Consider the following 72,089-nt stretch of genomic DNA (forward strand, 5'->3'; position numbering starts at 1 on the left):
TTTCCAGGTTTGGGCAATAATTTGATGTTCGTGACATTCTCCTTATCTGGGGATGTGGTACCTTTTAGCACTTTGTTAAACAGTTTTAGCAACACTGGGGAGACTTGACATATCAGGGCCTTGTAATATTCCACGGTAAAGCCATCTGGACCAGGTGCTTTAGAATTACCAAGCTTTTTAATGACTGATTGAAGCTCTTCTAAACTGACCTCATCATTGAGACTTTGTATTTGTTCTGAGTTAAGACGCGGTAATTTGACCATGTCTAAGAGAGTAGCCGCTAGATCTGGTTTCGTATCATCTCGATATAGCTGCTCGTAATAGTTTCCTACTATTGAGTTTATGGTCTGGGGAGTGATCCGATATCACCATGTCGCCAATAGATGCCATTTCCACCTTTCCCATCAAGTGGGAGCTAACCAGGATATAATCGAGTCTCGACAATGAGTTTTTTGAATGTGAATAAAAGGTGTAACTTCTTTCGTCAGGATGCATTTGGCGCCATGGATCCACCAGGACCACTCCCTCCATCAACCTACCCATGACTCTGTCCTGTGGGTTAGAACTCGTCTGCAAGGGTTTACCTTGCTTTCTATCTTCCGCTGCCATCACTACAGAATTGAAATCTCCCCCTATAATTTTGCTTGGGCAGGGGTCAGTCAGTAATTGTACTTCTAGGTCATTAAAGAAACCAGCCTTATTAGTATTAGGGCCATAAATGCTGTAAACACTATATTGAGTGTCCTGAACTGATAGCAGGATCTGGACCCAACAGCCTCTAGTATCAGATGACGACCCCAGGACCTGGCAGCTCAGGTTCTTGTTCAATAAGATTAGGACTCCCGCTTTTCTGTCACTCGAAGCCGACCTATGAACCTCTCTAACCCACAATTTGTTCATTCTTACGAAATCCTCCATCGCTAGATGTGTCTCCTGAAGAAGCGCAATGTCAGGATTAGCTCTCTTTAGGTGACGTAACACCATCCATCTTTTGTGGGGAGACCTCAAACCCTTTACATTCCATGAAATCACCTTCATGTTTCAGTACCTATTAATCGCCCAGAAATAGATTCAGCAAGATCCACACCAACTTTGTGATTCTGGGAGGACAGTAAAGAGAGAAGAAAAAAATATATATATATAAAAGAAAACAGTCCCCGACACAACAATGTAACCTACCCCTTCCTTCCCCTCGGTAATTAGAACAGTAACCCTTCAAAGGTAAGCGTCAACCGTGATGAATACCAGCTCCCTTACCCCAAATTCTACCTTATTTTAGGCTTATTGCTTCCCTTTTTCTGAGTTGCAAAGACCCCTCCGCCCCCCACCTTCTACATTCTACTCATCTACTAGTTTAATTTACTTTTGCTGCCGCTGATATCATTATGTCAGCGGCAGGTGTAATGCAGGTAACTACATGCTAACTTTTATATTAACACCAACCGTAAGATATTCCCATAAAAAAGAGAAGGACAATGAGTAGCATTAAACATGAAAAAGCTAGCGTCCTTAGCTGACGTGAGGCATACGGAACCTACCGGGCGGTTTCTCCCAGCCCCTGCGACCTCGTTCCCTCTGAGGTAGGTGCTTCCATTTCGGGCTTCTGGTTCTCTCCCTCAACAGGGATTTGGCAGATCTATGGTCTCCCGCGTCCCGAGGACTTTCCGATTCTAGTAGTGAATGCAACAATTCTGCAGCTGCTGATAGATCTCGGAATGAGGTAATTGTTCCATCCGGAAGAGTCACTTTCAATGTGGCTGGATACTGCAGTTGAAACCTGATTTGCTGTCGGAATAGAGTCGAGCATATGACGCTAAACTCCCTTCTTTGGCCTCATGCACACGACCGTTGTTGTGTTCCGTTCCGCAAAATGGGGTTCCGTTGTTCCGTGATCCGTTTTTGTCTCTGTAACGGGGTTCCGAAGGTGCACTCGGTCTCCCATTAGCCGCAGACCTGCTGCTTAGCTTCTGAAGCGTGGATCTGTGTTTGACCTCGTTCCCAGGGCGGCTTTGCTAGCTGGGAGGCCCCCTGCTCCTAAGTCTGCCTTGAGCGCCGAGCTGATCACTCAGTGCTCGACTGGTTGGTCTGTCGGTCATGTGACGCTGGCCACGTCACATGACCCTCACTCCCCAATATAAATACAGGCAGCCTGCTGGCCACAGGTTGCCTGTTAATTTAGGTTCCACCTGTGACTTTGTCTTTCCTGGCGTACTTACCTCCTGCTGAATTCCTGACGATCCTCTGCCTGCTCCTTGTGTACTTCACGACTCTCCTGGTATTTATGACCCCGGCTTCTCCTGACAATTCTCTGCTTGCTCCATTTGTACTTTGTAGCTTTCCTGGTATTGACTCGGTCCGTTTACGTTCTGTTGTTTTTCTGTCTGTCATCCCTGCACTTATTCCAAGCTAGGGATTGCCGTCCAGTTGTCCCCTGTCATTAGGACTTGCGAGGCAAGTAGGCAGGGCCAGGGGTAAGGGTGGAGCGCAGTGGTCACTTCCCTCCCCCCTGTGTGTGTGTGTGTGTGTACGCGACCGTTACAGTTTCCGTGTGTCTTCCTTTATTTTTGGAGGATCACCAGACATAAAGGAAAGTTAAAAAAAATCTAAGACAGGTTTGCCATGCAAATGATAGGAAAAAAACGGACGCGGATGACAATCTTGTGTGCCTCCGTGTTTTTTAGCGGTCCCATTGACTTGAATGGGTCCGCGAACTGTTTTCCACGAAAATAATAGGACAGGTTATATTTTTTTGACGGACTGGAACCACGGATGCGGATGACAAACGGTGCATTAGCCGAGTTTTCAACGGACCCATTGAAAGTCAATGGGTCCGCAGAAAATCACGAAAAACGGAACGGACACGGAATAAAACAACGGTCGTGTGCATGAGGCCTTTGTTTTGCGACTTGAGCTGAATAGTCTGCAAAGAGTAGGATGACATGCCCTCTAATCTTCAAGGGCTTTTTCCGGGCTCTGAAGGCCCTTAGTATGGACTCCTTATCATTAAAGTCCAAGTAGTGCATGATGACTTGACGGGGTCTCGGTATCAGGTCATTATCACCCCTAGCAGGTGAACGTTGTAAATCTGGCGCCGATCCAACACGGTGAGCCCTTTCTACTTTGTGCCTGCCATCTAGCCCCAGGGCCATCGGTAGTTCTCTCTACCGTTCTTAGAATTCTCCTCCTCCATCAAGGCGAGCCACTGCCCAAGATCTTCTAGACACGTGTCAGCTGCGCTACCGCTTCGTGCAGTTGTTGTAGAGACTGCGTCAGCGTTTTAGAGAGTGTCTCTTTAATATCAGGTGCCAAGTGCCTGGCTACTTCTATGGCTAGAGTTTTGTAATTTATTTTAGCCATCTCAGGTTGGCTTTCCGTCTGGGTAACGGGCAAGGCATCGTGGCATTATCTATGGCACTGTTCGGGGATGCCGGGCGCGAATCCGCCATCTTGCTCAGCATGGTGTTGTCGGCCTGTGAAGCGCCGCTCCGTACCTGCTTGTTGCCGCTCCGGAGTAAGTATCTGTCCATGGACCACAGGACAGAATGCTCTGAGGAGTTTAGGGTTACCAAAACTACCCCTTCTGTGCTGGTTTATTGAATCCGGAGCGCGATCTCAGTGCCGGATCCGGAAGTCTCTCTGCAGTTTGTTTTAACTGATGATCTATCCTCTGGATAGATCATCAGCATCTGATCAGCAGGGGTCCGACACCCGGGACCCCTGCCGATCAGCTGTTTAAGAAGACAGTGGCACTCCAGCCGCGCCACGGCCTTCTCACTGTTTACTGCTGGCCCAGTGACGTCATGACTAGTATCATCAACTGGCCTGGGCGGGGCTAAGCTCCATTCAAGTAAACAGAGCTTAGCTGCGCCCAGGCCAGTTGATACTAGTCGTGACGTCACTGGGCCAGCGGTAAACAGTGAGAAGGCCACAGCGCTGCTGGAGCGCCGCTGCCTTCTCAAACAGCTGATCGGCGGGGTACCCGAGTGTCGGACCCCCGCCGGTCAGATGCTGATGATCTATCCAGAGGATAGATCATCAGTTAAAACAAACTATAGAACCCCTTTAAGTGCCTTGTATTAACTTTCTCTACATGATAAATGCCACTTACCAAATTGATACAACCCCTTTAATTACTATTGTATTTCTATGTTCTGTATATACTATGATGTAATGACATCACAGTGGCAGTGGGCATAGCTGATACGAGAACATTGGCATTTAAGAGGACCTGTCCCCTCTCCTGACATGTTTGTTTTAGTAACTATTTGAATTCCCCATAATAACAATTCAGGAGCATCTATACTATGATGTGTCATACCTTTATTATTTATTCCTGCTAGAAGTTATGAATGAATTGTTAGCAGTTTACTATGAAGGTCCACATGGGTGTTACTAGTTGGGGGTGTGTCCCTGCACATTATAACACTGGCAACACTAATTGGATAGTGTAAGACTGTGCAAGAACACACCTCAAACTGGTAACACCCATGGGGACCTTCAAGGCAAACTGCTACTAATTCATTTATAAGTTCTAGCAGGAATAATAAAAGAACGGCACAACACAGAGTCATGAGAATAGATGCTGCAGAATTGTTATTACATGGGGAATGCAAGAAGTTACCAAAACAGACAGGAAAGGTGACAGGTCCTTTTTAAAGGAAGTGATGGTGTGGTGTGTCATGTACAGTCTGAGGAAGACCTGTGTGCTAATGTGTTTATGTGCTCCATAGTAAAGCAGCCATTCATACTCACTATGACTTGGACTGTTCTTGCATTCTGGATTCTTTGGGTGCATCAAGGTGGAACCCAGCCCCTGAGGTAGCATGCCATCCTCTGACCTGGTGCACACAACACCCGCTTGGAGAGACTGAGGTGGTCATTATTGAGGCACTGTGGCTGAGGCTACTTTCACACTTGCCTTTGATGATTCCGGTATTGAGATCTGGCAGAGGATCTCAATACTGGAATTAAACGGATCCGTTTTGATTTTGGACATCGGGATGCATCCGTTCCGTTGTGTGAAATCAAAACGGAAAAAACAGATCCGCCACTAAATACATTGAAAGTCAATAGGTGAGGGATCAGTTTTTTTTTTAGATCGGATCCGTAACCGCTGACTTACATTGTGTTAAGTGTCAGATCCATTTTTATGACCGGACACAAAACCACAGCTTGCAGAGGTTTTGTGTCCGGTCACAAAACGTAATGCTGCAGGAACGGAAGACATCCTGATGCACCCTCTTTCCATTCAGAATGCATACGGACTAAACGGAAACATTTTTTCCGGTATTGAGCTTCTCTGCTGGATTTCAATACCGGAAAACAACAACGCAAGTGTGAAAGCAACCTAACACAGTTATCAGGCTAATTTTGAGGGCAAAACCCCTTTTTTTGGGTATAGACTAAGGATGCCTTTGTCATGGAGGTACTAGGGATACCACTTTTTGGGTCGACGGCGTCATTAATGGTGCACAGAGACGGGGGCTCTTATGGATGACTATGGCGCACACTTACAGGGGACTGGTACTGTTGTGGGGGAGAGATGCTGAGGCGGTCTGTCATAGGAACTCCCTAGCTATACAGCTGAGGGGGAAGGGGGGGTATTTTGCAGATGGCACATGCAGAACAGTGTACTTGTGATAAAACGGATCATGCAGATATGTAAGCCATGATCCAGATGTGAACACTTTTACGGGGACACAGCGCATAACAGCAAAGTCTGCACAGTACCATGTCCTGAAATCTGCCTATAAGAGTAATAAGCTCCTCAATAATACATTAGATAACAATGACACTGGTGCTCAGTCCTTGTAGTGCTAGTACTACAACGCCCAGCATGTCTTCTCAGCCAGCCCAAGAGAGGGAGAGATACACACAAGTCAGCTGAGAAGGTGACTTCCTCATACCGAATACAGTCTTAAAACAACAAAGGGTTCTTTCATGGCCACACGTCACGTGACTTTTCCTAAAGCCACCTCCCTTCTCAGGCGGACATTTTTAAACCTGCAACCCCACCCTCTGGCTCTGGGCTCTAGAACCATTCTGCCAGTGTTGAAAATGGCCGCCACGAGCGTCACTGCCGCTACCTGACAAACAAAGCGTCTCCGAAGGAGCCAGCGTCGTGACGTCATTAGAGCGTTGAGTGGGAGAGGACCAATGAGAGACCCTCATCAGAACGACGGTCCCTCCTGTTGGTGACGTCACTCCGTTTTCAGGGTATCCCAGCGCGGCGGCGGCGGCGGCTTGTCTTTTAGTGTGAGCGGTGTGAAACGGTGACCAGTATGGGAGTGACTGTGGAGTCCATCTGCCCCGGGGACGGTAATGTCTGCTGCACCTAGAACGCTGGGAGATGTCATGTGATGGCCATTTAACATAGCCGTGGTCTGATTGATGGGGGAGGGGTGCAGTTATTTTATTATTTTCCTTATGTCTGCTGTGTTATACAATATGGTGGGGGAGGGGTAGCACATTATTATCAAACCGTGGGGGAGGGGAGGGGTACATTTATTATATACCTCTAGTTTGTGTATCTGTATGGGGCTGGGGATAGTGTACACATAGATATCATTATAATACTGTACATATAGTCCTTGTACTATTAATATACCCCCCCCCCCCAACAGTTATAATATATATATATATATATATAGAGAGCCCTGGGGGGACCTCGCCTTCTGAACGGCTCCCACTTGGCAGCACTCCCACTTATTATTACACAGTTCGATCTCCACCCTGATATAGTCATTTCCACTGATACATTGTAACGATAGGCAGCGATCTGTGCTGCTGATGGATGGGTGCCATTTTAACTCGGCTGTGAAGGAGTATTCGGTCAGGAGGCATTTTCTGCCTTAGGCTACTTTCACACTGGCGTTTACATTTTCCGGTATTGAGAGCCGACATAGGGTCTCAATACTGGAGAAAACCGCTTCCTTGTTGTCCCCGTTCATTGTCAATGGGGACAAAGTGTAACTGAACGGAATGCTCCAAAATGCATTCCGTTCCGTTTGGTTGCGTTTCCATACCGGAGAGCGAACCGCAGCAAAGTCCCCATTGACTTGCATTGTAGGTCATGACAGATCTGTTTTCTCTGACACAATAGAAAACGGATCCGTCCCCCATTGACTTTCAGTGGAGTTCATGACGGATCCGTCTTGGCTATGTTAAAGATGATACAACAGGATCCATTCATAACAAACGCAGATGGTTGTATTATCAGTAACGGAAGCGTTTTTGCTGAACCCTGCCGGATCAGGCAAAAATGCAAGTGTGAAAGAAGCCGATTCCCGTTCACTGACAGCAAGCAAAAATCTAGGCACCGGCAAAGAAACTAAGCACAAAGCTTGTACAGAGATGGGGTTCACAATTACCCGATGAACAAGCACTTTGCTCGTTCATTGGGTAATCGGCAGTGCATTTACACCGCCAGATCATCGCCAATGAGCATTACTAGTAACGCAGGTTAGCGATGATCTGTTCAAATGTCGGCCCGTCTAAAGGGCCAATTAGAATTGGTACATAAGTAATGTATGTACTCAGTGACTCCACTAGCAGAATTGTGAGTGCAGCTCCGGAGTATAATACAGGATGTCACTCAGGATGAGTACAGGATGTCACTCAGGATGAGTACAGGATAAGTAATGTAACGTGTATGTGCACAGTGACTTAAAGGGGTTATCTGGGAAATCCTCAGGATAGGTCATCAATATCAGACTGGTGGCGGTTCGACTCCTGGGACCCCAACCGTGTGCTGCTGCCACTTCCTAGGCCATGTGATGTCACTGTACATCCGCCATTGAAGTTAATGGGGCTGAGTTGCAATACCAAGCACAGACTATGCTATGTACGGCACTGTGCGTGGAAAGCATCCTGGAACCCGCCTCGCTCATCAGAGCTCCGGGGAGCGTGGTGACTCCCTGGAACAGTTGATTGGCAGAAGTGGCAGGATTCAGCCTCCCACTGATGTGATAATTATCATTTCCTGGAAAAGAGTCTATTTTAAAGGGGTTGTCCGCGTTCAGAGCTGAACCCGGACCTACCTCTATTTTCACCCAGGCAGCCCCCCTGACTTGAGCATCGGAGAAGTTCATGCTAAATCGCGCAGGGTAAAGGCATTTTCAGGAGTTCCGGTGATGAACCGGGCTCTCCATGGGGCTGCCAGTAAGCCCGGCACTGATGGGCGGGCTTTAGCGCTGCCCTAGCCAGTAAAACATCAGAGCCGGTGATGTCACCGAACACACTTCCGGGTGGAAGCCTCTGCCCGGCAGTGTGTTGTTGTAAAGAGCCCTTGCCTTGCGCGATCCAGCGCAGGGCAAGGGAGGGCATCAGAGCATGAGATGCCTGGGTGAAAATATGACTGTCTGGGTTCAGCTCTGAACCAGGACAATGGCTTTAAGAATAAATATAATGGGTCAGAAATTGTTAAAAATAGCAAAGTATTCACCCTCATCAATCCTCCGCCAGCACCTTTCAAAAGATGCTCCTGTCCCCTCTGCTCTTCCTGTCAGGCAGGTCACTTACTGGCGTTTCCGGTGTATCGGATAGGGACCGGAGTCGTTTCTAAAAGGCAGCTTTGGGGGGAATGAAATAAATAAATATATATATATATATATATATATATATATATATATATATATATATATATATTATACACTATACACACACACACGTACTTCCCCATTTTCCTAATGCCCCGATAACGACCATGTCCTATTTCCTCCACAGGACAGACATACCCTAAGAAGGGCCAGAAAGCTGTGGTGCACTACGATGGTGAGACTGGGGCTAATTGGTATTATTGGATGGGAGGGTTGACCTAGGTCTATAAAGGAGCAATTGAATGACTTAAAGGCTTTGGACACCTTCGGGGCAATTTTTTTTTATGATTGCATCTTACTCATTTTGGGTTAAAAATTATAATTTTTTCTTCATTAAAAATATTCAGCCATTTCTCAGGTACAAGAGTCAAAAAACAGTCTGTTTGCAAGCTGTCAAAGTCTCTTTTCTTTGAATCCCATCATCTAATGGTTGATGTGTAGTTATTATCTCTGTTCTCCTGACCTCATAAACGTTCATTATAGCTCTATTTTTATCAAACCAATAAGAATATGATTTAAAGGGGTTCTTCAGTTTTGTTTTTTTTTTTAACTGATGATCTATCCTCCTGGATAGATCATCAGCATCTGATCGGCGGGAGTCCGACACCCGGGACCCCTGCTGATCAGCTGTTTGAGCAGGCAGTAGCGCCACTGCCTTCTCGCTGTTTACCGCAGGCCCAGTGACGTCATGACTAGTATCACTGGCCTGGGCAGGGCTATGCTCTGTTCACTTGAATGGAGCTTAGCCCCGCCCAGGCCATTGATACTAGTCGTGACGTCACTGGGCCTGCGGTAAACAGCGAGAAGGCAGTGGCGCTACTGCCAGCAAGAGTTTGAGGACCGGAGATAAGAGCTACACATGAACCATTAGAGGACGGGATTCAAAAGAAACAGACTGTTATTTAACTTTTGTATGCCAGAAATGGCTGAAAGTTTTTAATAAAGACCGATTGAAAATGTTTTTTTAACCCAAAATAACTAGAATGCAATCATAAAAAATTGCCCCTAAAGATGTTGATAAACTCTAAGTTACCACCTATTAGACCCGTTTCACACTGGTGTTACTCCTTCCAGCAGGGGAACAGGCTGCAGGATCCGTAACTACTGTGTACAGCCGTGCGCTGCCCAAAGTCCGCCTGGCCTTATTCACTATAATGAGGCAGCTGGACTTTTTTGTCGCTGCATGGGGTCAGACAGACTTCAGGCAGCGGACAGCTGAACACGGTAGTTACAGATCCGGCAGGCTGTTTCCCTGCCAGAACAGCCTGCCGGAACGAATAATGGCAGTGTGAAACAGGCCTTAGGCCTCATGCACACAACGGTTGTTTTGGTCCGCTAAAGCTCGGATGTGGACCCATTCGACTTCAATGGGGCCGCAAAAGATGCGGACAGCACTCAATTTTTAGGCATTTCTATTATGGGTGGTCTGTTCCATTCCACAAATTGCGGTATGCATACAGACGGCATCCATGTTGTGCGGATCCTCAATTTGTGGACCGTAAAACACGGCGCTGTCGTGTGCATGTAGTCTGTATTTTTAATGGTCTTCCCAATCACTGCAGGTAAGTAACCATGAAGCCTTCATTGTAATTTGCTGAAAGTGAATGTCCACCATGGCCGGCATTCTGTGCTCAACATCTTCTTTGTGCTTTCTGCTTATGGTGCTAATATTCAGTTCAATGTATAAATGATATGCAATAAGCTCCCTCTAGTGGTTGCTTTCGGCAGACAGAATGGGGCCAAGATGCAGTACCAGATACCATCACTGGACCAGCGTTGGGTTGTTTAAAGAAATATCAAACCAGATCCTTTTATTTTTTCGAAACCCTATAGTCTGGTAATAATGACACCGGTGCCAGATTATCAGATGCACAATGCCGTTTTGGGTCCAGCAGTGATCTCAGGTTGGATCTAGTAGTAATGGATTCTTCACTGAGACCTTGTTACTTATGATCAAGTAGAAGCAATCTTGGGTTTCTACAGAATCGCTTGCTCTGTGGTGTCTTTTCCAGCACAGGATATTGGGCCGCCTGGTGTTTCCTACCGTCTCCCACACTTCCTGCCTCACTTCCTGGCATTAGAGATTTGTCCTTGTAGCTTTCTTTTTTTTCTTTTTTCCTCCCCACTTCTGGACCATGTACTCACATTTTCAGCGGCATTATGCCATGTTCTTGGTTAGGTGCTAGGTGCTGAGGCTCAAAACCTGTAGGAACTTAAGTCTACTCACAGCTGAGGGTGTGTTACACTTGTATCCATTTTAGACAGTCTTCTGTGAGTTCAACTGGCTGATTTCAGGTTGATACATTGTTACAAACTATCAGGACAGGCAAGAGTTTTGTGCTGGGCTCACAGAGGATTGTTTGGATACACTGTCACAAGCCCTCAGCTGTGAGAAGTATTAGTCCTGTACTGTGTTTTTGGCCTCTGGATGTAAACAGGAATGTTTCCATTCGCTGATGGGCTTGAATTTAGGCATGTCCTCGGAGGCCCATTAGTCCCTTGGAGCATTAAATTGGTTGCATGATCAGTCATCCCCCTTTAGGGTACGGGTGGCATAAAAGCTGCAGGATTGCATGTGGAAAATCTGCAGCAATGTGGGCGAGAGTTTAAAGGGGTCGCCCTGGCCCAAATATTGATGACCTATCATCAGTATCTGCTGTTGAAATGTGCGGTGGTGCCACGCAGAGGGTGAAATCTGTGGCGACAAGTAAGCGAAAAAGAAATCGGTCCAGCTCACCACTTCTGGAATTCCAATATATCTGACTCCACATCTGAGATGGCGTCCAGGAAGCCGCTTTGGCTACGGATGCAGCATGCCAAACGGGAAATTCAGCAGCACATCCGTGAAATCTTCATATTAAAAGTATAGCATCCAGCGTGGTACATCACGGATAGACGCGTGCTATCTGTAGTCATGACATCACTAAGAATAACGTGTCCGAAACACGTAGGCAACGATGTACCGTGCTGGATGTTATGCTTATTATGTGATCCAACAGAGGTGAAGGTTTTATGGACGTGCTGCTGGATTGCTTGTTTGGCATGAAATCTGTGGCGAATCCGCAGCTTTTCTGCAAAATAATTCCATAACAAAATCTGCACCACTAGGGGTCATTCACGCGCCCATATCTGTTTTTCAGATCAGCACGTCACGTCCCTAGAAATGCCTATTGTCTGCAAAACATGTTCTATAATTTTTTTTTATTTCTTTGTGGGGTCACGGAATGGGCATATGGATGAAGACCGCACACGGTGTGCTGTCGTCCGCATCTTTAGCGGCCCCCTTGGAATGAATAGCCCCACATCTGATGCGCATTGACAATACCATCGCGTGACTGGACCCTTAATGTACTCCTAATGTGAGAGCCGGAGCAACTAGCTGGCTCCTAGATCACGTGAAAGGGGCTGCACCATGGCCGTGTGCTGTGCAAAAGCTAGAGTGATCTGTCAAGCACTGCAGCCCCGTCATTCAGGCCATTCACACGGCTGCCTTTGGATGGACTGCCCATGGGTCAAGCTCTTTCATAAAGTCTCTTCTTTTCAGGGTATCTGCTAGATGGAAGGAAGTTTGACTCTTCTCGTGACAGGAATAAGCCCTTCTGCTTCTGTCTTGGAAGGAATGAGGTGATCCGTGGCTGGGAAGAAGGTGTAGCACAGGTAAGGTGGGCACAACCCCCCCTTCCCCCCTTCCTCCTACTCCTTTAACTGGTATGGGACTATTGGATACTATACTGATGTGGTGTCAATAAGTTGCAGACTTATTGTTTTGCTTTCCATGTTATAGATGAGTGTGGGTGAAAGAGCACGTTTGACTTGCACCCCAGATTATGCATACGGCAGCAAAGGTCACCCTGGCATCATCCCACCAAATGCCGTCCTTGTCTTTGATGTGGAGTTGCTGCGATTGGAGGGAGGGTCGCACTGACCCTAGAGTGTGGGTAAGTATGGTGCCGCAGTCTCCCTCCCTGCTTCACCACGTTTGGTAAAGATCAATGAAAAGATAAATAAAATAACCATCTGCATAGTAATAAGCTGCAGTATTATATTGCAGAGCTGCACTCACTATTCAGGTCCCCCCAATCAGCTTAGTTGAATTCCTATATTGCATGGGCCATATCAAAGGTTTTTAACGGTGGGGGTCTTAGTGTTGAGACCCCCATGGATCGCCAGAATGAGAAGAGAGGAGCGCTGACATATCACGCTTTTTCTCCTCGCCTCTGGGGATGGAATTGAGACTGGCTTGTAGACTTTCTTCAGTAAGGATATGCAAGCCCTTCCCTCGTTTTGCTCTTTGAATTTGTGGAGGTCTCAGCACTCAGACCCCCACCGAGCAAGCCTTTGATATGTCTCTGACATATATAAAATGTTTTAGCAAAATTCAGTGACCCTTTAAGTTATTTTGGAAAAGGCACTTACATGAAAAAGTATGTCTGTAGTCAAACAGAGCATTCTTCTTATTTGACATTAATCAACCACAGTTGACCCTAGGCTAAATGTGTGGTGTTTGCATAGTAATGTATGTACAATTAGTCTTGCGACTATTGTTTACCACATCTTACCTTTTGCCTATTTGTGCAATTTGCTAAAACATCACATTTATTCCTCCATTTTATAGATGCAAAAGAAGGCGATTTAAAACAAAGTAGCCAGAGTCGCACTGCTATTATACAATGTTGCAATTTCTCTCCTACTCTGTTTGCTTATCCAAGGTACAGCAGTGTGCACTACCGCTGTATCCTCATTTATCTAAGCGTTGTATTCACTATATCATTGTATCTCTACAGTGCGACCTGCTATTTAAAAAAAATCTGACTCTTCACCTGATATGTTTCGCCAGCAAGCTGGCGTCTTCAGAGGTATGGGCTGCCCATATGTCCAGAACATGACCCACAAAGTGAAGGAGAGTGCACTGCTTTTGGAAGTTCCAAAAATAGCAGTAAATGGCAATAAATGGGGGGAGCTCACTGCGCCTCGGCTATTTTCAGATTTCCCATAGCAGTAAACGGAGGGCAGTTGCACATGCCTGCATGCTCTCTGTTTCCTGGGGCCCACTTCTGGGCTGACATTGATGGGCCAACTCCATTAATGTTTTTTTGCTGCAACTAATTTTAAGTACTTTATCTGGATAATCAATCTCTTAGGGCTCATGCACACGACCGCGCCGTGTTTTGCAGTCCGCAAAACACTGATGCCGCCAGTGTGCCTCCCATAATAGAAATGCATATTCTTGTCCGCAAAACGGACAAGAATAGGACATGTTCTTTTTTTCTGCGGCCCCACCGAAGGGAGCAACAGATGCGGACAGCAAACGGAGTGCGGTCCGCATCTTTTGCAGCCCCATTGAAGTGAATGTGTCCACATCCGAGCCGCAAAAAATGCAGCTCAGATGCGGAACCAAACCACGTTCATGTGCATGAGCCCTTATACAGACCATTATCAATCTGAATTGAAGACTAAATTGAATAGGTTTATTTTCTGTTGAAACATTATAAATGTTTTGTGTTAATTCATTAATTTCCCTCCAGAATTTCCTGACGAATGGACATTACCGTAAACTGTGTCAAAGGTTTGCTCAACAAGCCACATTTTGGACACTTATTTATGCGCTTGGTTCTTGAGTGGTTTAGTGTCAGAATTATTACAGATATTAAAGACTCTGTATGCCTGAAAGAAAATCCCAAAGTCCTGGAACTCTGTTTTGCAACTTTTTAAACGCAGGCGTTTTTACGCTGCTCATTTTACACCAAGAACTGGTGTAAATGATGACTGAAATCTGTGCCTGCTACGAGCTAGAGTAGATTTCAGTCTGGTGCACAGACTGCCGGAGGAGGCATTTAATTTATGAGGAGGCCTTCACCTTGTCATAAATTAAATGGCTCCTCCTGCAGAGAAGGTCCATTCATAACCAGCGTAGCACACACCGGTCTTGGTAATTCAGGGCCTTAGTTCTTCAGATATCTGCTCAGTTCTTGGTGTAAAGATGACACTTTCCAAAATGAAAATCACCAGCGCAAGCTTTGTGCAGAAGCAGGACGGGGTTGTTGGGAGATTTCAGCTTTTATGTGAGTGTAGCTCTGAAATATAATAACTCATTATCAGTATAGTAATGTGACTTCACCAGCAGAATAGTGTCTGCAGCCCTCGAGTATAATACAGGATGTAACTCAGGATCAGTACAGAATAAGGAATGTATGTACACAGTGACTCCACCAGCAGAATAGTGAGTGCAGCTCTGGAGTATAATACAGGATGTAACTCAGGATCAGTACAGAATAAGGAATGTATGTACACAGTGACTCCACCAGCAGAATAGTGAGTGCAGCTCTGGAGTATAATACAGGATGTAACTCAGGATCATTACAAGATAAGTAATGTATGTACACAGTGACTCCACCAGCAGAATAGTGAGTGCAGCTCTGAATAATAATACATGATGTAACTGAAGAACAGTACAGGATATGTACTATCTTGTACCTATAGAATGTGTCCAATTCTTGTCCGCATTAGGGACAAGGATAGGACTGTTCTGTTATGGGCATTTTGCAGAACACAAAAGGCCGATATCCGTGTTTTGCGGATTGGCAATTTGCTTTCCATCACAATTATTGTCCTCTATGTACCCCCTCCTCCGATGTGCTGAGGCATAATTCCCCCATACTCTGTCTGACTTGCTCCTCTTATTCCTTGTCAAGGTTTGTCCGACCACGTGAACAGAGTGCAGAACACAGTGGACACAAAGCCTGAACCTTCTACCCTCCACACTTCCACCTGCTGCCTTCTTGCCTTCCTACTCTGGGGCATATTTGAGCAACCCCTTTTGGATACAGTTATGAAAGGGTTAAGGTGGCAGCACCAGTTACTCCCCTTCTGAGGCGGTAACATTCGTTACTTTGGTCACCTGCTGAAGATGCCCCCTGATTCCAGCCTGACGAATGCACTTGAGGGATGAGGACAGCTCTTGTAATGCACCTGCTAACCATTCTGGAGCTGTCTGCCCATGCCCGGCAGAGCCTGCCAATTGTCATTCCAGCTCTGCAGTGCCACGTCTGCTTTCTTCCCTTATGTGGCAGGGTTCTGTCCCCCGCCTCACACAATCACATTAAATTGCTTTTCTCTATCCTTGGAGGTCTCTGCTCTGACGTCACAATAAAGAATCTGTTTCCTGACAACCCTTGTGTAAGATATATAAGGCTGCGTCTCTAATTCCTAGCGTGTGAAGTAATGGAAGTTACCGGTACCCAGTCATGGAGGGACTGTTTCCCTAACCACGTATATGGCAGATCCAGCTACAAGCTATTCGCAGGGCTGGCCAACCTGCGGCTCTCCAGCTGTTGTAAAACTACAATTCCCACCATGCCCTTCTGTAGGCTGTCTGGGCATGCTGGGAGTTGTAGTTTTGCAACAGCTGGAGGGCCACAGGTTGGCCATCACTGAGCTATTTCACTGTCTCCTTTTCAGATAATTAGTGGTGTCTCCTCTGCAGGATCGGGGGAGGGCCACTAAACTTTGCTCGTGTAGCTAGTCCACCCACCGGTTCTAGGCCTATCTGTGCAGTTATATATATTTTTTTAATACCACTTTAGTCTCATATAAAGGAAGTCACCACAGGGTGCACATAGGAAGAGGAACTAAAAGTGTTATGTGGGGACATGAAAATAACTGTGATCAGTCATTGGCTTCATGAACTTATATACTGATGGGATCAGCTCCCCCTGCTGGATGAAGACCAGATGTTCACCTTCAGACACCATATCCTAATGCTCCCGAGTTAGAGCCTGTAACGATGTGCTTCATCTGTATATGCCGAGAAACTGGCAATTCACAGTAAGGACCCATTCACATGACCGTATTTTTGGTCCGCAAAAAAAAAGAAGAGCACACCGTATGGACGTTCCCCAGCCCCACAAAAAGGATAGAACATGTCCTATTCTTGTCCGTTTTGCAGACAAGAATAGGCATTGTTACAATGGATCCACACACAAAAAAAACGGATGCGATACGAATGTCATATTTTTATGGATTTGCTTTTTGCCGACCGCAAAATACATAAACGGACGTGCGAATGCCCCCTAAAACACAGGAATTTTGCTGAAGCTGCCACCATCCAGGCAGGATTGTTCTCCTTTCTAATATCCTCAGAACACTGTGGGGGAGATTTATCAACACTAATGTAAAGGAAAACTTCCTTAGTTGCCCCTAGCAACCAGACTCCAACTTTAATTTTTCAGAACTTCTGAAAATGAAAGGTGAAATCTAATTCACTGCTATGGGCAACTAAGCCATTTTTTTTCCTTTACGCCCATTATGATAAATCTCCCTTTTTTATTTCTAGTCAGACATCAATCAGAATTGCTGGAAGATGACTGAGGAACTTCTCTCCCATCTAATATATTGTATATCAGTATTCAGTTTTACTGTATAGCTGTGGGAATCCTGCAGCTGTTACTGGTGCAGATATTCACACGGACCAGTGCGGCAGACGTGTAGTAAGTAATGAGCTGCGTGGTCGTGTCCATCGCTCAGGATACATGCTGACTTGTAAAAACTAGGGATCGACCGATATAGATTTTTTTTTTAGAGCGGATACCGATAATCTGTGAACTTTCAGTCCGATAGGCGATAATTTATACCGATATTTAGGGGTGCACCGAAATGAAAATTCTGGTCCGAAACCGAAAATTCAGGATGCCCTTGACCGAAAACCGAAACAGAAACTGCCTTTTTGCCCAAATACTTTTAAAATACTTTTTTTTTTAATGATTTTATTAATAATTCTTTTTCATGAATGAAATTCATCTGTGGGTGGCGCTGTTATGGAGAGGGGGATCTGTGGGTGGCGCTGTTATGGAGAGGGGGATCTGTGGGTGGCGCTGTTATGGAGAGGGGGATCTGTGGGTGGCGCTGTTATGGAGAGGGGGATCTGTGGGTGGCGCTGTTATGGAGAGGGGGATCTGTGGGTGGCGCTGTTATGGAGAGGGGGATCTGTGGGTGGCGCTGTTATGGAAAGGGGATATGTGCACTGTTATGGGCATAACAGTGCACAGATCCCTTTCCCCATAACAGTGCACAGATCCCCCCTCACCATAGCAGTGCACAGATCCCCCCTCCCCATAGCAGTGCCATAGACCGATCCCCCTACCCATAACAGCCCCGGCCCTGCTGCTCACAGCATCACTCACTGCATCTTTATTTTACCTTACAATCGTGACGCTCCGGTAACAACTCATTTATGAATGAAGGAGGCGGAGCAGGCGCGTCACGTGAGTAAGTGACGTTACGCCGGCCTCCGCTCTGCCTGCAGAGTTGTTAGTTACTGGAGCCTCACGATTGTAAGGTAAAATAAAGATGCAGTGACAAAGTAAACCGCCCGGCGCCCGCCCGCAGATGGTGGGTGACAAATCCCACACCCCATATTTTCGGCCGATATGTAACAATATCGGCCGAAGTGGATTAGGTGCATTTTCGGCCGATATTTTCGGCTGCCGAAATTTCGGTGCACCCCTACCGATATTCAGTGAATTTTCATTTTTGTAGAAAAAAAAAAATTTCCTACACAAATTTGCTGAAAATGTATGTTTATTGTTAACGTACGTGTAGGGTTTTTTTTTTTATATTTATTTTTCATTTATACTTAATATTTTCTTAATTTTTTTTTTTAGTAACTTTTAGCCCCCTCTTAGGAGATGCCGGGCCACGATCAAGTGGACTTTTTAGCCCCTCCAGCGCTATTTTACTATGCATTCTGTATTCAGAATGCTATTATTTTCCCTTATAACCATGTTATAAGGGAAAAAAATAATGATCTGGTCTCCATCCCGATCGTCTCCTAGCAACCGTGCGTGAAAATCGCACCGCATCCGCACTTGCTTGCGGATGCTTGCGATTTTCACACAACCCCATTCACTTCTATGGGGCCTGCGTTGTGTGAATATAGAGCATGCTGCGATTTTCACGCAACGCACAAGTGATGCGTGAAAATCACCGCTCATCTGAACAGCCCCGTTGAAATGAATGGGTCGGTATTCAGTGAGGGTGCAATGCGTTCACCTCACGCATCGCATCCGCGCGGAATACTTGCCCGTGTGAAAGGGGCCTTACTGTATTTGCAGCTACCACTTCTGCAGGAAGGCTATTCCATGCATCCACTACTCTCTCAGTAAAGTAATACTTTTCTTCTTTTAAATATTCTCTCCTCTTATACCGCGTTGATTCTCTTTATGTGTTTAAAGAGAGTCTTTCACATAAACTGACCATTATAGAACACTAACACCACGATCTGCATTATAGTCCCCATATTGGAATGCAACCTACCGTATAGCAGTCCGTCGATTATTTTCGCAGAAAAACACTTTTATTCAATATTTTAATTAGCTCTGAAGGTGCCCAGGGGCAGCGTTTAAGCGGCCGGTGCCCAGGCCCATCGTCGCTTTTCATATGAAACCCCTCTGGCCCGCCCTAGAAATCCAGTGCCAGCGCCGTTCACAAGATTTACCGCACCTGCGCACTTCATTTCCCATTATGGGCAGAGGCACAAGAGCGTTTAATGCACATGTGCCAGAATGGGGAATGAACTGCGCAGGCACGGCGAATCTTGTGAACGGCGCTGGATTTCTGAAGAACCGCAATACGGCAACGGCCGTGTGCATGAGCCCTAAAAGGTGATGGACTGGCCAAGCATGTCTCTTTCGGCCCACCAGAGGAAATTATTTTTAAGGCCCAACCCATATATATGGTAATCAATAAAGTTTAATAGGTTTTTAATCACAGAAATAGACCCTAGTGGCATGTGATTGGCTGGCAACCAAAGGGTATGTTCACGTGGCTAAAATCTACCACTGATTCAGAAGCGGAAAACAGGCGTTTTCAGCAGCTAAATCCATGCTAAAATGTTAAAAACTCCACCTTGTGCACACAGTGTAAAATGGTAGAGGTTGTTTCAGAAGCTGATTTGAAAAACACTTAAAAAGTGACTTTAATTCCTGGAAGCAGGAATTGTGGATTTCATAGAAGTCAATGGGGACGCAGAGAAACCTCAACCAAATACTCTTCTAATACTTTGGTAAGAACTCCTCTAAATCGTCCAGTAAATTAGAAATCTGCCACAACAAATGACCTGCTTTCAGCTAGTAATGTGCTACTGTTTTTTCTGCTGCCGATTTTGTGAAATTAGCCAAATGTTTGTTTTTTTCCTGGATCTTTGGGGCCATTATTGTATATAACTAGAGCCTAGTTATATATACACTCACCTAAAGAATTATTAGGAACACTATACTAATACGGTGTTGGACCCCCTTTTGCCTTCAGAACTGCCTTAATTCTACGTGGCATTGATTCAACAAGGTGCTGATAGCATTCTTTAGAAATGTTGGCCCATATTGATAGGATAGCATCTTGCAGTTGATGGAGATTTGAGGGATGCACATCCAGGGCACGAAGCTCCCGTTCCACCACATCCCAAAGATGCTCTATTGGGTTGAGATCTGGTGACTGTGGGGCCATTTTAGTACAGTGAACTCATTGTCATGTTCAAGAAACCAATTTGAAATGATTTGAGCTTTGTGACATGGTGCATTATCCTGCTGGAAGTAGCCATCAGAGGATGGATACATGTTCTCATTCTGTTTACACCAAATTCGGACTCTACCATTTGAATGTCTCAACAGAAATCGAGACTCATCAGACCAGGCAACATTTTTCCAGTCTTCAACAGTCCAGTTTTGGTGAGCCGAAAACGTTCTTTTGACTGGAACCGCACAAAATAAAAGCTTTATACTGAAACTCAAGTGGAGTACAGGAGTCTTTCTATATTGCATGTATCTGGTTTGGGAACCATCTCTTAACACCCACGCCATCCAATTGGAGAACCATCCAACCTTTTATCATCAGACCAGGCAACATTTTTCCAGTCTTCAACAGTCCAATTTTGGTGAGCTTGTGCAAATTGTAGCCTCTTTTTCCTATTTGTAGTGGAGATGAGTGGTACCCGGTGGGGTCTTCTGCTGTTGTAGCCCATCCGCCTCAAGGTTGTGCGTGTTGTGGCTTCACAAATGCTTTGCTGCATACCTCGGTTGTAACGTTATTTCAGTCAACGTTGCTCTTCTATCAGCTTGAATCAGTCGGCCCATTCTCCTCTGACCTCTAGCATCCACAAGACCGTCCCGTCTGGCACCAACAACCATGCCACGCTCAAAATTGCTTAAATCACCTTTCTTTCCCATTCTGACATTCAGTTTGGAGTTCAGGAGATTGTCTTGACCAGGACCACACCCCTAAATGCATTGAAGCAACTGCCATGTGATTGGTTGACTAGATAATTGCATTAATGAGAAATAGAACAGGTGTTCCTAATAATTCTTTAGGTGAGTGTATATCTCCCTCTCTCACTTTAAATGTGACTAAGGAAAGTGTAACACAATGGGTAGTGTGTTTAGTCAGTGATTCATAGGCCCCTTTCACACGGGCGAGTATTCCGCACGGATGCGATGCGTGAGTTGAATGCATTGCACCCGCACTGAATACCGACCCATTCATTTCTATGGGGCTGTTCAGATGAGCGGTGATTTTCACGCATCACTTATGCGTTGCGTGAAAATCGCAGCATGCTCTATATTCTGTGTTTTTCACGCAACGCAGGCCCCATAGAAGTGATCGGGGTTGCGTGAAAATCGCAAACATCCGCAAGCAAGTGCGGATGCAGTGCGATTTTCACGCACGGTTGCTAGGAGACGATCGGGATGGAGACCCGATCATTATTATTTTCCCTTATAACATGGTTATAAGGGAAAATAATAGCATTATGAATACAGAATGCAAAGTAAAATAGCGCTGGAGGGGTTAAAATAAATAAATAATTTAACTCCCCTTAATCCACTTGCTCGCGTAGCCCGTCATCTCCTTGTGTCTCCTTTGTTGAAGGACCTATGGTGAGCATTAAATACAGTTACAGGACCTTTGATGACGTCACTCCGGTCATCACATGGTACGTCACATGATCTTTTACCATGGTGATTCACCATGGTAAAAGATCATGTGACGTACCATGTGATGACCGGAGTGACGTCATCAAAGGTCCTTTACCCAGGTCCTAAAGAAAGAATACAGAAGCAGATGCCGGCTGCGCTATCAAGTGGACTAAGGTGAGTTAAACATTTTATTATTATTTTTTAACCCCTCCAGCGCTATTTTACTTTGCATTCTGTATTCAGAATGCTATTATTTTCCCTTATAACCATGTTATAAGGGAAAATAATACTATTTACAGAACACCGATCCCAAGCCCGAACTTCTGTGAAGAAGTTCGGGTTTGGGTACCAAACATGCATGATTTTTCTCACGCGCGTGCAAAACGCATTACAATGTTTTGCACTCGCGCGGAAAAATCGCGGGTGTTCCCGCAACGCACCCGCACATTTTCCCGCAACGCCCGTGTGAAAGAGGCCATAGACCTTTGCTGTCAATGTTCTCTATGGACAGCACACGTACTCATTGATTTTAACTACATCAGTGATTTTCCACTGATTGTAGGTCAGTGGAAATGCCACAGAGACAGGGAGTCCCTGTTGCATACCAAAAACGCCCATTGAAGTTCATAGATCCGTGAAAACCACTGACACAACATAGACGGCGGCAGTGATTTTTATAGACCATTGGTAGGAGATGCTTTGGAAATTTATTTTCAGCCTTAGGGTCCGCAAAACACGGACACCGGCAATGTACGATCCGCAATTTGCGAACCGCACATGACAGATACTAGAATAGAAAATGCCTTTTCTGGTCCGCAATTGTGGACAAGAATAGGACATGTTTTATTTTTTTCAGGAACAGAATTGCGGATCCCGAAAAAACGTATGCGGATCACGGAAATGCGGAGTGAATGGGTCTGCAAATTGCGGAACGAATGCGGACCCAAATTATGGACATGTGAATGGACCCTAAGGCCTCATGCACACAGCTGTTCCGTGCATTGGTGACTGCAATTTGCGGTCCCCAATGCATGGGCACCATTCAGGCGGTTGCCACAGACGGATCCAGACCCATTTAACTTGAAACCCCACTCTGTAGTGGTTCTGTGCCTCTTTCCACACCGCAGCTTCCGGATTGCGGACCCATTCTAGTAAATAGGTCCGCATCCGTGATGCGGTGCACAAACAGCCAGGGGCCCTGTATATAATGCCCCCCCCCCCCAGGTTCCAGTATACGATGCTACCCCAAGTGCCAGTATATAATGCTCCCCCCTGGTTCCAGTATACAATGCTCCCCCTAGTGCCAGTATATAATGCTTCCCCCCCAGTGCCAGTATATAATGCTCTTCCTAGTTCCAGTATATAATGCTCCCTCCAGTGCCGGTATATAATGCTCCCTCCAGTGCCGGTATATAATGCTCCCCCCAATGCCGGTATATAATGCTCCCCCCAATGCCGGTATATAATGCTCCCCCCAGTGACGGTATATAATGCTCCCCCCAGTGACGGTATATAATGCTGCCCCCAGTGCCAGTATATAATGCTCCTCCCCAGTGCCAGTATATAATGCTCCCCCCCAGTTCCATTATATAATGCTCCCCCCAGTTCCATTATACACTGCTCAAAAAAATAAAGGGAACACAAAAATAACACATCCTAGATCTGAATTAATTAAATATTCTTCTGAAATACTTTGTTCTTTACATAGTTGAATCTGCGGACAACAAAATCACACAAAAATTTAAAAATGGAAATCTAATTTTTCAACCCATGGAGGTCTGGATTTGGAGTCACACTCAAAATTAAAGTGGAAAAACACACTACAGGCTGATCCAACTTTGATGTAATGTCCTTAAAACAAGTCAAAATTAGGCTCAGTAGTGTGTGTGGCCTCCACGTGCCTGTATGACCTCCCTACAACGCCTGTGCATGCTCTTGATGAGGTGGTGGACGGTCTCCTGAGGGATCTCCTCCCAGACCTGGACTAAAGCATCTGCCGACTCCTGGACAGTCTGTGGTGCAACGTGACGTTGGTGGATAGAGCGAGACATGATGTCCCAGATGTGCTCAATTGGATTCAGGTCTGGGGAACGGGCGGGCCAGTCCATAGCATCAATGCCTTCGTCTTGCAGGAACTGCTGACACACTCCAGCCACATGAGGTCTAGCATTGTCTTGCATTAGGAGGAACCCAGGGCCAACCGCACCAGCATATGGTCTCACAAGGGGTCTGAGGATCTCATCTCGGTACCTAATGGCAGTCAGGCTACCTCTGGCGAGCACATGGAGGGCTGTGCGGCCCTCCAAAGAAATGCCACCCCACACCATTACTGACCCAATGCCAAACCGGTCATGCTGGAGGATGTTGCAGGCAGCAGAACGTTCTCCACGGCGTCTCCAGACTCTGTCAAGTCTGTCACATGTGCTCAGTGTGAACCTGCTTTCATCTGTGAAGAGCACAGGGCGCCAGTGGGGAATTTGCCAATCTTGGTGTTCTCTGGCAAATGCCAAACGTCCTGCACGGTGTTGGGCTGTAAGCACAACCCCCACCTGTGGACGTCGGGCCCTCATATCACCCTCATGGAGTCTGTTTCTGACCGTTTGAGCAGACACATGCACATTTGTGGCCTGCTGGAGGTCATTTTGCAGGGCTCTGGCAGTGCTCCTCCTGTTCCTCCTTGCACAAAGGCGGAGGTAGCGGTCCTGCTGCTGGGTTGTTTCCCTCCTACGGCCTCCTCCACGTCTCCTGATGTACTGGCCTGTCTCCTGGTAGCGCCTCCATGCTCTGGACACTACGCTGACAGACACAGCAAACCTTCTTGCCACAGCTCGCATTGATGTGCCATCCTGGATACACTGCACTACCTGAGCCACTTGTGTGGGTTGTAGACTCCGTATCATGCTACCACTAGAGTGAAAGCACCACCAGCATTCAAAAGTGACCAAAACATCAGCCAGGAAGCATAGGAACTGATAAGCGGTCTGCAGAACCACTCCTTTATTGGGGGTGTCTTGCTAATTGCCTATAATTTCCACCTGTTGTCTATCCCATTTGCACAACAGCATGTGAAATTGATTGTCACTCAGTGTTGCTTTCTAAGTGGACAGTTTGATTTCACAGAAGTGTGATTGACTTGGAGTTACATTGTGTTGTTTAAGTGTTCCCTTTATTTTTTTGAGCAGTGTATAATGCTCCCACCAGATCCAGTATATAATGTTCCCCCCAGTGCCAGAATATAGCGCTCCTCCAGTGCCAGTATATAATGCTCCCCCCAGTGCCAGTACATAATGCTTCCCCCCCAGTTCCAGTATATAATGCTACCCCGAGTGCCAGTATATAATGCTCCCTCCAGTGCCAGTATATAGTGCTCCTCCAGTGCTGGTATATAATGTTCCCCCCCAGTGCCGGTATATAATGCTGCCCCAGTGCCAGTATATAATGCTCCTCCCCAGTGCCATTATATAATGCTCCCCCCAGTTCCATTATATAATGCTCCCCCCAGTTCCATTATATAATGCTCCCCCCAGATAGTATATAATGTTCCCCCCAGTGCGAGTATATAGTGCTCCTCCAGTGCCAGTACATAATGCTCCCCCCAAGTTCCAGTATATAATGCTACCCCCAGTGCCAGTATATAATGCTCCCTCCAGTGCCAGTATATAGTGCTCCTCCAGTGCCGGTATATAATGTTCCACCCAGCGCCAGTATATAATGCTCCCCCCAGTTCCAATATATAATGCTCCCCCCAGTGCCAGTATATAATGCTCCTCCAGTGCCAGTATATAATGTTCCCCCCAGTGTCAGTATATTATGCTTCCCTCGGTGCCGGTATATAATGCTCCCTCCAGTGCCAGTATATAATGCTACCACCAGGTTCCAGTATACAATGCTCCCCCCAGTTCCAGTATATAATGCCCCCCGGTCCTGTATATAATTACTACCTCCAGTGCCAGTATATAATGCTCCACCCAGTGGCGGTATATAATGCTCCCCCCAGTGCTGGTATGTAATGTTCCCCCCAGTGCCGGTATATAATGCTCCCCCAGTGCCGGTATATAATGCTCTGCCCAGTGCCGGTTTATAATCCCCCCCAAGTTCCAGTATACAATGCTACCCCTAGTGCCAGTATATAATGCTCCCCCTATTTCCAGTATATAATGCTCCCCCCAGGTCCAGTATATAATGCTACCCCCAGTGCCAGTATATAATGCTCCCCCCGGTGCTGGTATATAATGCTCCCCCTAGTGCTAGTATATAATGTTCCCTCAGTGCAAGTACATAATGCTCCCCCCTTGCGGCCTGAAGCCTATGAGATTGAAGGGCGCCCCCTCATATAGGTAGCGAGATGGCACCCTAGGCAGGCACCTACTCTCACCTACCCGTTGTCCCGGCCCTGGCCAGCGGGTCTCTGTTGTTTCAAACCACAGAGGCCCGTGGCTAATGTCAGTGACTGGCAATAATGTCAATTGCAGAAATTGAACCCCCTAGATGCTGTCGTCAAGCGCGACCATGGCATCTAAATGGTGAAAAACCCAGAAGTGCGTGCATCTGGATTAAGCCCAGCTATCCCGTGCAGCAATCAGGGAAGCCGGTCCTGCAGGTGGCAAGCCAACATAGGATAATAGCAAATTGAGCTCATACTGTAGTTCTATGGAACTACAGTATAAGTTATAAGAAATCCTGACCGGCAACTGAGATGGCCGTCTGGTGAGAGAGCTCCGGATCCCGCCGTCCATCTTCCTCGCCCAGCGACTGCCACAGCGACCTGAAACGCTCCTTCTAGCCCAAGAATGGCTGCCAAACAGATGGGAAGAAAGGGGCCGAATATCACAAGCTCGAAGCCTCTAGAGCACTTCTACTACACGGAGACTGTAGGCAGAGACGGCGGATCTGAGGGAGCGCGTGTGCGCCCTGCGGTACTCCCTGCACACAGACTTTACCAAGCTCCTGTCCCCACTCCACACTGTGATCAATGATATTGGGGATAGAGTATCCCACGTGGAATCTAAAATGGCATCTTTTGCTGACGCTCACAATGAGCTGGTAGACTCCCACAACAATTTGAATGATAAGGTGGTCTCTCTACAAGCGAAGTTAGTGGAATATGAAGATCGCAGCCGCAGGAATAATATAAAGTTCTGCAATATCCCAGAGTCCATTCCGGGCCCAGAACTCAGAACATATTTGCAACAATTTACCAAACTTCTGCTCCCTGACTGTGCTGCCTACGAACTCAGCATAGACCGAGCTCACAGAGTCCCCAAGCCACCTAACCTACCGGAATCAGTGCCCAGGGATGTATTGGCCAGATACACCTTCTACCATATAAAGGAGATGCTTATGGAAAAGGCACGTAAGCAACAGCCAATGCCTGACCCATATTCGTACCTGAAATTGTTCACGGACTTATCGGCCGCCAGCCTGCAAGCCCGCAGACGTTTCGCACCACTTACCTCCATCTTGAGACAGCATGCTATCCCATATCATTGGGAATTTCCCACAAAAGTCCTCATCAATAGAAAAGGGACACTTTAAGCAGCTGCATCGCTAGAAGAAGGGAAAGCTCTCCTTTCCAAATGGCACATTCCTATGGAAGAAGAACTCCCGCAGACCATGAACATTCCCCCTGCAAAGTTAGCCAAGGAGTGGCACATAGTTCCTACATCATGATCCACATCCCTCTACCAGGCCTTCCGTTATTTTCTCCTTTCTTCTCCATAAGCCCTCTAACTAAGGTGAGGGAGATGGTGGAATCTCCGTAGAACTGATATACAGTACAGACCAAAAGTTTGGACACACCTTCTCATTCAAAGAGTTTTCTTTATTTTCATGACTATGAAGGCATCAAAACTATGAATTAACACATGTGGAATTATATACATAACAAACAAGTGTGAAACAACTGAAAATATGTCATATTCTAGGTTCTTCAAAGTAGCCACCTTTTGCTTTGATTACTGCTTTGCACACTCTTGCCATTCTCTTGATGAGCTTCAACAGGTAGTCCCCTGAAATGGTCTTCCAACAGTCTTGAAGGAGTTCCCAGAGATGCTTAGCACTTGTTGGCCCTTTTGCCTTCACTCTGCGGTCCAGCTCACCCCAAACCATCTCGATTGGGTTCAGGTCCGGTGCCTGTGGAGGCCAGGTAATCTGGCGCAGCACCCCATCACTCTCTTTCATGGTCAAATAGCCCTTACTTTCAACGTTTTCCCAATTTTTCGGCTGACTGACTGACCTTCATTTCTTAAAGTAATGATGGCCACTCGTTTTTCTTTACTTAGCTGCTTTTTTTCTTGCCATAATACAAATTCTAACAGTCTATTCAGTAGGACTATCAGCTGTGTATCCACCTGACTTCTCCTCAACGCAACTGATGGTCCCAACCCCATTTATAAGGCAAGAAATCCCACTTATTAAACCTGACAGGGCACACCTATCAAGTGAAAACCATTTCAGGGGACTACCTCTTGAAGCTCATCAAGAGAATGCCAAGAGTGTGCAAAGCAGTAATCAAAGCAAAAGGTGGCTACTTTGAAGAACCTAGAATATGACATATTTTCAGTTGTTTCACACATGTTTGTTATATATATAATTCCACATGTGTTAATTCATAGTTTTGATGCCTTCAGTGTGAATCTACAATTTTCATAGTCATGAAAATAAAGAAAACTCTTTGAATGAGAAGGTGTGTCCAAACTTTTGGTCTGTACTGTATGATATCAAAAGTTTTTACCCCAGTTCACACAGTACCTACAGGACCGAGTGCAGACTCACGACCTGGGTACAGTTAATGTTTCACCGAGGTTTATTGTTTGTTAACCTTTATCTCTTCCTTTTTGCAGTATTTTCATGTGTCAAATGTCCGAGTCAAAACCTGTTTTGTGATAGGCCTGTTGAAGGAGATGGGCGACCCCTAGGTATCTGAGAACTAGTGTCACCATCTATATCTACCATTTGTGGGTAACTCATAATGGCACTTAAGCTTCTTTCTTTGAATGTGAGGGGGTTGAACAGCCCCTTCTAGAGTCAGTACTGTGGAGGGAATTAGCCTCCCAAAAATGTAATATTGCATGTTTGCAGGAGACGCATATCTCATCACATAATCCGCCTAAAATACAACACAAAGATTATCCCACCATCATCAAATCCTCTTTCCCAAAAAAAAAAGAGGAGTACTTATAACCTTCAAGGCATCGGTAGCAGTCCAAATTCATCAAACCTGGATTGCCTTGTTAACAATGTAGAATACACTATAATGAATGTATATGCACCAAATTCACACACAGAACGTTTTCTAAGACGCACACTGATCAAATTGCAAAAAGTTCAGAAGGGTAACACTATAATCTGTGGAGATTTCAATGCTATCTGCAACCCCTCTCTGGACTCCACCGCAAACCCCTTGACCCGCAAAAACTCATTGGCTAAACTATCATGGGCACAGAACTTATATGATATATGGCGTCTCCTGCATGTTAATGAAAAAGACTACACATATTACTATGGTGTCCACAAGACCTACTCCCATATTGACATGTTCTGGGTGGGCAGATCCCTCATAGATAAAACTACTAAGGTGGAAATAGGCCCAATCCAGTGGTCAGATCACGCCCCTTGTCGGTGGGTAATAATTAAATTAAGAATTATTAATTATGGTCATAAAAATTATTAATCATAAAAAAAAAAAAAATTATAAAATTTGTCATAAATTCTTAAAATCATGACCTGGTGAATTGTAGACAGCTTAATTGATACAATTCACATCTGAGTCCGACTATTTCCTCAGATAAATAAGCTCTTTTTGACGTGAGATGATGTTAATGATAAAATGTAGTTCTACATTATACAATAATACACAGGTATTATAAAAAATATGCTGATTTATTGGTTACAAGGTTATAAGCATATATGAGTAAATAAACACAATGATACATGCAAATGATTATATATAGCATTAATATAAAGCATTACAAGCTTAACAATACATGTGAGTGGAAATAATTTGTGACATTATAACCAAGCTATTATAAGGTTAGGATATCAAAATAGGAACATAAGTTATATACATTACTTCTGTTCAGAGAAAACCTCATGATATCAAGATGGGCATGTCTAATCCTAGACATCATTATAGAATGCTAAATACATTCTGCCCCCCCTAACCAACTACAACATCACATGACTTCAAGATGGGCAAATCCATCCAAGGATATAACTTAGAAGAGACAACTGTATCCTTCCGCCCCATCCTGGACTATTTTCAAATATAACTTTGGTAAGACTATTAAGACAAATAACAGGGATCTAGGATCTTAAATGGGAAGGACTTGACGTCTTTCCGGTGGGAATCCATCACTTAGCTTGGCGAAGAATGTTCTATCAATATCAATATATATATAAGCAATTATTTAATGCTTTGCTAGATTATGAGTCTAGATTCTTCTGCAGGTAGAATGAAGCCTCACAATATCCTAAGACTACATCTCAATATGGAGATGATCAATTAATTTAATTATTTATTTATTCGCCAATCTAGATGGTATAATTTCACCCACACTATCAAATTAGTCTTAATAAAATGAAATATCATTTTCTGTGTCTCTTACCAAGTCCTAGCAGGAATCTCACTTCTGCTCCTAGGAAAGCTGGGTGGTCCATCATAGCACATCTCATTATGGCTTCCATTTTGATAGACCTCACTTCTCCTCTCCTAGCTAGCTCTCTTTTCTCTTGATCCCTCCCATGCTACTCCGCACACGAGTAATTATTCCCCCCCTTATCTAAGAATCATCCCCTTTAGATTATGGATTCCCAATCAGGTAGGGTGGGTGTATTCGCATGCTAATAACATCATGACGTGATCTCAACTCCTAAAATGGTATAGAGCAAATAATGAAATAATATAATGTTGCCCATCTGACTCCAGATGGCACTGCGGTACTGTAGGTGAATATAACAACTTTTTAAGCATTAAAATTAAATATCTAATAATACTTTCACAGGACCTCAATGACCTTTCTACCATAAATCACTGAGGAAGGTCTTTTCCTTACACTTTTAATTACCTATATCCTGGACTTGTTGGAGTTGACTGTCTTCTCTTATCTTTTTGAAATATGGGTTGACTTGATGAAAATTTTATGTAGCGGCTTTGATGCTGGGCATCGGAACTTGTAGATTTCACTTATGTACTCCCATGAATAACTATTGTTTTGAAATCCAATTAACTTAAACTTACTTGTTTCTGTAGTTGTTTCTTCTAAATGGTAAATACATGGTATAACATATATATAAATCGCTACATTGTTACACATAGATAACACATTATATGAATTATTGATTAACATATGTTGTAAACTAAATATACCATGCAGAGATATATATATATAATATATGAATATATAAATTGAACCTCATACAGCAGGTGTGCTCCAAGGACATGAGTCCTTATCAAGTAACCACGTCCCCTCCAGACAGACATGTTTCAGGGAGTTGGCTTACTCCTTAACAGATGGTCTCATATCTGTAGCACTAACTTTTAATACAATGTCCGTTTATGTTCGCAATTATATATATATTTTTTTTATATAGACTGAACTTGCCATGAACTCATCTTGGCCTCCTCAGCCACATAATATAATTTTGGTTCAAGCTGATCTTATTCTTAAATATTATAATTTATAATGTCATTAGATAATATTGTATACGTATGAAAATGCCCAACACCCTGTAACGTTGTCGCTATCAGAATCCCCCTCTAGAACCTCAAATTACGTCTGGAGGTTAAATACTTACCTTCTGTCAGTGCCAGCAGTGGACAGAGAAGTGGAACACTCCCTTAGAAAGTTCTTTGCTATAAATAGCACCTCAGAGATCCAGCCTTATACTCTGTGGAACTGCCACAAGGCATACATGAGGTTTTTTTTATCAAACAAAGCAGCATATGGCGCAAACAAAGAGATAAAGATATCCAGAATACAATGCAAACTATTCAAAAGCTTGAGACACTGAACAAACAATCTCTCTTGGAATCTAATCTAAATGAACTTTCCAAAGCTAGACTGCATCTATAAAGCCTCCTCATGTATGCCCACGAAAAGTCTACACGCCTCAAGTTCCAATATTACACCCAAGACAATAAAGCTGGGGCACTTTTGGCAAAAAGACTTAGGTCTCAGGCCCTCAAATCAAAAATACAGTGTATTCTCCATCCCACTACAAGGAATTTGACCTACGTCCCTAGAGACATAGCCAATGCCTTTCGAGATTATTATTTCCGCCTGTATGACCTAAGTGAAGATGCCAACACTGCCTAATGCACCCAACTGGATATTAACTCCTTTCTAAAACAGGTCAACCTTCCTAAGGTATGCCCAGAGGATCTAGAAACCCTTAAAGGGCTTCTATCACCAGATTTGGTCCTATTTAGCTGACTGACACTAGCGATGTGCTAGTGTCAGCAATCCAAAACAGTGTTCTTACTTATCACCTGTCTGCTGCCGTTCACCTTAAAAACGTACTTTTATAGATATGCTAATGAGCCTCTAGGTGTTATGTGGGCGTCATTAGCACCTAGAGGGCTCCGTCCACTAACCATTTCAGCCGCCCATCGCGTCCCTCCAGCCCGCCCCGCTCCTGTTGATTGACGTGAAACTTCTCAGTATCTCGTACCAATTCCCGCGCCTGCGCCGTGCGCTTCTGTATTCTTCCGGCGCTGGCTTCCTCACTGCGCCTGCGCCAACTACGTTACAATGAGGAAGCCGGCACCAGGAGCGCGGTATTCACTCACTGCGCCTGCGCCGAATACAGAAGCGCATGGCGCAGGCGCGGGAATTGGTACGAGATACTGAGAAGTTTCACGTCAATCAACAGGAGCAGGGCGGGCTGGAGGGACGCGATGGGCGGCTGAAATGGTTAGTGGACGGAGCCCTCTAGGTGCTAATGACGCCCACATAGCACCTAGAGGCTCATTAGCATATCTATAAAAGTACGTTTTTAAGGTGAACGGCAGCAGACAGATGATAAGTAAGAACACTGTTATGGACTGCTGACACTAGCACATCGCTAGTGTCAGTCAGCTAAATAGGACCAAATCTGGTGATAGAAGCCCTTTAACAGTCCAATGTCCCCTGAAGAGATACAGGCAGTAATCCGCTCTCTCCCTCTAAACAAGGCCCCGGGTCCTGACGGATTCTCTGCATTATACTATAAGAAGTATGGCCCTCAACTAACCAAATATCTCCTACCAGTATATTCCACAGCAATGGAAACTGGCACCTTCCCATCAGAGATGCTGGAGGCACTCATAGTAACCATCCCGAAGCCTGGCAAATCACCCCTGCAAACCACTAGTTACCGTCCCATTTCATTACTAAACTGTGATGTAAAGATCTATGCTAAAATCTTAGCGAACAGACTTTTATCGATCATCCCCTCCTTATTTTTCAAAGAGCAAACTGGGGTTGTGCCAGGGAAACAAGCTCCGGATAACACCAGGAGACTTCTGTCACTTCTGCAGACAGCAGAATCTTCCGGTATCCCAACCACATTCCTCACATTGGACACCAAGAAGGCATTTGACCGAATTAACTGGCCTTATGCTTTCTCGGTGCTTCGGTAGTTTGGATTCACGGGTCCAATATACACGGCCATCTATGCACTGTACTCCAACCCTTGTGCTAAGGTATTCACCAACGGAGCCCTGTCCACTGCGTTCCGCCTGACCAATGGCACGAGACAGGGATGCCCGCTGTCCTCCCTATTCTTCATTTTATCTATAGAACCCCTAGCGGAGCTAATCCGACAGGACCCGAGCATAGTGGGCCTAGAGATGGGACACACGGAACACAAATTGGCACTATTCTCAGACGACATTATTGTGGTTTGTGCGAACCCTAAACGCTTCCTCCTCAGTGTTTTTGACTTACTAAAGACCTTTGGCCAGGTCTCATATTACAAACTGAATATAGAAAAATCCCAGAGCCTTCCCATAAATATTCCAACTGACCAAACTTCTTTATCTTTTCAGAACCCTCCCTATCCCAATCCCTGTGCCTTTCTTCAAAAAAGCTCGCAAACAGATGATGGACTTTTATCTGGAACTATAAACACCCCAGAGTAGCGTGCTTGATACTAACCAGACATAAAAAGGAAGGAGGACTAGGGGTTCCCAACCTAGAAAACTATCACTCAGCGTGCCTATTGGATCAATTGGTCCACTGGTGGAATGACTCAGCTGACAAATAATGGGTGTCAATGGAAAGATCCTCGCTTAAGCTAAACACTTTTCGCTCCCCGTTGCTAGGTACAGCCTGGAAACTTGGGCCATACACATCCCCTCTACTCACAGTAAAATTATCCATTAGGGCTTGGAAAACCTACTTGGAGGGACTAAGTGAGGGGGGAGACATCTCCTCTTCCAATCCACAACCTGCCTTATGGACCACATCCTGGGATTAGACCTCAAGTTGTGGATCAGCTGGGGTATAAAGTCAGTAAAGATATGACAGGCCCGGAGAACATACTATCTTTCGCCCACATCCATGACACATACCAAATCCTTCACAAAGAATTTTACAAATTCTTGCAGATCAGATCCTTCCTGGGGAAGAGAGAGAAAACCTCACTACAAATCCCTACAATAGCTACAAGATATCTACAAGATAGGTACCCCAAAAGAGGGGGTATCTCCCTCTTCTATAACATTCTAACCCAAGGAAAGGAATGGACTAAACCGGACCCTTTGATAAGATGGGAAACGGATCTCCAACAATCCTTCTCAAAGGACCAATGGCAGACTGCCTTTCGCAATGCCAATATTGCTTTCCGGTGTGTGACTCACCAGGAAGCGATCCTCAAAACTAACCTTAGATGGTATTATACCCCCACCAGACTACACAGGATGTTCTTTTCCTCACCTCCTGAATGCTGGAGAGGATGCGGGGATAGAGGATCCCTTCTTCACACACTTTGGTCATGCCCTAAGATTTCCCAGCTATGGACTAACGTTCAGAACCTCATAACAGATCTTATTCACACTAGACTTGCATTAACGCTGGAGTTAGCGCTTCTATTTAAAAGAATAGATATCTTGGGGCACTAGTACAGAACGATAGTTACTCATATACTAATGGCAACCAAGCTGGTTATCACCAGGCACTGGAAAAGCCCTTGTATTCCCACCATACACGAGGTGATAGACTTGGTTAACTCCACCTGCATATATGAGAAGATGTTCTATGCTCAACAACCCTCCATGACAAGATTCCACGCACTATGGTCAGTGTGGACCTTTAGTAGATGGTACGGGATATAACTCACCCATAGATAAGACTTCAACTTATTGGCCCTCACGCCGCAAGCTTACATGCTAGTATCCATATATGTCTACCTCAAGGAAGCATATGTTATTCACTCAGACATCCATTCATTTTGTGTTTATGTTTATTTCTACATTTGTTTTGTTTTCAGCACAATCTAAGGGTACCTCAGGAGTCAGTATTGGTGGAGTCACTGTCACTAGTGGGGTACCTCAGTGGTCAGTATTGGTGGGGTCATTGTCACTAGTGGGGTACCTCAGGGGTCAGTATTGGTGGTCATTGTCACTAGTGGGGTACCTTAGGGGTCAGTATTGGTGGATGTTAAAATTTTTATGTCAATATCAATAATTAATATTCATAAATAGGCGTGAGTCGTCTATTGATGACTCCGCATATTTATGCTATAAATACAAACTACCAGTTGCTATACTTCCTTCCTTAACTACGTGCGATAGATTATGGCGGCGACCACAAAAGACTATAAACTGTATTTTAAACAATAAAGGAATTTATTTAACAAATATACATCTACAGTCTATAAATTCTACTATATCTATATATATATTTATATCAATGGTTATAAATATTGTGGGGACTCGCTCTGGTAGACAGTATTAGTGGACGCAGTATAGAGGCAACAACAAGTTCTTTGGATCAAACAGTTCAGTGTTTTATTCACACTTTAGGCAAGTGACAAAACAAGCAGTCATATTCAAACAAAAAGTCACCTTGCGGTGTTGGTGGTAATTCACACCATGCGGCAATTCTGCCTCAAAGTGTCCTTGCTAATAGCAGCCAAACAGGTAGCAAGCCTTCATCCAGACACAATGCTCCCAGGTCCCAACACAGAGCATGGCTTCTGAGCCCAGCTCCCTATTTAAGGACAGCCAGGTGCTGCCAAAACCCAGACCGGCATTTAAAATCCGGTCCGGTATTTGACCTCACCTAGCTGTAAATCAGCCCAGCAGCACATGCTGAAAGGAAAATACCTGTTTCCCCAGACCAAACCTCTCACTGTGTCATAATATATATACAGTCGTGGCCAAAAGTTTTGAGAATGACACAAATATTAGTTTTCATAAAGTTTGCTGCTAAACTGCTTTTAGATCTTTGTTTCAGTTGTTTCTGTGATGTAGTGAAATATAATTACACGCACTTCATACATTTCAAAGGCTTATATCGACAATTACATGACATTTATGCAAAGAGTCAGTATTTGCAGTGTTGGCCCTTCTTTTTCAGGACCTCTGCAATTCGACTGGGCATGCTCTCAATCAACTTCTGGGCCAATTCCTGACTGATAGCAACCCATTCTTTCATAATCACTTCTTGGAGTTTGTCAGAATTAGTGGGTTTTTGTTTGTCCACCCGCCTCTTGAGGATTGACCACAAGTTCTCAATGGGATTAAGATCTGGGGAGTTTCCAGGCCATGGACCCAAAATGTCAACGTTTTGGTCCCCGAGCCACTTAGTTATCACTTTTTCCTTATGGTACGGTGCTCCATCATGCTGGAAAATGCATTGTTCTTCACCAAACTGTTGTTGGATTGTTGGAAGAAGGTGCTGTTGGAGAGTGTTTTGGTACCATTCTTTATTCATGGCTGTGTTTTTGGGAAAAATTGTGAGTGAGCCCACTCCCTTGGATGAGAAGCAACCCCACACATGAATGGTCTCAGGATGCTTTACTGTTGGCATGACACAGGACTGATGGTAGCGCTCACCTTTTCTTCTCCGGACAAGCCTTTTTCCAGATGCCCCAAACAATCGGAAAGAGGCTTCATCGGAGAATATGACTTTGCCCCAGTCCTCAGCAGTCCATTCACCATACTTTCTGCAGAAGATCAATCTGTCCCTGATGTTTTTTTTGGAGAGAAGTGGCTTCTTTGCTGCCCTTCTTGACACCAGGCCATCTTCCAAAAGTCTTCGCCTCACTGTGCGTGCAGATGCACTCACACCTGCCTGCTGCCATTCCTGAGCAAGCTCTGCACTGGTGGCACTCCGATCCCGCAGCTGAATCCTCTTTAGGAGACGATCCTGGCGCTTGCTGGACTTTCTTGGACGCCCTGAAGCCTTCTTAACAAGAATTGAACCTCTTTCCTTGAAGTTCTTGATGATCCTATAAATTGATGATTGAGGTGCAATCTTAGTAGCCACAATATCCTTGCCTGTGAAGCCGTTTTTATGCAACGCAATGATGGCTGCACGCGTTTCTTTGCAGATCACCATGGTTAACAATGGAAGAACAATGATTTCAAGCATCACCCTCCTTTTAACATGTCAAGTCTTCCATTTTAACCCAATCAGCCTGACATAATGATCTCCAGCCTTGTGCTCGTCAACATTCTCACCTGAGTTAACAAGATGATTACTGAAATGATCGCAGCAGGTCCTTTAATGACAGCAATGAAATGCAGTGGAAAGGTTTTTTTGGGATTAAGTTAATTTTCATGGCAAAGAAGGACTATGCAATTCATCTGATCACTCTTCATAACATTCTGGAGTATATGCAAATTGCTATTATAAAAACTTAAGCAGCAACTTTTTCAATTTCCAATATTTATCTAATTCTCAAAACTTTTGGCCACGACTGTACATATAGACATACACCACTATACAGTAATAACACTACAATACACCTAAATGACGCTAACACAACACACTCCCAACTACAATTCCACCCCACAAACTATCTAAATATCACACTTACACACGTAGCAGCGCCTACCCACCTGGCTACACACTGTCCCTATTGGGATAACAAGGAGTTAAACACAGATGGTGGCACTGCAAAGGGTTAATATATGCAGGCCAGGGATATAATGCTGGGGCTGCTGGGAATGCAAGGGTTAATGCAGGGCAATGCAAGACAGACTGCAGGGGTTAATGCAGGGCAATGCAAGGCAGCGATTGCAGGGGTTAATTGGTATATGTTCTAGGGGTAAATGCTACTGCAGGGGTATGTGGGTTAATGAATTCTGGGATCAGGGGTACAGGGCAATGTAGGGGTGAAGGAAAGGGTTAATGTCAGGGAAATGCAGGGGTATATGGGTTATTGGTGGTTCAGGGGTTATCAGGAATGTAAGGGTTAATGCTACAGTTACCCAGCCATCCAGGGGGTTCTTCCAGGGATAAAGCTCTTCTTTGCTTGATTCTGCTTGGGGCTTCAGGAGTTAACTTCTTTCTGCCTCCTCCTCCTTCCCCTTCTCCTACTTTCCTTCCTTTTTTAGCGCGGCGCCGCTGTGTTATTTAAACCCTGCGGCGCTCGCTCCCATACACGTGGTCTGGCGGGGTGATATGACGTCACCGCACCAGCCTGTGCATCCCGGCACGTGCTTCCAGGCGGGGGGATGCTTTCATCCTCCCGCCTGTGAAGTGACCACATATCTGCGGCGTGGTAATTACTGTGCCGGAGATACGCAGCAGGGGAGAATGCAAAGGATCTCTGGCACTGCAGGAGGTGCTATCAAAAGGCAGTGGCCGAAACTGGACATGATTGTCCAGTCGCCTAGGCGTCATTTCCCTCCTGCAGGCGCGCTGGCCGCATAACATAAGTATATATATTTATATAGATACAAGTGAAACTAAAAAAAAATAGAATATCATGCAAAGTTAATTTATTTCAGTACTTAAAAGGTGAAACTAACATTAGATAGACTCATTACATGCAAAGCGAGATATTTCATGCCTTTATTTGTTATAATTTGGATGATTATGGCTTACAGCTTATGAAACCCCAAAGTCCTAATTTTGAGGTACCCTTTGCTCAGGGGGTATGGATTAATTAGCTGACTAGAGTGTGACACTTTGAGCCTAGAATATTGAACCTTTTCACAAAATTCTAATTTTAACCCTTTCATGACCAAAGGTCATTGGTGCCCCAGTGTCCAGGTCAAAATTTACAAATCTGACATGCGTCACTTTATGTGGTAATAACTTTGAAACACTTTTACTTATCCAATCCATTCTGAGATTGTTTTCTCGTGACACATTGTACTTCATGATAGTCATAAATTTGAGTCAATATATTTCACCTTTATTTATGAAAAAATCTAAAATTTACCCAAAATTTAGAAAAATTCACAATTTTCCAAATTTCAATTTCTCTGCTTCTAAAACAGAAAGTGATACCTAATAAAATATTTATTACTTAACATTCCCCATATGTCTACTTTATGTTGGCATCATTTTGGAAATTTCATTTTATTTTTTTAGGACGTTAGAAGGCTTAGAAGTTTAGAAGCAATTCTTTTAAGGACCAGTTCAGGTCTGAAGTCACTTTGTGGGGCCTACATAGTTGATACCCCCATAAATGACCCCATTGTAGAAACTACACCCCTCAAGTTACTCAAAACTGATTTTACAAACTTTGTTAACCCTTTAGGTGTTCCACAAGAAGTAAAGGAAAATGGAGATGAAATTTCAAAATTTAACTTTTTTGGCAGATTTTCCATTTTATTACTTTTTTTCTTTAACACATTGAGGGTTAACAGCCAAACAATACTCAATATTTATTACCCTGATTCCGCGGTTTACAGAAACACTCCATATGTGGTCGTAAACTGATGTAAGGGCGCACGGCAGGGCGCAGAAGAAAAGGAATGCCATACGGTTTTTGGAAGGCAGATTTTGCTGGACTGGAATTAGATGCCATGTCCCATTTAAAGCCCCCCTGATGCACCCATACAGTAGAAACTCCCAAAAAGTGACCCTATTTTGGAAACTAGGTGATAAGGTGCCAGTTTAATTGGTACTATTTTGGGGTACATATGATTTTTAATTGCTCTATATTAAGTTTTTTGTGAGGCAAGGTAACCGAAAAATGGCTGTTTTGGCACCGTTTTGTTTTTTTACAAGATTCATCTGACAGGGTAGATCATGTGCTATTTTTATAGAGCAGGTTGTTCCGGACGTAATGATATTAAATATGTCTACTTTCTTTATTTGTTTCAGTTTTACATAATAAAGCATTTTTGAAAAAGAAATTATGTTTTTGTGTGTCCATTTTCTGAACGCCATATGTTTTTTACTTTTCTGCCGATCGTCTTGTGCAGGGGCTCGTTTTTTGCAGAAAGTGTTGAGGTTTTTATTGGTACCATTTTTGGGTACATAGGATTTTTTGATCATTCATTATTACACTTTATGGGGCAAGGTGACCAAAAAATTGGCTGTTTTGGAACAGTTTTCATTTATTTATTTTTACAGCGTTCATCTGAGGCGTTAGGTCATGTGACAGTTTTATAGAGCAGATCGTTACGGACATGGCAATACTTAATATGTATACTTTTTCTTATTTATTTAAGTTTTACACAATAATAGCATTTCTGAAACCAAAAAAAAGATGTTAGTGTCTCCATAGCTTTTTTATTTTTTGGGCGATTGTCTTAAATAGGGTATCATTTTTTGCAGGATGAGGTGACGGTTTGATTGGTACTATTTTGGGGGTCATAAGCCTTTTTGATCGCTTGCTGCTGCACTTTTTGTGATGTAAGGTGGCAAAAATTGCTTTTTTGGCACAGTTTTTTTTATTTTTTTTACGGTGTTCACCTGAGGGGTTAGGTCATGTGATATTTATATCGAGAAGGTTATTACGGATGCGGCGATACCTAATATGTACACTTTTTTTTATTTATTCCACTTTAACACAATAATAGCATATTTGAAATAAAAAAATTATGTTTTAGTTTCTCAATGTTCTAAGAACTATAGTTTTTTTAATTTTTTGAGCGATTTTCTTATGTAGGGTCTCATTTTTTGCGGGATGAGGTGACGGTTTTATTGGTACCATTTTGTTTGATATACACCTTTTTGATCGCTTGGTGTTGCACTTTTTGTGATGTAAGGTGACAAAAATTGCTTTTTTTACACCGTTTTTTTTTTATGGTGTTTATCGGACGGGGTCTATCATGTGATATATTTATAGAGACGGTCGTTACGGACGCGGTGACACCTAATATGTATATTTTAAAATAGTTTTCATTTTTTATAGGAAAAGGCAATTTATTTTTTTAATTTACATTTTTATAAATTTTTTTATTTTTACTTTTATTATTTTCACTTTTTTTTTTTTTATCAAGTCCCTCTTGCATCTTGAAGATCCAGTGGGGCTGATGGCTGTACTATACTTTGCAATGCTCTTGCATTGCAAAGTATAATACTATCAGATGTCCTGTAGGTGGCAACAGCGGACGCTTTTGCAAAGCGTCCGGTTGCCATGGCAACCATCGGGCGCTGCCATCACAGCACGGCAGCCCTGATGGTTGAGAGAGGGAGCCTCAGAGGTTACAGCAGAGTGTCAGCATAGAGCTGACACTCGCTGCTGATGGCGGCGGCTCATCAAACTCAGCAGGGGGATCGCACTGCATCGGGGGCAGAGGGCAGGGGGCAGCGCTGGAAAGGAGGAGGGGAAAGGTACGGCCAGCATTGGGCCGGCACAAATGGGGCAGGATGAATGTATGGGGCGTGGAGGCGGCGGACCGCATCATGGGCAGGCTACACAAATATGGATGGGGCGGGGGAACTGCATCAGGGGCAGGCGCGGACAGGGGGGGTTGGAGGCGCACAGATCGGGGGGCACAGATCGGGGGGCATGAGGACACTACCTGATTTCAGGCTCTGATCTGCAGAGCGCAGATCAGAGCCTGGAACAGGCATTTTTTCACTGCCGCGATCTGATTGGTTAGTCTGCACAGACTAACCAATTGGATCGAATGCTGGCAAGGGACCACTCTGATTGGTCCCTTGCCGGCATTACTGCACTGTATGCTGTCCGTGACAGCAGCAGGACAGGGGTAGAAGCTTTAAACCAAGCGTTTTGCAGCGCTTGGATTAAAGAGCTGGCTTGACGTTTATACACATGGTAGCTGCACGGGGCATGTGCAAATATCACGTATATAAACGGATTGCAGTCGTGAAAGGGGTTAAGCTGCATTAATGCAATTCCTTTTAATTTGCATTACTGAAATAAATGGACTTTTGCACGATATTCAAATTTTTGGAGTTTCACCTGTACTTGGGGCATATCTATATACATATATATACACATACAGTATACATGAGATAAACCTGGGGCATAAATGGGCAGCAAATACCCATATACAATGAGCCCCACTACCCTTCAGGGCCAACATATATACAGTACAGATCAAAAGTTTGGACACACCTTCTCATTCAAAGAGTTTTCTTTATTTTCATGACTATGAAAATTGTAGATTCACACTGAAGGCATCAAAACTATGAATTAACACATGTGGAATTATATACATAACAAACAAGTGTGAAACAACTGAAAATATGTCATATTCTAGGTTCTTCAAAGTAGCCACCTTTTGCTTTGATTACTGCTTTGCACACTCTTGGCATTCTCTTGATGAGCTTCAAGAGGTAGTCCCCTGAAATGGTTTTCACTTCACAGGTGTGCCCTGTCAGGTTTAATAAGTGGGATTTCTTGCCTTATAAATGGGGTTGGGACCATCAGTTGCGTTGAGGAGAAGTCAATACACAGCTGATAGTCCTACTGAATAGAATGTTAGAATTTGTATTAGGCCTCCTGCACACGACCGTTGTGTGCACCCGTGGCCGTTGTGCCGTTTTCCATTTTTTTTCGCGGACCCATTGACTTTCAATCGGTCCGTGGAAAAAACGGAAAATGCACCGTTTGGCAGCCGCATCCGTGATCCGTGTTTCCTGGCCGTGAAAAAAATATGACCTGTCCTATTTTTTTCACGGCCAACTGTTCACGGACCCATTCAAGTCAATGGGTCCGTGAAAGAACACGGATGCACACAAGATTGGCATCCGTGTCCGTGATCCGTGGCCGTAGGTTAGTTTTTATACAGACGGATCCGAAGATCCGTCTGCATAAAAGCTTTTTCATAGCTGAGTTTTCACTTCGTGCAGTGCGGCCGGCCCCCCTCCCTCCCCTGTAGTTAACTCGTTGGTGGCCAGTGGGCCCCCCCCTCCCTCCCCTGTAGTTAACTCGTTGGTGGCCAGTGGGCCTTCTCCCCTCCCTCCCCCTCCTAATTAAAATCTCCCCCCTATCATTGTTGGCAGCGGAGTGTACCGATCGGAGTCCCAGTTTAATCGCTGGGGCTCCGATCGGTAACCATGGCAACCAGGACGCTACTGCAGTCCCGGTTGCCATGGTTACTTAGCAATTTGTAGAACCATTATACTTACCTGCGAGCTGCGATGGTCTGCGTCCGGTCGGGAGCTCCTCCTACTGGTAAGTGACAGGTCCGGCCGGGAGCTCCTCCTACTGGTAAGTGACAGGACATAGAGGCGTTCCCATGGTGATGGGGACGCTTTTAAGTTAAAATATACCATCGGATTGGAGAAAACTCCGATCCGATGGTATATTAACTACTGACTTTACATTGAAAGTCAATGGGGGACGGATCCGTTTGAAATTGCACCATATTGTGTCAACGTCAAACGGATCCGTCCCCATTGACTTGCATTGTAATTCAGGACGGATCCGTTTGGCTCCGCACGGCCAGGCGGACACCAAAACGACTTTTTTTTCATGTCCATGGATCCTCCAAAAATCAAGGAAGACCCACGGACGAAAAAACGGTCACGGATCACGGAAAAACGGGACCCGTTTTTGCGGACCGCAAAAAAATACGTTCGTGTGCAGGAGGCATTATGGCAAGGAAAAAGCAGCTAAGTAGAGAAAAATGAGTGGCCATCATTACTTTAAGAAATTAAGGTCAGTCAGTCAGTCGAAAAATTGGGAAAACTTTGAAAGTAAGGGCTATTTGACCATGAAGGAGAGTGATGGGGTGCTGCGCAAGATGACCTGGCCTCCACAGTCACCGGACCTGAACCCAATCGAGATGGTTTGGGGTGAGCTGGACCGCAGAGAGAAGGCAAAAGGGCCAACAAGTGCTAAGCATCTCTGGGACCTCCTTCAAGACTGTTGGAAGACCATTTCAGGGGACTACCTCTTGAAGCTCATCAAGAGAATGCCAAGAGTGTGCAAAGCAGTAATCAAAGCAAAAGGTGGCTACTTTGAAGAACCTAGAATATGACATATTTTCAGTTGTTTCACACTTGTTTGTTATGTATACAATTCCACATGTGTTAATTCATAGTTTTGATGCCTTCATAGTCATGAAAATAAAGAAAACTCTTTGAATGAGAAGGTGTGTCCAAACTTTTGGTCTGTACTGTATATAAACATGTACATCATATATATCCCACTTGGCTAATACAGGGGGTATATACATATACATACATATCCTCACTGGCCATTCAAGGCCAATACATAACGTATATGTATATTACAATGGATATACATATATACAGTATATATATTTAAATATCACCCTTCCCTCTACAGTGGAGTCACTGTCACTAGTGGGGTACCTCTGTGGTCAGTATTGGTGAGGACACTGTCACTAGTGGGGTACATCAGGGGTCAGTATTGGGCCCTATTCTCTTCAATATATTTATTAATGATCTTGTAGAAGGCTTGCACACTAAAATAGAAGTTTTTGCAGATTACACTAAACTGTGTAAAGTGATTGACACGTAAGAGGACAGTATACTGCTACAGAGGGATCTGGATATATTGGAGGCTTGGGCAGATAAGTGGCAGATGAGGTTTAAGTCCTCATGCACAAGACCGTTCCTTTTTTTGCTATCCGCAAATTGCGGATCCGCAAAACACGGAAGCCGCCCGGGTGCCTTCCGCAATTTTCGGAATGGAACAGGCGGCCCATTGTAGAAATGCCTATTCTTGTCCGCAAAATGGACAAGAATAGGACATGTTATATTTTTTTTGCGGGGCCACGGAACGGAGCAACGGATGCGGACAGCACACGGAGTGCTGTCTTCATCTTTTGCGGCCCCATTGAAGTGAACAGCTCGGATGCGGACCAGAACAACGGTCGTGTGCATGTGGCCTAACACTGACAAATGTAAGGTTATGCACATGGGAAGGAAAAATACATATCCAAACAATATAAAAAAAATGGTGGCCACAGTTCACATACACGGTAACTCCACCAGCCGCCAGTAACAACCGTCTTATCCAAATGTGTGTTGCACGGACCGATACTTAATAATCTTAACAGATCCTTTATTCATTAAAACAGGACATAGCACTTCAATATAGAAAAGACTGCAAACACCTTAGGCTACTTTCACACTTGCGTTGTTAATTCCAGTATTGAGATCTGGCAGAGGATCTCAATACTGGAATTAAACAGATGCATTTTGATTTTGCACATCAGGATGCATCCGTTCCGTTAGGATGCGGTTGGGCGGAATCAAAATGGAAAAAAACTGAAATACACTGAAAGTCAAAGGGTGATGGATCTGTTTTTTTAGGCTCCTAAAAAAACAATCCGTCACCATTGACTTACATTGTTTTCAGTGCCGGATCCGTTTTTTCCCGTTTTTATGACCAGACACGAAACTGCAGTTTGCAGCAGTTTTGCATCCGGTCACAAAAGAAAAAGAGGAACTGTCCCCATTGACTTGCATTGTGGGTCATGACGGATCCGTCTTGCTCGGCATCCTAGGACGGAAAGCAAACCGCAGCATGCTGCGGTTTGCTCTCCGGTATGAGAACGGAATGCATTTTGGAGCTTTCCGTTCTGTTCAGTTACGTTTTGTCCCCATTGACAATGAATGGGGACAAAACAGAAGCGTTTTTTTTCAGGTATTGAGACCCTATGACGGATCTCAATACCGGAAAATATTAACGCTAGTGTGAAAGTAGACTTAGTCCATTTGTTTGTTCTGTCTTTCTGTATCCAGACTGCCGTGTCTACGTGCATCCTGAGGATAGGTCATCAATAAAAATATCTCGGAAAACCCCTTTAAACAATTAAAATGATGCTTTAGCAACAGCAAAATCGATAGTAACATTGGCCCAGTTACAAGAGGACACTAAAGTTACAGAGCTCATTAAAGCCCTTCAGATTCAAAAGACTTTGTGCTGCAACAACTTGGGTACATTAACTCCTTTGTTTCCAATTCTCTCCATATAGTCCAAAAGTTGCAACCTTAGTTCACATTTATTATGTTTTTATATTTTCAGTAACACTTTTTGTCATTTTTTCTTTATAAACCTTAGTAGATGGCTTGTGCTCATTCAATTGTTCTTTTATAGGACAAGATGTTTGTCCCACGCACCCTATGCCGCAAGGGCGTTTTATTAAATAAATAACAGATTTGGTCTCACACGTGTGAAAAAATTTCAACTGTATTTTTTCTCCACTTCTTGGATGATGTACCACCTCCCCTTTGATCACACACTTGCAACGTTGGCAATTTAATCATGGATAGGTTCTTTTCTGTTCTCATTTGTCTGCCACATTGGCCTCTATTCACATTAATATCTGCTCTTACCAACTAATTAGCTGTAGAAATCACAAGGCGACCACGGCACTCTGTCTAAGTATAGTAGATTTAGGGTGCGCGTCTAGGTGCGTTCCTGGCTCCACCTCTTGGAACTGGTAGGTAATAGAGTAATTTTAGACAGCACGCCAATATTAGATTAATGCTTTTTTATTTTTTGCCGGACATAGAGGTCCTTTTTGGGACTGAATTAAAGCAACGTTTCGGGCAAATTATATGCCCTTCATCAGGCTGATATAATACAAAAAGAAGAAAAGAAAACAATAATGACGGGTAATGTATGGGTGCATACAATATACAAAGGTTCAGTGGGACCATGATTAGGACAGATAATTAGCTAAGATATTGTAAAGACAATATCTGTGGATACATACAATAGTAAACATGATGATAAAATGAAAGAATATGTGAATACATGATTCAAACAAATAATTGGTTACAATACAATCATAATTAACATGATTCAGAAGAAATGCATGATTATTAATGAGACTTCATATGTTTCAAGAAACGGATGTCCAGCCAAATAGCTGACTAACACCATGTACTAGAAGTATGCAGTATTGGTTACATCAGGCATCAGAACAAAAATGGACCACTGGAGTAAAAGTGCACAGCAAGCGGAGTGAGAGGAAAAAGAAACAGAGGGAAAGTGTGGGTCAGAGTGTATATACACATTGTGCGGAAATGCGCCCATATGTGTATATAGGGGAGGATCCCTTATGGGGATGATCAACGGCACAGACAGCAGCATAATGTGGGGTCATAGGAGCAAGAGGCATGTAATCATATTAGGCTTACCTAGTTGCGTGAGCGGATTCGTGGCGGGCCGGCATGCCTGAGCTACGTTTGTGAGTGATTTAAATAGGCGGGTTCCCGCCTTCTGGATGACGCTCATGATCTCGCGATATTGCGCGGATCATAGCGCCGGCCGGTAGAGTGACGTATGGTGTAAGTCGACGCATGCGCACAGGGGCCGGAGGGTGCGCGCATGCGCACGCCGTCCGGGAGGTAGAGAATAGCCTTTCTGGTTGTAATGATGGGTCAAATGTCAGCGCATGCGCACCGGAGATAGCTGAGACAAGAAAGTCATAAAGGGATACTCTGACTGTGCGTATATTAGGGGTCCAAATGACCGATGCTAATTATTATAATGTAGGTTGGAGTGTCAACATGAGACACTAGTGGGAGGTTTGGTGAAGGGAAAGAAAAAATATATATGTTGGGACGTAGTGTATTAAGGAGCACATATCATAAGTCCTAAATTTATAGGACAATGATATGAATGAAATGACACAAGAGATGTTGCAACCTGAATTAGTGTACGGCCCTGGAAAGAAGTGGATGGATATGTGTCGTGTGTATGTGACAAAGAAGAGACATCACAGGTACATAATGGATAAATATCACATAAGACATATATACCGACGGCTAGGGCGTGCTTCGCGGGTGTCGCCACCCGTTATTAGACGGCTCTGGCCCTGAAAGAAAAAACATAGATGCGGTTAACATGGAAGAGTGAACTAGAAAAAAGGGAAGAGAGAGAAAAGGAGGAGGGAAGATGATTGGTTAGTCTAAGATGTAGTCTTTATTGAGACCATAAGGTTCTAGGGTAGTAAGACGTCGGATCCAAGACATCTCTCTCTCTTGTAACAGCAGCTCACGGTTACCTCCTCGTCTAGGTGGTGGTATCCAGTCAATGACTTGGAATCGAAGTTGACTGACTGAATGGCCATATTTGGTAAAATGTTGGACAAGGGGAGCTTCTAATTTAGTAGTGCGTATATTAGACTTGTGTTGAGATATTCGTTCTTTTATTTTTTGGATGGTTTCCCCAACATATCCTAATCCACATGGGCATTTGATTAGATAAACAACATAATTGGACACACAAGAGTAGTGGCCATAAATGTTGAACCTTTTACCGGTGGATGGGTGGGTGAAGGTGGGGCCTTTGGTGACATTCCCGCATTGAGCGCAGGATAGGCAAGGCCCCACCTTCACCCACCCATCCACCGGTAAAAGGTTCAACATTCATGGCCACTACTCTTGTGTGTCCAATTATGTTGTTTATCTAATCAAATGCCCATGTGGATTAGGATATGTTGGGGAAACCATCCAAAAAATAAAAGAACGAATATCTCAACACAAGTCTAATATACGCACTACTAAATTAGAAGCTCCCCTTGTCCAACATTTTACCAAATATGGCCATTCAGTCAGTCAACTTCGATTCCAAGTCATTGACTGGATACCACCACCTAGACGAGGAGGTAACCGTGAGCTGCTGTTACAGGAGAGAGAGATGTCTTGGATCCGACGTCTTAATACCCTAGAACCTTATGGTCTCAATAAAGACTACATCTTAGACTAACCAATCATCCTCTTCCCTCCTCCTTTTCTCTCTCTTCCCTTTTTTCTAGTTCACTCTTCCATGTTAACCCCCTTCTATGTTTTTTCTTTCAGGGCCAGAGCTGTCTAATAACGGGTGGCGACACCCGCGAAGCACGCCCTAGCCGTCGGTATATATGTCTTATGTGATATTTATCCATTATGTACCTGTGATGTCTCTTCTTTGTCACATACACACGACACATATTCATCCACTTCTTTCCAGGGCCGTACACTAATTCAGGTTGCAACATCTCTTGTGTCATTTCATTCATATCATTGTCCTATAAATTTAGGACTTATGATATGTGCTCCTTAATACACTACGTCCCAACATATATATTTTTTCTTTCCCTTCACCAAACCTCCCACTAGTGTCTCATGTTGACACTCCAACCTACATTATAATAATTAGCATCGGTCATTTGGACCCCTAATATACGCACAGTCAGAGTATCCCTTTATGACTTTCTTGTCTCAGCTATCTCCGGTGCGCATGCGCTGACATTTGACCCATCATTACAACCAGAAAGGCTATTCTCTACCTCCCGGACGGCGTGCGCATGCGCGCACCCTCCGGCCCCTGTGCGCATGCGTCGACTTACACCATACGTCACTCTACCGGCCGGCGCTATGATCCGCGCAATATCGCGAGATCATGAGCGTCATCCAGAAGGCGGGAACCCGCCTATTTAAATCACTCACAAACGTAGCTCAGGCATGCCGGCCCGCCACAAATCCGCTCACGCAACTAGGTAAGCCTAATATGATTACATGCCTCTTGCTCCTATGACCCCACATTATGCTGCTGTCTGTGCCGTTGATCATCCCCATAAGGGATCCTCCCCTATATACACATATGGGCGCATTTCCGTACAATGTGTATATACACTCTGACCCACACTTTCCCTCTGTTTCTTTTTCCTCTCACTCCACTTGCTGTGCACTTTTACTCCAGTGGTCCATTTTTGTTCTGATCCCTGATGTAACCAATACTGCATACTTCTAGTACATGGTGTTAGTCAGCTATTTGGCTGGACATCCGTTTCTTGAAACATATGAAGTCTCATTAATAATCATGCATTTCTTCAGAATCATGTTAATTATGATTGTATTGTAACCAATTATTTGTTTGAATCATGTATTCACATATTCTTTCATTTTATCATCATGTTTACTATTGTATGTATCCACAGATATTGTCTTTACAATATCTTAGCTAATTATCTGTCCTAATCATGGTCCCACTGAACCTTTGTATATTGTATGCACCCATACATTACCCGTCATTATTGTTTTCTTTTCTTCTTTTTGTATTACATCAGCCTGATGAAGGGCATATAATTTGCCCGAAACGTTGCTTAAATTCAGTCCCAAAAAGGACCTCTGTGTCCGGCAAAAAGCATTAATCTAATATTGGAGTGCTGTCTAAAATTACTCTATTACCTACCAGTTCCAAGAGGTGGATCCAGGAACGCACCTAGACGCGCACCCTAAATCTACCATACTTAGACAGAGTGCCGTGGTCGCCTTGTGATTTCTACATTGATTTACTCCACCACAGACCAACGGGCACCATCTTTGATACCTCCTTTTCAACAATCTTTCCAAATGTCATTTCTCAACTCTACTGCACAAAGTGCCAATAGTGGAGTATTTTCATTCTCTGAAGAGGATGCACGTCGGATCACATCATCCATAACCGCTTCTAATGAGTTCCTATCCAGCACAAACCAAAGAGTGTCCCTTGACTCACTGGAAAGGATTTACAAAAAAGCGATTTAATTGGAACTGCATATTGCCACCTTGGTGGAATACCACAATAAGAAGATCATCCCAAGGGGATTACGGTGCAACCTGCGCCCAACCTTATTTTCAGATGACCCTGATTTTCGCAATCAATTTGAAAGAATTCTAAACAAAGCTTCCCTGGATATTATTCTTCTTACTGTGGAACGCGCAAGCTCAGAATTGAGACAAACCCAAGAAGAAATTAATTCCTTAGAACAAAGGCTTTTTCAGGAAGTTTCTGGAGAAGAAGCTGCGTCTATTAAAAATAATATCACACAAAAAAATAACTTCTTCAGACGGAACTTAGAGGATCGTAAAAGGTCGAAATACCAAAGAGACGTCCAAGACTACGCGACTAACCAAGTTTACCGTACAGTAACCCGTAGTTATCCTACTTCTGGTCCATCCAACACTCAGGTATCGGCCTCATCCAGCACTAGTGGTGAGGTTGATTTTTTAGAGAGAGGACCACCAAGATCCAGAGGAGGAGGCCGCCGAGGAGGTCAGGCAGGAAACACAAGATGAAGAAGATGCAACTACTATCAACAACAGCGGGAACCAATTCGCACGAGATCTACTTACCAACCATGAACACCCAGACTGAGGAATCCATCCCGCAGGATCTAGTCATCAATTTATCACATAAAACCCTGTCGACCGATGAGATTTCCACATTGAGCCTGGGACTCGGATTCGTCCCGACCAATTTCACTGACCCTTATCTCTTAGACGAAGAAATGTCAAAGTTTTTTAGGGCCATCAGACTACGGGCCTACATCGAAATCGAAAGACCATCATGGACCCAAACAAATCAAGATGTCCTTCCTCCATTTCAGGATCGTATCAAAAGGTGCAAACCTCCCAGTAAATTTTCCCCTCCCACAAGATATGAGGTGGTTGAAGACTACATTTCACACATCCTACAAGATCTCAGATCACTAGAGAAAAAATCCTCCTCTATCAAGGTAAGACATAATATATCTAAAAATCAAACTCTCACTTGAAAAACCTGCGTGATGATAAGAACATAATCATCAAGCCGGCTGATAAAGGCTCAGGCATTGTCGTGATGGACAAAATGGACTATAGACAGGAGATCCTTCGGCAGCTTGGTGATCGAGGGATTTACTCACCTATAGACTATGATCCTACTAGAGAATGCCTTAATGAACTTTCTACTATAGTTGAGACTGCTCTCAACGACGGTATTATTAACAAAAAAGCAGCAGATTATCTTGTTCCAACCTATCCCCGTATTCCGGTCATCTACGTGTTGCCCAAAATTCATAAAAATATTGATCACCCGCCAGGCAGACCAATAGTCTCCGGTTGCGAGTCCGTTTTTCAACCAGCAGCCAAAATGCTAGATTACCTATTAAGGATCTATGCACAACAGGGTGCCTCCTTTATCCAGGACACCACTGACTTTCTTAATAAGATCCAATGCCTGAACCTGGAGGGTGACAATATCTTTTTGGTAACTATGGATGTCAGTAGCCTGTACACCAACATCCCCACTGATGCCGGGATAGAATGTGTTAGAGAAACTATCTGCCAACAAGCAGAATTCTCTATCCCAGAACAAGAATTTATCATTTCCCTTCTGACATTTGTACTTAAAAGGAATTATTTTCTTTTTGAAGATCAATTTTACTTTCAAATCTCCGGGACAGCCATGGGCTGTAACGTAGCACCAACTTTTGCAGTCCTCTATATGAACCACTTTGAAAAGTCGTTTGTATATACTAACGAATTATTTGACCATCATGTGAAATGTTGGTATAGATATATTGATGATATCTTTTGCATTTGGCAGGGCCCAATGGAAGACCTATACACTTTCCATAGAACCATCGACTCGGCCACAGATTCTATCTCTCTCTCCTTGACCTGCAGCAACACTGAGATTTCATTTTTGGATGTCCTAGTAAGGGTAAGCAACAATACACTGCAAACAGACCTCTACACCAAACCCACAGACAGGAACAGTCTCCTTAGGCATAATTCATTCCATCCTCCAGGGCTCATTCACTCCTTACCTTGTTCACAACTCATGCGAGTCAAACGCATTGTATCAGATCCGGATATCATTAATTCCCGACTCATAGAAATGGCGAACAAATTTCTCAGTAGAGGTTTCCCTAAACATGTTCTGGAAGAACATATTGAAAAAAACACTCATTTGTCCAGAACTGACCTTCTCAAACCCAAACAGCCTAGATCAACACAGAAACGCATCCCGTGCGTCACTACATTTTCCCATCTGAGCCCTGACATCAAACGGATCATATATAAACATTGGTCCGTTTTATCAAACAATTTCCCTATCATTTTCCCAGACAAACCTCTCATGTCTTACAAAAGAGCAAAAAATATTAGGGATAATATCATACGGTCTGATCTTGGTTCCAACAAAATACACAGTGTACAAGCTACAATTACTGGTTCTCCCATTAAAGGCACATACCCTTGCCTATCCTGCGCTCAATGCGGGAATGTCACTAAAGGCCCCACCTTCACCCACCCATCCACCGGTAAAAGGTTCAACATTCATGGCCACTACTCTTGTGTGTCCAATTATGTTGTTTATCTAATCAATGCCCATGTGGATTAGGATATGTTGGGGAAACCATCCAAAAAATTAAAGAACGAATATCTCAACACAAGTCTAATATACGCACTACTAAATTAGAAGCTCCCCTTGTCCAACATTTTACCAAATATGGCCATTCAGTCAGTCAACTTCGATTCCAAGTCATTGACTGGATACCACCACCTAGACGAGGAGGTAACCGTGAGCTGCTGTTACAGGAGAGAGAGATGTCTTTGATCAGACGTCTTAATACCCTAGAACCTTATGGTCTCAATAAAGACTACATCTTAGACTAACCAATCATCCTCTTCCCTCCTCCTTTTCTCTCTCTTCCCTTTTTTCTAGTTCACTCTTCCATGTTAACCCCCTTCTATGTTTTTTCTTTCAGGGCCAGAGCCGTCTAATAACGGGTGGCGACACCCGCGAAGCACGCCCTAGCCGTCGGTATATATGTCTTATGTGATATTTATCCATTATGTACCTGTGATGTCTCTTCTTTGTCACATACACACGACACATATCCATCCACTTCTTTCCAGGGCCGTACACTAATTCAGGTTGCAACATCTCTTGTGTCATTTCATTCATATCATTTTCCTATAAATTTAGGACTTATGATATGTGCTCCTTAACCACCTCAGCCCCTATAGCTTAAACACCCTTAATGACCAGGCCACTTTTTACACTTCTGACCTACACTACTTTAACCGTTTATTGCTCGGTCATGCAACTTACCACCCAAATGAATTTTACCTCCTTTTCTTCTCACTAATAGAGCTTTCATTTGGTGGTATTTCATTGCTGCTGACATTTTTACTTTTTTTGTTATTAATCGAAATTTAACGATTTATTTGCAAAAAAATGAAATTTTTCACTTTCAGTTGTAAAATTTTGCAAAAAAAACGACATCCATATATAAATTTTGCTCTAAATTTATTGTTCTACATGTCTTTGATAAAAAAAAAATGTTTGGGTAAAAAAAAAAAATGGTTTGGGTAAAAGTTATAGCGTTTACAAACTATGGTACAAAAATGTGAATTTCCGCTTTTTGAAGCAGCTCTGACTTTTTGAGCACCTGTCATGTTTCCTGAGGTTCTACAATGCCCAGACAGTACAAACACCCCACAAATGACCCCATTTTGGAAAGAAGACACCCCAAGGTATTCCGTGAGGGCATGGCGAGTTCCTAGAATTTTTTATTTTTTGTCACAAGTTAGCGGAAAATGATGATTTTTTCTTTTTTTTCTTACAAAGTCTCATATTCCACTGACTTGTGACAAAAAATAAAAACTTCCATGAACTCACTATGCCCATCAGCGAATACCTCGGGGTGTCTTCTTTCCAAAATGGGGTCACTTGTGGGGTAGTTATACTGCCCTGGGATTCTAGGGGCCCTAATGTGTGGTAAGTAGTTTGAAATCAAAATCTGTAAAAAATGGCCGGTGAAATCCGAAAGGTGCTCTTTGGAATGTGGGCCCCTTTGTCCACCTAGGCTGCAAAAAAGTGTCACACATCTGGTATCCCCGTACTCAAGAGAAGTTGGGCAATGTGTTTTGGGGTGTCATTTTACATATACCCATGCTGGGTGAGATAAATATCTCGGTCAAATGCCAACTTTGTATAAAAAAATGGGAAAAGTTGTCTTTTGCCAAGATATTTCTCTCACCCAGCATGGGTATATGTAAAAAGACACCCCAAAACACATTGCCCAACTTCTCCTGAGTACGGGGATACCATATGTGTGACACTTTTTTGCAGCCTAGGTGGGCAAAGGTGCCCACATTCAAAAGAGCACCTTTCGGATTTCACCGGCCATTTTTTACAGATTTTGATTTCAAACCACTTCTCACGCATTCGGCCCCTAAAATGCCAGGGCAGTATAACTACCCCACAAGTGACCCCATTTTGGAAAGAAGACACCCCAAGGTATTTTGTGATGGGCATAGTGAGTTCATGGAAATTTTTATTTTTTGTCACAAGTTAGTGGAATATGAGACTTTGTAAGGAAAAAAAAAAAAATCATCATTTTCCGCTAACTTGTGACAAAAAATAAAAAATTCTAGGAACTCGCCATGCCCCTCACGGAATACCTTGGGGTGTCTTCTTTCCAAAATGGGGTCACTTGTGGGGTAGTTATACTGCCCTGGCATTCTAGGGGCCCTAATGTGTGGTAAGTAGGTAAATGACCTGTGAAATCCGAAAGGTGCTCTTTGGAATGTGGGCCCCTTTGCCCACCTAGGCTGCAAAAAAGTGTCACACATGTGGTATCGCCGTATTCAGGAGAAGTTGGGCAATGTGTTTTGGGGTGTCTTTTTACATATACTCATGCTGGGTGAGAGAAATATCTCGGCAAAAGACAACTTTTCCCATTTTTTATACAAAGTTGGCATTTGACCAAGATATTTATCTCACCCAGCATGGGTATATGTAAAATGACACCCCAAAACACATTGCCCAACTTCTCCTAAGTACGGCGATACCAGATGTGTGACACTTTTTTGCAGCCTAGATGCGCAAAGGGGCCCACATTCCTTTCATGAGGGCATTTTTAGACATTTGGATCCCAGACTTCTTCTCATGCTTCAGGGCCCCTAGAATGCCAGGGCAGTATAAATACCCCACATGTGACCCCATTTTGGAAAGAAGACACCCCAAGGTATTTAATGAGGGGCATGGCGAGTTCATAGAATTTTTATTTTTTTTGGCACAAGTTAGCGGAAATTGATATATTTTATTTTTTTCTCACAAAGTCTCCCTTTCCGCTAACTTGGTACAAAAATTTCAATCTTTCATGGACTCAATATGCCCCTCACGGAATACCTTGGGGTGTCTTCTTTCCGAAATGGGGTCACATGTGGGGTATTTATACTGCCCTGGCATTCTAGGGGCCCTAAAGCGTGAGAAGAAGTCTGGAATATAAATGTCTAAAAAATTTTACGCATTTGGTTTTTATGAGGGGTATGGTGAGTTCATGTGAGATTTAATTTTTTGACACAAGTTAGTGGAATATGAGACTTTTTAAGAAAAAAAAAAAATATTTCCTCTAACTTGGGCCGAAAAAATGTCTGAATGGAGCCTTACAGGGGGGTGATCAATGACAGGGGGGGGATCAATGACAGGGGGGTGATCAGGGACTCTATATGGGGTGATCACCCCCTGTCATTGATCACCCCCCTGTAAGGCTGCATTCAGATGTCCATATGTGTTTTGCGGATCCGATCCATGTATCTGTGGATCCGTAAAAATCATACGGATATCTGAATGCAGCCTTACAGGGGGGTGATCAATGACAGGGGGGTGATCAATGACAGGGGGGTGATCAATGACAGGGGGGTGATCAGGGAGTCTATATGGGGTGATCACCCCCTGTCATTGATCACCCCCCTGTAAGGCTGCATTCAGATGTCCGTATGTGTTTTGCGGATCCGATCCATGTATCAGTGGATCCGTAAAAATCATACGGACATCTGAATGCAGCCTTACAGGGGGGTGATCAATGACAGGGGGGGTGATCAATGACAGGGGGGTGATCAGGGAGTCTATATGGGGTGATCACCCCCTGTCATTGATCACCCCCCTGTAAGGCTGCATTCAGATGTCCGTATGCGTTTTGCGGATCCGATCCATGTATCAGTGGATCCGTAAAAATCATACGGACATCTGAATGCAGCCTTACAGGGGGGTGATCAATGACAGGGGGGTGATCAGGGAGTCTATATGGGGTGATCACCCCCTGTCATTGATCACCCCCCTGTAAGGCTGCATTCAGATGTCCGTATGTGTTTTGCGGATCCGATCCATGTATCAGTGGATCCGTAAAAATCATACGGACATCTGAATGCAGCCTTACAGGGGGGTGATCAATGACAGGGGGGTGATCAATGACAGGGGGGTGATCAGGGAGTCTATATGGGGTGATCACCCCCTGTCATTGATCACCCCCCTGTAAGGCTGCATTCAGATGTCCGTATGCGTTTTGCGGATCCGATCCATGTATCAGTGGATCCGTAAAAATCATACGGACATCTGAATGCAGCCTTACAGGGGGGTAATCAATGACAGGGGGGTGATCAATGACAGGGGGGTGATCAGGCAGTCTATATGGGGTGATCACCTCCGTCATTGATCACTCCCCTGTAAGGCTCCATTCAGAAGTCCGTATGTGTTTTGCGGATCCGATCCATCTATCAGTGGATCCGTAAAAATCATACGGATGTCTGAATGGAGCCTTACAGGGGGGGTGATCAATGACAGGGGGGTGATCAATGACAGGGGGGTGATCAGGGAGTCTATATGGGGTGATCTGGGGTGATCAGGGGGTGAATAAGGGGTTAATAAGTGACGGGGGGGGGGGTGTAGTGTAGTGTGGTGCTTGGTGCTACATATTACTGAGCTACCTGTGTCCTCTGGTGGTCGATCCAAACAAAGGGGACCACCAGAGGAACAGGTAGCAGGTATATTAGACGCTGTTATCAAAACAGCGTCTAATATACCTGTTAGGGGTTAAAAAAATCACATCTCCAGCCTGCCAGCGAACGATCGCCGCTGGCAGGCTGGAGATCCACTCTCTTACCTTCCGTTCCTGTGAACGCGCGCGCCTGTGTGCACGCGTTCACAGGAAATCTCGCGTCTCGCGAGAGGACGCGCCGGCGCGTCCAGGCGGAATCAATCAACCACCTCCAGGACGCGTCGCTGCGTTCGGCGGTCCGGAGGTGGTTAATACACTACGTCCCAACATATATATTTTTTCTTTCCCTTCACCAAACCTCCCACTAGTGTCTCATGTTGACACTCCAACCTACATTATAATAATTAGCATCGGTCATTTGGACCCCTAATATACGCACAGTCAGAGTATCCCTTTATGACTTTCTTGTCTCAGCTATCTCCGGTGCGCATGCGTCGACTTACACCATACGTCACTCGACTGGCCGGCGCTATGATCCTCGCAATATCGCGAGATCATGAGCGTCATCCAGAAGGCGGGAACCCGCCTATTTAAATCACTCACAAACGTAGCTCAGGCATGCCGGCCCGCCACGAATCCGCTCACGCAACTAGGTAAGCCTAATATGATTACATGCCTCTTGCTCCTATGACCCCACATTATGCTGCTGTCTGTGCCGTTGATCATCCCCATAAGGGATCCTCCCCTATATACACATATGGGCGCATTTCCGTACAATGTGTATATACACTCTGACCCACACTTTCCCTCTGTTTCTTTTTCCTCTCACTCCACTTGCTGTGCACTTTTACTCCAGTGGTCCATTTTTGTTCTGATCCCTGATGTAACCAATACTGCATACTTCTAGTACATGGTGTTAGTCAGCTATTTGGCTGGACATCCGTTTCTTGAAACATATGAAGTCTCATTAATAATCATGCATTTCTTCAGAATCATGTTAATTATGATTGTATTGTAACCAATTATTTGTTTGAATCATGTATTCACATATTCTTTCATTTTATCATCATGTTTACTATTGTATGTATCCACAGATATTGTCTTTACAATATCTTAGCTAATTATCTGTCCTAATCATGGTCCCACTGAACCTTTGTATATTGTATGCACCCATACATTACCCGTCATTATTGTTTTATTTTCTTCTTTTTGTATTACATCAGCCTGATGAAGGGCATATAATTTGCCCAAAACGTTGCTTTAATTCAGTCCCAAAAAGGACCTCTATGTCCTGCAAAAAATAAAAAAGCATTAATCTAGTATTGGAGTGCTGTCTAAAATTACTCTATTACCAACTAATTAGCTAGCGTCTAACCCTTTTTATGTGCAATCACTCATTTTTCTTTTAACAAACCTCCATTTTGTATCACTTTGCAGGATATCCCAATACCTCTCCAAAATATGCTATAATTGTCCCATATCTTTGTCATATTTACTTACAGATACAAATCAATCTTTTTTGTACCCTATTCTGTGGGTACCCTTATCTATAAGACATTGATGCCATATCCTAGTGATATGCCACCAGTGTTTGAGGTCAGACAACCCCTCTTCACAGTTTCATTAGTAGCCCCTAAACTCGAGAGTGTACTGGAAACCTTGGCAGCCACATGAGCAGGACGCAGCTAGAACAGACATTTAGGGCTTACAGACATCTTCAAAGTGTTTGTGAAGCAAAGAAGCCTTAAGGGATCATGTTCATTCAGCTTGAATATACCAGAGATGCTGCAGAAATTTAAACGGGGACGCAGCACAGTGAAGTGTGCGCGCCTGGACATAGGTGAGTATTTAGCTTTTATTTATTTTTATTTTATGTGTCAACTTTGGGGGACATGGGGGGACAGTACATCGAGGGGAAATTGCAGTATGGGACAAATTACTGTGTGGGGGAAAAAAATTATGGTGGGATACTGTGTGGGGGCAAATTATTATGGGAAGGATTACTATGTGGGGGGAAATTACTATATGGGGCAATGTGGGGGAAACTATTGTGTGGGGGCAGTGTGAGGGAAACTACTGTGTGGGGGGGCAGTGTGGGAGAAATTACTGTATGGGGGCAGTGTGGGGGGAACTACTGTATGGGGCAGTGTGGGGTAAATTACTGTGTGGGGCAAATTACTGTGGGGGGCAGTGTGGTGGAAACTACTGTATGGGGCAGTGTGGGGGAAACTACTGTATGGGGCAGTGTGGGGGAACTACTGTGTGGGGGGGCAGTGTGAGGGAAACTACTATATGGGGCAGTGTGGGGGAAATTACTGTATGGGCCAGTGTGGGGAAACTACTGTGTGGGGGCAGTGTGGGGTAAATTACTGTATGGGGGCAGTGTGGGGTAAATTACTGTATGAGGGCAGTGTGGGGGAAATTACTGTGTGGGGCAAATTACTGGGGGGGGGGGGCAGTATGGGGGAAACTACTGTATGGGGGCAGTGTGTGGGAAATTACTGTATGGGGGCAGCGTGGGGGAAATTACTGTGTGGGGGCATTATAGCTGCTGTGGACACTATAGGGACATTTGGGGTAATTTATCAAACTGGTGTAAAGTAGAACAGGCTTAGTTGCCCATAGCAGTCAATCAGATTCCACCTTTCATTTTTGACAGCTCTTTTGGAAATCCAGTTCTACTTTACACCAGTTTGATAAATAACCCCAATTATGTCTACTGGGGTCACTATTTTCTCAGCAGTACAGTACCTGGGGCATTGGGGGGGCACAACGGGCACAGTATTGGGGGTGGCAGCAGGATAACATTGTCGGGACACTAGGATGGGGAGGTTGATGGAAAAACTGAGAAATCTATCGTGTCTGTAACAAACTCTGTAGAGACGATATACGGCTGAAAGAATTTGTCATGGCGGTCTGGGTCAGATGGAGGAGAAGAGGAAAGACAAGGTCTACATGACAGCAGATGTTCCCAGATGTAAGAGGTATGTGGTCAAGTATTGGGGGGGGGGGGATACCAGAGAAAGGACCCACCCCGGGTGCCAAACACCCTAGGCACTCCACTGAGTCCATCACAAAATACTGCCAGCAGCACAAAATACATCCCCATAAACTTCCACTGACCGGACATGAGGAGGGCCCTGAGGGCCCCCTGGTTGGTATTCAAACATAAACCGTGATGGGTACATTGACTTTAATGGGCTAAACAGGGTTCAAACGATTCATCTTTGGACTCTTAATTTTCACTGGACACAATAGTGCCGTCTACCATACTATTCTGTCTAGTGGAAGAGCCAGAAAGGAATGGAAAACAAGTCAAATAAGGTCCAAAGATGAAACCTTGGAACCCTATTTAACCCATAAAAGGGGTTTTCGAAGAGTTTTGTTTTTGTATATTATCTTTATTGGACTTTTTTGTAATTATATCACAAAAGTAAAGAGATTGAACAGGCATGATACATGACACATCTGGAACAATATCAATTTTGTATATAAATGCACAAAGCTGTAGTATAATGAATATCACAAAGACATTTCAGTATACATGTTCAAGATGTTGATAAAGACTAGTTCTGCAACCAGAGCAGATCTAAAAGATTCCCCCCCCCCCCCCCCATAACCTTATATGTCTCTCCATATAACAAATCATACTAGCCGTTAGACTTCAATCAATTAAAAGTCTCCCTAGGGTCCCTGCAGTTTTTCTCTTTAAATACCATTCCGAAGATAGAGAAGGTTTCATTAATTCCCTCAATTCTACATCTGAGTAGACTATTTGCATAAATCCTTCCCACCTCTTGGAAAATGAATTGATGCATTTACCTCTAAGGGTATCCGCTTCCACCCTTTCCAAGTCAAAGCACCTTTTAATGTGTTGGAACACTTAATTTGCTGAGGGCACACGTGGTTGGAGCCAGTTATTGAGTAGGCAACGCTTGGCCGCCAGTATAATTATGTGTACAATTGGGTGTATGTGCCCATGTTCTGGAGGAGTATGAAACAGAATAAGTTCAGGGGCATTAGGAATGGACAATTTTAAATACTTTTTGATTTGCTTCTTTATTAATTTCCAAAATTTCGTCGTTTCAGGGCAGGACCAAATCTCATGAACCATGTCAGATCTCTCAAGATGACATTTTGGGCAACAAGTCATTCTGTTTTGATTCTGGGCTTGAGAGGAGAATCGAAAGCCATATATTGCTTTATGTATCAGTCAGAATTGCGTTTCTCTCCAACCCTCATTAAATACCACAGTTCTCACCCTTTCCCAACCCTGCAGTATTATTCGTTGTACTTCGATTATCGGGAAATCTTTCTTCTAGGATGAAAAAAGAGTCTCCGCAAGAGGTTTTTGTTTGTCCTCTCAAATCTCCTGATAAAGCTCAGACAATGACTTTTTAGTGTTACCCTGCCCTATCATATGATCAAACCTACTCAAAGACAATGTCGCTTTTGGGTCAAGGATTCTATTATATAGGAGAATCCTGATCTGAAAGTAGGCGAATATATGTTGTGAGCGGATTAAAAGAAATTTTTCCTGTAATTCAGTATAGGAGTAGTAACGTTGTTCTTGCGTGTTCCATAGATCTAGAGCCCTTGTAATGCCCGCCATCCTCCATACGTTAAAGTGTTTAAGTTCCACCCCTGCTGTAAACTCCGGGTGACCCCACAAGGGCATGTGTTTAGAAAGTATAAAGGGAAGCCTGAATTTTTTACGGGATTCTTTTCATGTTGCTATGGTATCTTTTATCAGTAGGCTCGATTTTATTAATGGGGGTTGAGCTGAATATCTGGTATGTAAGAGGGCTTTCAGACTCCAAGGATACACTAAGGCCTCATGCACACGACCGTTGTCCGTGATTTTCTGCGGACCCATTGACTTTCAATGGGTCCGTTGAAAACTCGGAAAATGCACCGTTGTTCATCCGCGGCCGTGATCCGTGTTTCTTGTCCGTCAAAAAAATAGGACCTGTCCTATTTTTTTGACGGACAACGGTTCACGGACCCATTCAAGTCAATGGGTCCGTGAAAAAACACGGATGCACACAAGATTGGCATCCGCGTCCGTGATCCTTGGCCATTGGCAACTTTCACACAGACGGATCGCAGATGAAAACTTCGTGAAAACTCATATCCGACAGCATATTCTAACACAGAGGCGTTCCCATAGTGATGAAGACGCTTCAAGTTAGAATATATTGAGAACTGTGTACATGACTGCCCCCTGCTGCCTGGCAGCACCCGATCTTTTACAGGGGGCTGTGATCCGCACAATTAACCCCTCAGGTGCCGCACCTAAAGGGTTAATTGTGTGTATCATAGCCCCCTGTAAGAGATCAGGTGCTGCCAGGCAGGAGGGGGCAGACCCCCTCCCTCCCCAATATTATATTCATTGGTGGCCAGTGCGGCCTCCCCTCTCCCCCCCCTTGTTAAAATCACGTTCTGAATCCCCCATCATTGGTGGCCAGTGCGGCCTCACATCTCCCCCCCCCCCAGTTAAAATCACATTCCAAATCCCCCATCATTGGTGGCCAGTGCGGCCTCACCTCTCCCCCCCTAGTTAAAATCACGTTCCGAATCCCCCATCATTGGTGGCCAGTGCGGCCTCCCCTCTCTCCCCCCCTTGTTAAAATCACGTTCCGAATCCCCCATCATTGGTGGCCAGTGCGGCCTCACATTTCCCCCTTCCCTAGTTAAAATCACGTTCCGAATCCCCCATCATTGGTGGCCAGTGCGGCCTCACATCTCCCCCCCCCTAGTTAAAATCACGTTCCGAATCCCCCATCATTGGTGGCCAGTGCGGCCTCACCTCCCCCCCCCTAGTTAAAATCACGTTCCGAATCCCCCATCATTGGTGGCAGTGGAGAGTTCCGATCGGAGTCCCAGTTTAATCGCTGGGGCTCCGATCGGTAACCATGGCAACCAGGACGCTACTGCAGTCCTGGTTGCAATGGTTACTTAGCAATTTTTAGAAGCATTATACTTACCTGCGAGCTGCGATGTCTGTGACCGGCCGGCGCTCCTCCTACTGGTAAGTGACAGGTCTGTGCTATAAGCAATGCGCCGCACAGACCTTTCACTTACCAGTAGGAGCGCCCGGCTGGTCACAGACATCGCAGCTCGCAGGTAAGTATAATGCTTCTAAAAATTGCTAAGTAACTATTGCAACCAGGACTGCAGTAGCGTCCTGGTTGCCATGGTTACCGATCGGAGCCCCAGCGATTAAACTGGGACTCCGATCGGAACTCTCCACTGCCACCAATGATGGGGGAACGTGATTTTAACTGGGGGGGGGAGATGTGAGGCCGCACTGGCCACCAATTATGGGGGATTCGGAACGTGATTTTAACTTGGGGGGGGGGGGAGAGGTGAGGCCGCACTGGCCACCAATGATGGGGGATTCGGAACGTGATTTTAACTAGGGGGGAAGGGAAGGGTGAGGCCGCACTGGCCACCAATGATGGTGGATTCGGGAACGTGATTTTAACAAGGGGGGGGGAGATGTGAGACCGCACTGGCCACCAATGATGGGGGATTCGGAACGTGATTTTAACTAGGGGGGGGGGAGAGGTGAGGCCGCACTGGCCACCAATGATGGGGGATTCGGAACGTGATTTTAACTAGGGGGGGAGATGTGAGGCCGCACTGGCCACCAATGATGGGGGATTCGGAACGTGATTTTAACTAGGGGGGGAGAGAGGGGAGGCCGCACTGGCCACCAATGAATGTAATACAGGGGAGGGAGGGGGGGTCTGCCCCTCCTGCCTGGCAGCACCTAATCTCTTACAGGGGGCTATGATACGCACAATTAACCCCTCAGGTGCGGCACCTGAGGGGTTAATTGTGCGGATCACAGCCCCCTGTAAGAGATCGGGTGCTGCCAGGCAGCAGGGGGCAGTCATGTACACAGTTCATAGGATATTCTAACTTGAAGCGTCCCCATCACTATGGGAACGCCTCTGTGTTAGAATATACTGTCGGATCTGAGTTTCATGATCTAACTCAAATCCGATGGTATATTCTAACATAGAGGCGTTCCCATGGTGATGGGGACGCTTCAAGTTAAAATATACCATCGGATTGGAGAAAACTCTGATCCGATGGTATAAAAGGGACTCCTGACTTTACATTGAAAGTCAATGGGGGACGGATCCGTTTGCAATTGCACCATATTGTGTCAACGTCAAACGGATCCGTCCCTATTGACTTGCATTGTAATTCAGGACGGATCCGTTTGGCTCCGCACGGCCAGGCGGACACCAAAACGACTTTTTTTTCATGTCCGTGAATCCTCCAAAAATCAAGGAAGACCCACGGACGAAAGAACGGTCACGGATCACGGACCTACGGACCCCGTTTTTGCGGACCTTAAAAAAAAAGCGGTTGTGTGCATGAAGCCTAACTGTGACTCCAGTGCTCCATTAGTATAAAAATTGGTGTTGAATAGCCAATCAATACAGTGTCTCATAAGGCTTGCCAAGTTATATAGACGGAGGTTCGGTAGTGATATACCCCCTTTAAGTTTAGGGAGTTGGAGTTTCGTCAGCGCTATTCTGTTTTTTTTTTCCTGCCCACAGAAATGAACTGAATGCCCTTTCTAACATCTTGAAATCTGAATGTTTGAGGAGAAGTGGGACCGTCTGCATGGGGTATAAAAGTTTTGGAATGACTATCATTTTTAGAAGTTGGCCTCTTCCTCCCAGGGAAAGGCGAAGGTTGATCCATCTTTTTGTATCCAAGAGGATTTTTTTAAAGAGGTGGGTAATTTAGTTGGTACAGTGATTCTGGCTGTCTTCCAATGTGGATGCCTAAATATTTTATGGACATAGGGGCTACTTGGATAGGTACGTTAAGCTGATGGGAATTTTTCATACGTGGGTTATTTCTTAGGAATAAGATTTCTGACTTAGTAGCGTTTACTTTGTAGCCTGACACTGAGCCAAAGTCTTCTAAAAGTTTAAAAACGTTAATCAAGTCTCTCTCTGGGTTTTCTTGGAAAACCAGTAAATCATCGGCAAAAAGTGTGTGTTTAATGGGAATTTTGCCTACTTTAATACCTTCAACTTGATCACTGATGGTAATTTTGCGTGATAAGGGTTCTATCGCTATGTTGAACAGTAGTGGGGAGAGCGGGCACCCTTGTCTAGTGCCTTTATAAAGACTGAATGGTTGTGAAAGGAATCCTGGTGTGTAGATCCTAGCCAGGGGCGGATTAAGTGCATGATAAGCCCGGGGCCGTCTACCTAACTTGGCGCCGCCCCCCCCCCCCCATTTTAGTTTAGTTGTTTTTTTCTATATGAAGAGGCTGCGGTGCTTCGTGAGCGCCACAGTCTCTTCCTAGGCCATATGACATCTTCAGACTAAAAAAAATACCCCAAATTACCCCAAATTGGGTCCAAAACTGAAAAATTTGGTCGCCAAATTTAAAATACATATAATTATAATAAAAAAGACATGGAGGAGAATACAGCACCACATACCTCTTACATCCAGGGACATCTCCTGTCATGTAGACCTTCTCTTTCCTCTTCTCCTCCATTAGACCCAGACCGCCATGACAAATTGTTTCAGCCGCATCTCGTCTCTACAGAGTTTGTAACACAGACACGTTAGATTTCTCAATTTTTCCATCAACCCCCCCATCCTGGTGTCTCCACAGTGTCATCCTGCTGTCACCCCCGATACTGTGCCCGTTGTGCTCCCCAATGCCCAAGGAACTATACTGCTGAAAAAATAGTGACCCCAGGAGACATAATTGGGTTCATTTATCAAACTGGTGTAAAGTAGAACTGGATTTCCAAAAGAGCTGTCAAATATGAAAGGTGGAATCTGATTGGTTGCTATGGGCAACTGAGCCAGTTCTACTTTATAATGTTCACAGCAGTTATAATGTCCCCTAGAGACCCCCAGTAATAATAACACTGTATATTGTGCTCCAGGTAATAATCCCTGTATAGTATCCCCAGAAATAATAGAATTGCCCCTACAGTGCCCCCCCAATAGCAACACCCCCACATAGTAATCCCCCCATAGTAATTTGCCCCCACACAGTAATTTTCCCCAAACTGCCCCGATATAGTAGTTTGCCCCCACACAGTAATTTTCCCCACATAGTAATTTGCCCCACACTTCCCAATATAGTAATTTCCCCCAAACTGCCCCCAGATAGTAATTTGCCCCCACACTTCCCAATATAGTAATTTCCCCCACACTATCCCCACATAGCAATTTGCCCCCACATAGTATTCCCTCCCATAATAATTTGGCCCCACACAGCCCCCACATTCCCCCCCCGATGTCTCTTCACTAATATGTCCTCCTGTGCCCCCCCCACATGTCCCCCAAAGTAGGCACATGAAATAAAAAATAAAAAAATGAAAAAAAAATTAAAGCTAAATACTCACCTATGTCCAAGGCCAGGCGCTTGCTCGCAGAGGAAGGCGGGATGAGGCAGGCGTGCACACGTCACAGTGCTGCGTCCCGGCACAGGTGCGCGATGACGTCATCACGCCCGCCTGCGCCGGGATTTCACTACCGCATAGGCCTCAGGCCTACTAGGCCTGAAGCCTATGGCAGTGATCGGCGACGGGACAGGGAGCTATGCGCTCCCGTGCCCCGTCGCAGTATGTGGGCGTTCGGGTCGGCGTTGGGCCCCCCAGCGGTGCTGGGCCCGGGGCTGCTGATTCGAACGTCCCTATTGTAATCCGCCACTGATCCTAGCCTGCGGGTTTGTGTATAAAGTTGTGATGTATTTGCGGAAAGGACCGACAAATCCCATATGATCCAGTACGACTCCCAGCCAACCCCAGCTCACATTATCAAATGCTTTTTCAGCATCTATAGATATTATAGCTGGGGATGAATGAGTTAAGGGATGTATTTTCACCTCATCTAGGATTGTCAAAACCTTTCGCAAGTTAGTCACCGCAGCTCTCCCCTGCACAAACCCCACTTGAGCCGGAGAAATCGATGAAGGCAGGATGCGTGCCAATCTATCAGCTAGGATTTTCGAGGCAATCTTTAAGTCTATATTAATTAGTGATATCAGTCGGTATGAAGCTGGTGAAGTGGGGTCTCTACCTGGTTTTGGAAGGACTTTTATGTGGGCTGTGTTCGTTTGTGGAGGAATATCTGAGCACTGCATGTAGCCAGTAAAGATTTGAGATAGCGTTGGGGCAATGTCGTGAGATAAGCTGCAAAAAAATTCTCCCGTATACCCATCCGGGCCAGGAGCCTTTCCAAGTGATAAGTTTTTTATGGTATGGGTGACTTCTTCTGAAGGTATTGGTGCATTAAGTGCTTCCCTATCTAGGTTTGATAGGGTGGGTAGAGGGACTTCTTTTAATCATTCCTTCATTCTATTACCTTGTTGTCCAGGTTCTTTATATAGTGCCGCGTAGAAATCTCTTAATATGGTATTGACACCTTGAGGACTGGAGCATAGTTTCCCTGAATCGTCCCTGAGGGTACCTATATTTGTCACTGGTTTGCTACCTTTTGCCAAGGCAGCTAGAAGTTTGCCAGCTTTGTTGCCGTGTCTAAATAGATGGGTCTCCCACTTAGATTGGGCTATAGTTTCCCATTTCCTAAGAGTAGTCTCATAGTCTAGCTTGGCCGTCTGCCATTTTTTCAATAAGGCTGGAGAAGAGGTGACCCTGAACGCTGTGTATGATGTTTTTAGGTTATCACTTAGTTGGCTAAGTTCTTATTTAATGGTAGCTTTCTTACTATACATGTATGCCATGATTCACCCTCTAAGGACTGCTTTCCCTGCATCCCATAACAATTGGGGGCTAGTAGATTCTTCATTATCTGACATACGCTCACCTAAAGAATTATTAGGAACACCATACTAATACGGTGTTGGACCCCCTTTTGCCTTCAGAACTGCCTTAATTCTATGTGGCATTGATTCAACAAGGTGCTGATAGCATTCTTTAGAAATGTTGGCCCATATTGATAGGATAGCATCTTGCAGTTGATGGAGATTTGAGGGATGCACATCCAGGGCACGAAGCTCCTGTTCCACCACATCCCAAAGATGCTCTATTGGGTTGAGATCTGGTGACTGTGGGGGCCATTTTAGTACAGTGAACTCATTGTCATGTTCAAGAAACCGATTTGAAATGATTCGAGCTTTGTGACATGGTGCATTATCCTGCTGGAAGTAGCCATCAGAGGATGGATACATGTTCTCATTCTGTTTACACCAAATTCGGACTCTACCATTTGAATGTCTCAACAGAAATCAAGACTCATCAGACCAGGCAACATTTTTCCAGTCTTCAACAGTCCAATTTTGGTGAGCTGTTGCAAATTGTAGCCTCTTTTTGCTATTTGTAGTGGAGATGAGTGGTACCCGGTGGGGTCTTCTGCTGTTGTAGCCCATCCACCTCAAGGTTGTGCGTGTTGTGGCTTCACAAATGCTTTGCTGCATACCTCGGTTGTATCGAGTGGTTATTTCAGTCAACGTTGCTCTTCTATCAGCTTGAATCAGTCGGCCCATTCTCCTCTGACCTCTAGCATCCACAAGGCATTTTTTCCCACAGGACTGCCGCATACTGGATGTTTTTCCCTTTTCACACCATTCTTTGTAAACCCTAGAAATGGTTGTGCATGAAAATCCCAGTAACTGAGTAGATTGTGAAATACTCAGACCGGCCCGTCTGGCACCAACAACCATGCCACGCTCAAAATTGCTTAAATCACCTTTCTTTCCCATTCTGACATTCAGTTTGGAGTTCAGGAGATTGTCTTGACCAGGACCACACCCCTAAATGCATTGAAGCATCTGCCATGTGATTGGTTGACTAGATAATTGCATTAATGAGAAATAGAACAGGTGTTCCTAATAATTCTTTAGGTGAGTGTATATTCAAGCCACCATCCTCTGAGGAGGTCCATAAAGTTTTCATCTTGTATTAAGGATGAGGGAAACCTCAATATAAAATCTGTGCCTTTGGGGGTCTTCCTGTGTAGCAAAAGTGATATTGGTGCATGATCCGAGATTACCATCTCTTCAATTGTAGGTCTGGAAAACTGGCCAATACTGTCTCTGCTAGTTAAAATGTAGTCAATGCGCGACCAGAACACATGTGCATGTGAAAAATGGGTGTATTCCCTGCTTTCAGGATTAAAGGTTCTCCACATATCCATCAGACCAGTAGCTCCCAAAAAAAGTGTTAGTCTCTGGTCTCCTGGAGATGGGGAGATGTTAGAGAGACTCCCTCTTTGTCTATCCTCTAAATGATTAAGAACTGTGTTCATGTCCCCTCCAACAATTTTTTGTTTAACAGGATCTTGCAATATTTGGTGTCCTAGGGCTGTAAAGAAATCAGTATCATGAGTGTTAGGACCATAGATGTTGTATATGCTCAGATCACCTGAGGGTGACGTGAGGTGAGTATGCGACACCCGGCCCCTGTCGTCATCATCACATCAACATGATCAACACATTATATGTAAGACCTTGTTTCAACAGAATGAGAACCCCAGCTTTTTTCCTCCGCAGGTGATCCTAGGACCTCTCCCACCCAGAGACGCTTCATTCGTGGAAAGTTAGCAAGAGTCAGGTGTGTCTCCTGCAGCAGTGCGATGTCTGTATGCAGACGTTTCAGATGTTTCAGTATCATCATTCTTTAGCAGGGAGATCTGAGGCCCTTGACATTCCACGAAACTATCTTTATGTGATCAGCCATTGAGGGTATCCGATCGGGATAGGATATACGACTTTGTCACATTGGAGAGAAACATAAACCCACCCTCCCACTCCCCTCCTCTTAACATCAACATGTAACAATAACCTCATGAAGATCAAGAAGGTCATAATCATCACCTTAGCCTTCAACTGAGAAAACGTGTATCTCAAACCATGAATTTAGTCTTCACTTTTTTCCAACAAGAAGCACATTATGAGCATATAAGTATTAGCACTTCATGAGACGTTGAACATCAATTAACATTTCAAGAAATCAGGTGATGACCCCTTATCACCCGGGGGCCCGAGACATGTGTCAGCAAAGTAGGATTCCCCCCCCACCTCCCCCGTTATTTTTTAGAACTATGGATAGATTAGCGACACAACCAGGGGTATGATGTATCATGCGACTCCTTTCCATCTTGGCTCATGGGGTCTGCATGTCATAGGGTTGGATATACCAAGCACGTGTGGGCTATAAAATAGTCCCCACATACAGCACATACAGATAGCAGCTTTATCCGAGTAGTCCAGGTATTTAACTATGAGCTGTCTCTGTCTGGCTTTTCTGTTTTCTGGGCGTTTGTAGTGCGGCAGTGTTCATCTGTCTGGAGTCAGGTATAGTGGGCAAGCCCATGCCCACTCTATGGGCTCTCTCAACTTTGCAGCGAGACGTTATACCAAGAGCCTCAGGTAGTTCTAACTCACAGATTGTGACCAGATCTTTGGCCGGAATGGCTTCGGTCAGTCCGACAATTCTCAAATTGCTGTGTCTCGATCTAATCTTGAGGTCGTTTAGTTTGTCCCACAGCCTGTTGTTCTCAGCTAGGGCTTTATGAAGTTGCAATTGAAGTGTTTCAGTTTGCATTTCTACCCCTTTCACTTTTAGCTCCAGTTCTTCCAGTTTAGTGGAGTGAAGTGTAACGTCAGCTTGCAAGGCTGCAAAAGATTGGGCAATGGTAGATGACAGAGCTTCCTGCAGATCTGGAAGGATACGTGCTGCCACTTCGATCGCTAGGTGTTTGTAGTCCAGATCCCTTATGTTTAGCTCCGGATCTGTGGTATTATCACTCGGATCTTTACAAGGCGAGGAGTTAGGTTCTTATATGTTCTTGTATTTCCACCGCCGCCGCCGCCATCTTGCCGTCTGCTGGTGCAGTATTAGGCTTGGCAGGAGTTTTTTTGTTTCCCATGTGTATGAGAAAGCGGTCCATAAACAGGTGGCCTCTGATTGATTGTTCTGGCCAACCAAGACGACCTGGCAGCCAGTTTAGTAATGATTCTGTGCCGCTGTGCCCCAGGGATCGGAGCTCCTAACACATGCTGCCTCACTTGTTGGCGCCGGAATCTGAAATCCCTTTCCAATAGTTTTATATAGATGACGTATCCTCCAGATAGGTTATCAGTATCTGATAGGTGGGGGTCCGACACATGGGACTCCAGCCAAACAGCTGTTTGAAAAGGCACCGGTCTGCACAATAGTGCTCCTGCTCACCAAGCACAGTGCCGTACATTGTATAGCGGCTGGGCTTGGTATCACAGCCCAGCCCAAATCATTTCAATGGGACAGGGCTGTGCCTAGGTCATGTTACCAATGATTGTGATGTCACATGGCCTACGAAAACCTAAGAGAAGACCATGGCGCTACTGCAAGCACTGCTGCCTTCTCAAGCAGCTGGGTCGGTGGGTGTTCAGAGTGTTAGAACCCCACAATCAGATACTGATGACCTATCCAGAGAAAAAACCCTTTAACCCGTAGAGGACCCACGCCGTACATGTACAGCGCTGGTGGAAGTGACTTAAAGGGGTTCTTCGGGCTAACCCTAAATTTGGGGCATAATTCTAAGCTGTGGAGGGAAGAATGTTGGTCTGGTACTTACTAGTGATGAGCGGGAGGTGCCATATTCGATTTCGCGAATATTTGATTGAATATTCATCTTATATTCGTCAAAATTGAATATTTG

At 44.5% G+C, this 72,089-nt stretch overlaps 1 protein-coding gene across 1 annotated transcript; it reads left to right on the top strand.

Moving 5' to 3' along the window:
- The first annotated feature begins 6,057 nt into the window (after positions 1-6,057).
- FKBP1A (FKBP prolyl isomerase 1A) lies at positions 6,058-15,781 on the top strand. The gene is made up of 5 exons (XM_040437772.1): positions 6,058-6,318; positions 8,725-8,772; positions 12,142-12,254; positions 12,382-12,535; positions 15,290-15,781. Exons 1-4 carry the CDS (start codon positions 6,282-6,284, stop codon positions 12,520-12,522), a joined length of 339 nt encoding a protein of 112 aa, XP_040293706.1. The 5' UTR covers positions 6,058-6,281; the 3' UTR covers positions 12,523-12,535; positions 15,290-15,781.
- Positions 15,782-72,089: the final 56,308 nt, after the last annotated feature.

Source organism: Bufo bufo, chromosome 6 (genome assembly GCF_905171765.1).
Source record: "Bufo bufo chromosome 6, aBufBuf1.1, whole genome shotgun sequence".
NCBI classification, from domain to species: Eukaryota; Metazoa; Chordata; class Amphibia; order Anura; family Bufonidae; genus Bufo; species Bufo bufo.

Excerpts from the sequence above, each read along its gene's own strand:
- FKBP1A (XM_040437772.1), top strand. The coding sequence starts at position 6,282 with ATGGGAGTGACTGTGGAGTCCATCTGCCCCGGGGACG. Across the intron at positions 8,773-12,141 it reads AGCTGTGGTGCACTACGATG|GGTATCTGCTAGATGGAAGG; the intron begins GTGAGACTGGGG and ends TCTTCTTTTCAG. Across the intron at positions 12,255-12,381 it reads GGGAAGAAGGTGTAGCACAG|ATGAGTGTGGGTGAAAGAGC; the intron begins GTAAGGTGGGCA and ends TCCATGTTATAG.